At 50.4% G+C, this 72,089-nt stretch overlaps 2 protein-coding genes across 2 annotated transcripts; one reads left to right on the top strand and one right to left on the bottom strand.

The window, feature by feature from the left end:
* Positions 1-9,563: 9,563 nt before the first annotated feature.
* Positions 9,564-39,156, bottom strand: LOC142920272 (mutS protein homolog 4-like; the record flags this gene model as incomplete). Its single annotated transcript, XM_076062789.1, has 18 exons — positions 9,564-11,122; positions 11,216-11,304; positions 14,825-15,047; positions 15,290-15,418; positions 15,997-16,115; positions 17,363-17,563; positions 18,406-18,530; positions 19,442-19,545; positions 26,453-26,581; positions 27,442-27,619; positions 31,684-31,748; positions 32,781-32,855; positions 33,574-33,641; positions 34,722-34,891; positions 36,265-36,438; positions 36,822-36,937; positions 37,353-37,460; positions 38,857-39,156. Coding segments are annotated over 18 exons (2,565 nt in total), but the record flags the coding sequence as incomplete, so codon positions are not given.
* Positions 39,157-41,405: 2,249 nt separating this feature from the next.
* LOC142920273 (dead end protein homolog 1-like) lies at positions 41,406-53,129 on the top strand. The gene is made up of 2 exons (XM_076062790.1): positions 41,406-41,485; positions 51,669-53,129. Exon 2 carries the CDS (start codon positions 51,831-51,833, stop codon positions 53,127-53,129), a length of 1,299 nt encoding a protein of 432 aa, XP_075918905.1. The 5' UTR covers positions 41,406-41,485; positions 51,669-51,830.
* Positions 53,130-72,089: the final 18,960 nt, after the last annotated feature.

Genomic DNA, 72,089 nt, shown 5'->3' on the forward strand with positions numbered 1-72,089 from the left:
GCCTTTGCTCCATCAGACCAGCGTCAGCTGCAGACAGAAAAAAATAATATCCACACCATCGACACGTCAGTATCGATGCACAGAGGAATGCATATATAGTCACATGTGACTTACACGTCTATACTTATTCATATATTCAGGATGTAGTATAAAAGTGTCCCAAATTCATCACAGGGCTGTTATGGCACACAATGAGAGGGCAAATTATTATAAACATGCATGGAAGCCCTCGTATCTTCAAAATGAATGTTCACCCAAAACTCTGAGTACACAATTTCAGCTGTCTGGCTACAAAAGGAATATTTATGAGAGCTAAATTCAGCTGACATAGCAAAAAGTGTTGAAAACAATACTATTTGTGTTATGCAGAAATTCATAAATTAACGTTCAATCGCAACTTAGAGGTGTGAATCCAGGCTCAGATGTCCTTGAATGCTGGGATGAACAGTTCCGACTTCAGCTGAATGTGTGTGCTGTGTAAACTTCCTGTTTCCAATCTTATAAAGAGTTCCAGAGGAAAACAAAAGTAAACTATTGTTATGCTATAACCTCCGTGTTCAACAGAGTTAATAGACGTTACTGCAAACACAAACTGTACACTGTCACTGGTTAAACAGTTGGTGGCGTGTCTAGAATCATGCCTGGCCACCTTCATCTGCTCAGCATTATTTCTTCCTCACTAAACCAAGTCATTAAGGATCAACGAACATAGCCGAGGCTAACTGGAGTTTGCGTGTCTCTCTCCGTGGTGAGATGTTAACTACCTCACCTGGTGTACAGGAAGTCGTGGGTTCGATCCCGACCCTGACGCCTGCTGTATATTTGGAGTTTGCGTGTCTCTCCGCTGAGCATCTTTGACCGATAGAGATTGACACACGTATTCTTGTCTCTTTCAGTAAAGTTACGCAGATAGAAAATAACAATAACAGATAATACAATTACATTATATAAAGACCACTTGTGTTGCGATCAAAACGACCTGAGTTTTTTTGCTTTATTTACAATTTTTTTAATAGTTATTTTTATTTAATTTTCTATCTACGTGACTTTACCGAAAGAACCAAGAATATTAATTCCTGCAGTCACCAAAGTTTTAAGTCAAAACATTCACACACGTTGACAAAGCCTCACCTTGTGTTGTTGTGGGCAGGTCGCTTCTGATAACAAGAGCGGTATAGCAGCTCAAGCGGGCTTGGCCTGGTGAAAAAGAAAATAAAAACTGCGTGAATATTTACAATAAAACAAAGTTACAAAGTGGCGAGCCGGGTGAAGACAAATTTAACTTAAGCGAGATAATTAAAGTGAACACAATCAGGCGAGGGCAGGAGGCAAGGCCCCGCGTGGCTAGGCCCCGCGTTGTAAAGTTCCAACCTGGATATCGATTCCCATGCTCGCTGCTACTCAACTGACATCCCTGAGAGAGAGAGGCTCTACCTTGGTAAACAACAACAACCACCACCACCACAACAACCACAACGACCACCACAACAATGAGAATTTCTCACCTCGGATTTCAGTGCAGGAAGCGATAGCTTCCTGTTACCTCGTGACGTCACGCGGTAGCAGGTGACATGACATCACTTCCGGGGAACGAGACACGCTCCTCCCACAATGAGCTTCTCCGTAAATAAATAAATTAGAGTGTGAATAAATTATGTTAATGTACCATTCGATATATATGTGCTGAACCCGTCGCAATAAACTCGCGACGGCTTTAATACATTATGTTAATGAGCCGCCGGTCACTGGGCGTAGCTTTGCCCAAATAAGGATTGGCACTGGAACGATAACGGCAGTGACCCAAGCGGAGGTGACGTCACGCTCAAGAGCGCGGTGGAATACCTTGGTGACATGACGTCAATAGCGAGGTACACCTCCCCCTGGCGTTTCACGCCGATGAAGTAATGCAGAGTGGTGACGTCACAGAGTGGGGTTGGAGTTTAAGTTGATTTAGATTCATTTTCATTGCTCCCTCCCTTGGGTGCGTGGGCTCAGCTACAACAACGTGGACATTAATGTGTGTACACTGTGTGTGTGTACACTGTGTGTACGTATATATACACTGTATGTACATACACAGGGTATACACTGTGTGTACACTATGTGTGTGTACACTATGTGTGTACACTGTGTGTGTACACTGTGTGTGTATACACTGTGTGTGTGTGTACTGTGTGTGTACTGTGTGTGTACACTGTGTGTGTGTACACTGTGTGTACACTGTGTGTGTACTGTGTGTGTACACTGTGTGTGTGTACACTGTGTGTGTACTGTGTGTGTACACTGTGTACACTGTGTGTACACTGTGTGTGTACACTATGTGTGTGTGTACACTGTGTGTACACTGTGTGTGTACACTGTGTGTGTGTGCACTATGTGTGTGTACACTGTGTGTGTACACTGTGTGTGCAAGCCAACTGTGGACCGGTTTTGGTGGACAATGTCTCAACAGCAGTGGGGCTTGCTTCAAGCCATGGTTGTGAACATCCAGACGTTAATCAGCAAGGAGCATTTCTAGTCCAAGTTCGACAAAATCTACGTCAACACGTAAGACAAAACTACAATTCGTGTTGTAGAGAATGTATCTCCTCCTATACGTGTAACTTTAAGGTGGTATGCCTTGTAACTGATGAATGATCCGAGTGTGCTTCCTATGTCAAAGACAATGAGTTGCTCCAGATGCTTCGTGAAACACAAAAGTACCCTTTGACCTGTATCACAAGAACAACGGGTCTCACCTGACTTCTCTGTACAGGTTACTTCCAAAACACACACACGCACTTTGTCCTAACATCACTTATTCAATGTTTGACCCTTATAAATGAAATGATGCATGTACACACAAAATCAGACAAGTGTTTAATCGAAATAATTGACAGGCATTTTAACAACATTTAATTACTGCAGTGAAATATACTGCATCAGATTAAGAAGCTATTTAAAAAAATATGCACCGTCTGCTTAACAGTGGATGTAAAACATACTATTATAGTTTCATTCAAAACGAGTAGGCCACTGCATGCTGGCGAATTCTAAACATTAGCAACAAATTGCAGAGGGTTCAAATACTTATTTCCCTCATTAAAATGCAAATCAATTCATAACATTTTTGACATGCGTTTTTCTGGATTTTCTTGTCATTCTGTTCTCTCACTGTTCAAATAAACCTACCATTAAAATTACAGACTGATCATTTCTTCGTCTGCGGGAAAACGTACAAAATCAGCAGGGGATCAAATACTGAATGAGGGGGTGTCCAGGTCTGGCTCAGGTGTCACTCGCCACTTGACGGTTAGTCGTGAAGGAGAATCAAACTCGGGCGGTCGAGTTCATCGCGCACCGCGCTCACCGCGGCGACAACCAAAAACTTTCGCGGCTGCAGGAATTAAAATATTCCTCATTTGCAGTCTACGTCTACGTGACTTCACCGAAAGAACCAAGAATATCGATGTGAAACACAACACACGATTCGCAATAGCTAAACGGTTTGCGCCTCGGTACATGCTAATTTGTGTCCCATTCTCTCTGAAACCCAGTCCCTCCATCTCTGGCTATTTAAGGCCTCGGTACAGAGCTGCTTCACCTCTTAACTGTGTGCGTGTCTCCCCCCATAGGTCTCTCTACGGTATGTATTCTATCACTATCTTAAATTTCACACTCAACTTACAATTTAACAATCTTGAAATAGTGTATTCAACCAGACCATGTGTTAATTGTGTTTTAACCGACCGTCTGTGTTGCTTTATACAGTTTCCAAATTTTGCTAAACCCTGTTTGATAAGTGTGATGCTCCGTCTCTCTGTATCCCCTGGTATATCTGTGTTAATTCCCTCTACTTAAGGTCTGTATATATATCTGCGGTTACGTGTTTCCTCTACCTGCTGATGATTGCTTACGTTGCAATCGAAACATCGTATGTTATGTAATTTTATTTTTTCTTATTTCTACGTGACTTTACCGAAAAAAACAATGATTAATTCAGTGGATGTTTGTTCGATGCGACGTCGGTGTTGGCGCGTAGGGGGCTGCGTATTTGTGGAACGTCGTCGGTTCAGACTCAGAGTTTGCTGCCAGCGGCGGAGACCGCTGTGGCTCGCAGCTGTGGGCTTGTCGGAGCAAACCCGAAACTTGGGGGGGCTTGCCCCACTTCCTCCTCCCTTGGTGGCCGTACCAGACGAGAGCCGCTGACTTCTTTGGCAATGGAACCCATTTCAAAGCGTCTCTTCTTCTTCTGCTGCTGCTGCTCACCCAAGCATTGCCGCCACCCTTCCCAGATCGGCAGCTGCGAGCTCGTCGTGAAGATCCCTCATTGCTGCGACGCGAAAGACGACCGATTACAAACAGCGTCTTACGACGACAATGCAACTGAAGATGTGGACAGCGGCGACTGGGCGCATTGACAGCTCAGGCTGCGGCACGGGAGAGTTTGATGTGTGCACGACCGTGTCTCGCGTTATATATTAATACACACGCCTACTCGGGATGTGTGTTTTAAGAGAGAAGGGCCTTTGTGGTGCTCGGTTTTTTTGTTATCGCCTCTGACGTATTATGGCCTAAGTCGACCTTCGACTTTCATTTGAATGTTCAACCTCTTGACCCCGAGGAAGGCTATACACAGTTAATACCGCTCAGCTTATACAACAATATCCTCGCTTTTACAGTTGTGTTTGATCAACCTCTTGACCCCGAGTAAGACTATACGCAGTTAATACCGCTCAGCTTGTATAACAACACCTCGATTTTACAGTTGTATTTGATCAACCTCTTGACCCCGAGTAAGACTATACGCAGTTAATCTTGCTCAGCTTAAACAACAACACCTCGCTTTTACAGTTGCATTTGATCAACCTCTTGACCCCGAGTAAGACTATACGCAGTTAATTCGGCTCAGCTTATACAACAACACCTCGCTTTTACAGTTGTGTTTGATCAACCCCTTGACCCCGAGTAAGACTATACGCAGTTAATACCGCTCAGCTATACAACAACACCTCGCTTTTACATTTGTATTTGATCAACCTCTTGGCCCCGAGTAAGACAATACGAAGTTAATCCTGCTCAGCTTATACAACAATACCTCGCTTTTACAGTTGTATTTGATCAACCTCTGCGTACCTTATTCGTACGTAAATGGAATTGTAAATCCACATGAGGCAGGTAGGACTTGTGACAGCCTTTATTATGAACGAGCTTTGCTACCCGGCTTCGCCGGGGACTTAGATTATCGTCTTGGATTAATTTAATATTCCCTTTTATTTCAGTGGAAAACCCTGAAAAAACATTGATGCCTGCAAGAAGGAAAAACATTCGAAACAAATCAATTTAACTAAATCGGATGTCTTTCACTTAAGGAAATTGAACCTTAACCAGGCAACTCGGAAGGGGAATGACGTGGCGAGCTGAAAATTTCGATTTAAAGCTTCCAGCGCTGTGCTACCAGACAGTCTCGTCCCTTCACCTGATGAAGGCCGCTTGTGTTGTGGCCGAAACGTCGTGAGAATATTATTGTGTTATTTTATTTTTCAATTTATTATTTTATTCTCATTCTATCTGACTTTACCGAAAAAAACAAAGAAGAGCTGAAAATTGTCGCGTTCCCTTAGAAATTCCAGACGGCGTAAGCTGTGCAAATTTCATGACGATTTAAAGCTTTCGTGACTGCAAGGATTCATCTTCTTTGGTTCTTTCGGTAAAGTCACCACGTAGAATGAGAATAAAATAATAAATAAAATAACACAATAAAATTCTCACGACGTTTCGGCCACAACACAAGTGGCCCTCTTCAGGTGAAAGGAACAGACCTGTCGTCCGACCTGAAGAGGGCCACTTGTGTCGTGGCCGAAACGTCGTGAGAATTTTATTGTGTTATTTTATTCTATTAATTTATTATGTTATTCTCATTCTACGCGGTGACTTTACCGAAAGAACCAAAGAAGAAATTTCATGATGTCGGAGTGTCAGCGTTCGAGAGTTTTTGCCGCTTCGCACAAACAGATGAATCTTTATTTTATTTCATGCAGGGCCACCACCTTGTGCCACACCGGGGCAGCTGCTACTTGGGGATGCTCTTCGAGCGTCTCAGACGAGATACAAAACTCCGAGTTGCTGAGGCGATTTATCAAGCACCGTGTAAAAGCAATTATTATGATAACATAGTGAATGCTCCTGGTCAGAGATCTCCCCAACCCACAGGTCCACAAAGACTGGCCGCTCGCTCTTACTCTGCAGGTTGAACCTGTCTCAAGCTCTAGATTTAAAGCTTTCGTGACTGCTAGGATTCATACTCTTTGGTTCTATTGGGTAAAGTCACGTAGGTGAAAATAAAATAACAAAAAATCACGACGTTTCGGCCACAACACAAGCGGCCTTCATCAGGTGAAGGGACGAGACTGTCTGGAGGACAGCGCTGGAGTGGAAGAAGCCATGCTTAGATCACGACCTTTAAGCTGTGTGAGAAGAAAAAGACCACGCGCCTTGACAAAGGAATTAGCATATAATTTAGCATTGAAATGGCTCATTGAAATAGCTAAGGTAAAGTATACACATCCGCAGAGGTACCCCTTGACAAAGGAATTAGCGCTGGAGTGGAAACCCACCCACACAGATTCCTACTTGAAACCTGATTCCCACCACCACCCAGCCCAAAAGAATCCTCTCATCAAAACTTTATACCATAGGGCTCATTGCATTTCGGACCAACACCACCTGACCAGTGAATTAAAACATGTACACCTGGCCCTCAAAAGGAATGGTTACTCTGACCGTACCATCCGCCAAGCTGTCTCTCCCTCCATACAGAGACAACCACTTGATACTCCGGTCAAAACCATCACACTTCCATATATAGCAGGCGTTACTAAAAAGATTTCCAAAATTCTAAACAAACACAAAATCCAGGTCCGGTTCAATACAGTACACAAAATTCGTGATCTGATCCCATCCGTGAAGGATGTCATTCCTGATTTACAGAACCCCGGGGTTTCCAAATTGAGTTGTACCTGCGGTGATTGCTACATCGGTGAGACAAAGTGACATGTCTCTGACCGAATTCGCGAGCACAAATCGGATTTGAAACACGGCAAAAAGAATTCTTCTGCCGTGGCTGATCACTGTTACAACGCTGTGGGGGATCACGATATAATTTTCTCCGATACCAAGGTTCTTTGCAAACCCACGGGCTTTTATCAGAGATTTGTTCATGAAGCAATTCAGATCTTCAAACACAGACACAATTTCAACCGAGAGGATGGTTTCAAATTAAGCAACCATTGGAAAGATGTTCTAAATCGAACTAAACATTAAACTAATTTCAATGGTACAGTATATTTTTCAAGTAGTGGTACCCCAAACTTTCGCAGCTCTTATAAATTCCCCCTTTTCACACCATCAATAGGTAAACTCCCCCTCCCCCCTTCCCCCCCCCCCCCCCCCCGCGCCAAACTGCAAGTCCACCGGCACGTACACCACCTCTTTCCTAAAATCCGCCAATCAAATGCTAATTTTTATGCTAATTTCTTTGTCAGAACATCTTGTTTGCTCGCACACAGGTCCGATGTCTGAGCGTGGTTGTGTTTCGCTAAATTCTCCTGTTTGATGAGTACAAGGTGCCTCGGTGAATGTATATGCTCTAACTTTAACACAGCTATTTCTGTGACCAGTTACAAGCTAATCACTCAGCTATTTCAATGCTAAATTCGATGCTAATTCCTTTGTCAAGGGGTACCTCTGCGGATGTGTATACTTTAACTTAGCTATTTCAATGAGCCATTTCAATGCTAAATTATATGCTAATTCCTTTGTCAAGGCGCTTGGTCTTTTTCTTCTCACACAGCTTAAAGGTCGTGATCTAAGCGTGGCTTCTTCCACTCCAGCGCTGTCCTCCAGACAGTCTCGCCCCTTCACCTGATGAAGGCAGCTTGTGTTGTGGCCGAAACGTCGTGATTTTTTGTTATTTTATTTTCTCCTACGTGACTTTACCCAATAGAACCAAAGAGTATGGATCCTAGCAGTCACGAAAGCTTTAAATCTAGAATGCATTTAAGAACCCAACTTGTTTCTGTGATACTGTGCAAGCCCAGAGTTAATAAATATTCGTCAGGGCGCTTTGTCCGAGCTGTGTGTGGCGCTGACCCCTGACCCCTGGGGGTCAGGGGTGACCAGCACAGAGGGCACGGCACGGAGCCACAGCGATCCCACCACAGCTGTTGACGACCACGCCTTGTTCAACACCACACACACGTGACTTCCTCCTCATGCACCTAGCCTGACACAGCAGTACAACACACACACGTCACCTGCTGGATCTGTCACGTGACTTCATGCACCTAGCCTGGCACAGCAGTACAACACACGGCACCTGTTGGGTCTGTCTCTGTCACCTCCTGGTGCACCTAGCCTGGCACAGCAGTACAACACACACGCCACCTGCTGGGTCTGTCACGTGACTTCCTCGTGCACCTAGCCTGGCACAGCAGTACAACACACGCCACCTGCTGGGTCTGTCACGTGACTTCCTCGTGCACCTAGCCTGGCACAGCAGTACAACCCACGTCACCTGCTGGGTCTGTCTCTGTGACCTCATGCACCTAGCCTGGCACAGCAGTACAACACATGGCACCTGCTGGGTCTGTCTCTGTGACCTCATGCACCTAGCCTGGCACAGCAGTACAACCCATGGCACCTGCTGGGTCTGTCTCTGTGACCTCCTCATGCACCTAGCCTGGCACAGCAGTCAACACACATCACCTGCTGGGTCTGTCTCTGTGACCTCGTGCACCTAGCCTGGCACAGCACTACAACCCACGTCACCTGCTGGGTCTGTCTCAGTGACCTCATACACCTAGCCTGGCACAGCAGTACAACCCACGTCACCTGCTGGGTCTGTATCTGTGACCTCATGCACCTAGCCTGGCACAGCAGTACAACCCACGGCACCTGCTGGGTCTGTCTCAGTGACCTCATGCACCTAGCCTGGCACAGCAGTACAACCCACGGCACCTGCTGGGTCTGTCTCAGTGACCTCATGCACCTAGCCTGGCTGATTTTAACGACACAACATTTATATATTTACGCCATCTAAACCAACAAAACCTCTATTACGGACTCAGTCACTCACTCGGCCACTCACTCACTCAGCCAGTCACTCACTCAGCCAGTCACTCACTCAGCCAGTCACCCACTCAGCCAGTGACTCACTCAGCCAGTCATTCACTCAGCCAGTCACTCACTCACTCACTCAGCCAGTCACTCAGCCAGTGACTCACTCACTCAGCCAGCCACCCACTCAGCCAGTCACTCACTCACTCAGCCAGTGACTCACTCAGCCAGTCACTCACTCAGCCAGTCACTCACTCACTCAGCCAGTCACTCTGCCAGTCACTCACTCAGCCACTAACTCACTCAGCCAATCACTCACTCACTCAACCACTCACTCACTCACTCAGCCAGTCACTCACTCAGCCAGTCACTCACTCAGCCAGTGACTCACTCACTCAGCCAGTGATTCACTCAGGAGCTCAGCTGCTCACTCAGTCGCTTGCTCACGAAATTACTCAATCACTGAGCCAGTTTGACAGTAAACTTTATGTTTATATATCCAACAACACAGCACGAAATAACATCATCGTCTGGCTAATCAGGACCTCCGTCAGCCTACCCCACACCACACAATGGTACCCACACGCTTACCCCTCCACCGTGGTGGTGGTGGTGCTGGAATTGGTGGTGGTGGTGGCATTGGTGGTGTTGGATCGTGGTGGTGTTGGTGGTGTCGTTCAGTGGGTGTTAGCGGTGGTGGTGTTGGTGGTGGTGTCGTTCAGTGGGTGTTAGCGGTGGTGGTGTTGGTGGTGGTGTCGTTCAGTGGGTGTTAGCGGTAGTGGTGGTGGTGTCGTTCAGTGGGTGTTAGCGGTGGTGGTGTTGGTGGTGGTGTCGTTCAGTGGGTGTTAGCGGTGGTGGTGGTGGTGTCGTTCAGTGGGTGTTAGCGGTGGTGGTGTTGGTGGTGGTGTCGTTCAGTGGGTGTTAGCGGTGGTGGTGTCGTTCAGTGGGTGTTAGCGGTGGTGGTGGTGTTTATGGTGGTGTTGGTGGTGGTGTCGTTCAGTGGGTGTTAGCGGTGGTGGTGGTGTTGGTGGTGTCGTTCAGTGGGTGTTAGCGGTGGTGGTGGTGGTGTCGTTCAGTGGGTGTTACCGGTGGTGGTGGTGTTGGTGGTGGTGTTGGTGGTGGTGTCGTTCAATGGATGTTAGCGGTGGTGGTGGTGTTGGTGGTGTCGTTCAGTGGGTGTTAGCGGTGGTGGTGGTGTTGGTGGTGGTGTTGGTGGTGGTGTCGTTCAGTGGGTGTTAGCGGTGGTGGTGTTGGTGGTGGTGTCGTTCAGTGGGGGTTAGCGGTGGTGGTGGTGTTGGTGGTGGTGTCGTTCAGTGTGTGTTAGCGGTGGTGGTGGTGTTGGTGGTGGTGTCGTTCAGTGGGTGTTAGCGGTGGTGGTGGTGGTGGTGTCGTTCAGTGGGTGTTAGCGGTGGTGGTGGTGTTGGTGGTCGTGTCCTTCAGTGGGTGTTAGCGGTGGTGGTGGTGTCGTTCAGTGGGTGTTAGCGGTGGTGGTGGTGTTGGTGGTGGTGTCGTTCAGTGGGTGTTAGCGGTGGTGGTGGTGGTGTCGTTCAGTGGGTGTTAGCGGTGTTAGCGGTGGTGGTGTTGGTGGTGGTGTCGTTCAGTGTGTGTTAGCGGTGGTAGTGGTGGTGGTGGTGTCGTTCAGTGGGTGTTAGCGGTGTTAGCGGTGGTGGTGTTGGTGGTGGTGTCGTTCAGTGTGTGTTAGCGGTGGTAGTGGTGGTGTCGTTCAGTGAGTGTTAGCGGTGGTGGTGGTGTCGTTCAGTGGGTGTTAGCGGTGGTGTTGGTGGTGGTGTCGTTCAGTGGGTGTTAGCGGTGGTGGTGTTCGTGGTGGTGTTGTTCAGTGGGTGTTAACGGTGGCGTCAGCGATGTGCTCCAGCTCGTCGAGGTACCGCTGTCTCAGCGACCCCAGGTACGTGGCCAGGCTGGCTCCGTCCAGCCGCGAGTGTCGCGCCGCCTGGCCCAGCCGCGTCGCGAGGCGGTGGACGGCCGCTCGGCGCAGCACGGGCGCGGAGTCGGCCTGACGCTCCATCTGGGGGGGGTCGCGGAGGGGTCACGGGGGGGGGTCACGGGCGGGTCGCGGGGGGGTCGCGGCGGGGGTGTCGGCGGGGGTCAGCGTCGTTACCCAGCTCTTGCCGCCGATCCGCGCCAGCAGCCCCGTGGCGTCGCGCAGCAGGGAGGGCGGCAGCGATGACAGCGTGGCCATCTCCAGACCTGGACGCGGGGCACGCGGAGGGGGAGGGGGGGGGGAGGGGGAGGAGGGTGGTGGTGGCCGTGAGACGCCGACCGCGTCGCGGAAGGCGACGGCTTCTTCTTTACGATGTTTGAGGCGCCGGCGGCCTCGGCAGGGCCGTCCCCGCTCTGTGCCGTGATGTGTTTTTCCGGGCCGAGGGGTTTTCCCCCTTCCCCTACCGGGACCTCGCGGAAATGCTCGGCAGATCTGCAAACCTGTTCCCTGGGGGTCGGAGATCGGGTCACCGTTCTTTCCCCCAATGATGGTAATCGGTTGTGGCGCCGCAGGTTACTCTCTTGATGGGGAGTTAAAAAGCGATTTGTGATCGCGGGCCACTGATGCAGACTCTATCTCCTCAGCAACCCGCGACCGCCACCCGTCATTGCGGCGCCTCGCGGCTCTCCGAACCTCCGAGCGAGGGCTGCGGTAAGCCTCCTCATTCTCCGACGTGGGATTCTGTAGCCGATGACAGTGGGCCTGTCGCTTTTTCTCAACCATCCTGAACATCTCCTCTGTCAGCCAGGGTCTCTGGGGAGGTCTGGACCGCGTACCCAAAGCAACCATTGCAGCTATATGAGCCACGGTCCTAAACCTTGCCCGTTGTCCCTCGACATCAGGAGGAGTGGGGGACGATGCCAATCCCAGCCGGCAGAGCATGCCACTAAGGGTTTGAATGGGGTCCTGGGTGTACACCCACCACCGGAGTGGAAGAATTGCAGGTGCATCTTACAGATGACTAGTCGATGGTCAGTGGGCAGATCAGTTCCACGGTAGGTCCTGGTGTCAAGGACATGGGCTCGCATTCGCTGTTCCGTCACTATGTAGTCCAGCAGTGTTCTTGCTTGGACCCGGCATGCATCCATGATGTTGTGTGGATGCGCCGATGCCGGAACAGCGTGTTGGTATTTACAAGCCCATGGGCTGCACAAAAATGTAGCAGCCTCCTGCCGTTGTTATTGAGCTGGTCTGGCCCATGCCTTCCAATCACTCCAGACCAGGTGCCAGCATCATGACCAACTCGGGCATTCACCCAACAAGATGACTCTATCCCGAGGGGCTACTTTAGCTCGCACCTGTGACAGGAGGTCATAGAAGGCATCCGACTCATCGGCCTTGCCTGGATCCCTCCACGGATGTTCGTCTTCGGTGGGGGCATAAGTAACCACGACCACCACTCCTCACCTCCGGTTGATGGGAATGCGAGCCCAAAGTAGCCTGGGGCTTACAGCTTCCCACACCTCACCGCCACGCTCCCACGCCCCCTTCATTCTTTTGTTCAGAATAAGAACCACTCCCTGTTGTTTGGCAGTCTCCTGCCGTGAGAAGAGGACTGTCCATCCCTCATGGTGGTAGGAGCCAGAGCCGGTCCACCGGACCTCCTGAATACCACAGAGATCGAGGCGGCACCGGTCCAGCTCCCGACAGAGGAGTGGCAGCCTCTCCTCCGCAGTGAGCGTTCGAACATTCCACGTGGCCACACGTAGTGGCTTTTCGTTGTTTCTGGAGGAGCCCCGAGGGTAGATATTCAATCTCCTGGCTCCGCCAAGTGGAGTTTGGCCAGGAGACGTCATAGACGCCTGTACCCCCGGGGCCTCCGGCACAAGCTTAATAAAAAAAATTATAATCGTAGTTTGGTGGTAGTTAATTGAAGGTGGAGGGGTTACCAGCCCCTTGCACCCATCCAGAGCCCCCATTTGGCCACTGTGATGGTCACAAACGCCACGAGGGGAATGGTCAATTTACATTGACCCTCCCCCCACGGCACCGCTCACCACAGCGTTGCAGTCCGGCACCAACGAGGTAGGGGGTTGTTTTTGCCGGACACACGTACACACACACACATACACACATGTACACACACACACGTACACACACGTACACAACAACAACCGCCATTCGCCACTAAATGGCGGTGACGTCACCACGACGCTTGTGCCAGGCTATGTGCATCCTGAGGCCACGTGAAGTGTCGAACGCCCGCTGGCAGGAGGACTGAGATGACTGGCTGATGCACCACCTGTGCCCCCTACTGTGCCAACCTGCTGTGCTTTAGCCACCCGGCGCTCCGCTCGTTGTTCTGAGCGTCGCTCCTCCGTCCTCCGTTGTTGTTGGAGGGCGACTGCCTCCAACTGCCCAGTAGCATCCTTCACGAGCCTCCTCCACAGAGGCCGATCTTGACACCGCTGGTACCAGTCATCGGCAAGTCCACTCAGCTCCACGTCCTCCTGTACCACATCACTCCATCTCTTCTCTAGCCCGTGCCGCGCCCGCTTAGCCCCCTCAATCCGGCCAAACAAAAGCTGTTTCGGCATGCGGTGGCTGGGCATGCGGGCTACATGACCCAGCCATCGCAGCCTTGCCTGCCGGAGGAGCTCACCGATGGGACCCTGCCCAGATCTTTCAAGGATTTGTGAGCTCCTCACGCAATCCAGTCTGGTTAAACCCAGGATGGATCGTAGGCAGGCCAGCCTAAATGTTTCTAACCGGCGAAGTTGTTCCATTAGGGGGGTCCACGTTTCGCAAGCGTAGAGAAGGGAGGGAATGACCGTGGCCGAGAAGACCTGAAGCTTAGTGCGGAGCGACAGACCAGGTAGCTTCCACACAGCGTTACGCAACCGATGAAAAGATATTGCCGCTCGACTGATTCGGAGTGAGACCTCTGCTGTTAAACTGGAGCCAGTCATAAGCACACTGCCCAGGTATGGGAAACTCTCCACTCTCTCCACAACTGCCCCATCACCGATTGGGAGTTGTGGGGGTGGAGTGTCCGATGGTACAAAATACCCAGGCAGGTGCTTAGTTTTGGTGGGGCTGATGGTAAGGCCCCACCTCTTAGTGGCACGCTCCAGTCTCAGCAGCAGCGTCTCCAACTCCTCCTCTGACTGAGCAGCTATTACCAAATCATCAGCATACATAACGTGGTTGAGCAATAGGGAGCCATCCCTTGACCGCACCCGGGCATCGATTAGCCTCACATTATATCTGTACCATATGGAGATTCCCCCGGTACAGCTATTGAAGGTTTCACGAACTACGTGGTCAAAATAGATGTTAAATAATGTGGGAGCCAGAGGACATCCCTGTCGCACCCCAAGGTGTACAGGGAATGGCTCTGACTCCCGGCCACGTAGTTTTACCCGGGCCCGCTCACCATCATGAAGGTCCTTAATGATCGTGAGCAGAGGGTCAGGTACTCCAAAAGCACGAAGAACGACCCAGAGCCCAGGCCTACTGATGGTATCATAGGCCTTGACCAGGTCAATAAAGCAGAGATGTAGGTCTTGTTGGAATTCCCTACACCTCTGCTGTAGCAGACGGACAGACACACACATGTACACACACACGTACACACACGTACACACACACGTACACACACACGTACACACACACGTACACACACACACACACGTACACACACACGTACACACACACACGTACACATACACACACGTACACACACATACACACACACACGTACACACACACACACACGCGTAGTACCGTAGTGCGTGTCCGGCGTGTGCCCCTGCACCAGCTTGTACGTGCACGTCACACGTGGCACCGTCCGCGAGTCGTCGGCACCAGCGGCTTTACCGTCACGATGCTGCTGCAGCTGCTGTTGCTGATTGCGCGACTCCACCAGGAAGTGGCTGTTGGAGACGTTGGGGTAGAGGGTGGAGAGGTGACTCAGCTCCAGGTGGTGGGTGGCGAAGATGGTGAACGTCTGGGGGAGGGGGGGGGAGACACACGGGGGTGGTGAGGGTGGTGAGGGTGGTGAGTGTGAGTGGTGAGTGTAGTGAGTGTGAGTGTGAGCGGTCACCACCTTGCGCTGAAGGAGACACTCACAGACCGAGTGTGAGTGGTGAGTGTGGTGAGTGTTTGTGGTGAGTGTGAGTGGTGAGTGTGGTGAGTGTGAGTGGTGAGTGTGAGTGGTGAGTGTGAGTGGTGAGTGTGAGTGGTCACCACCTTGCGCTGCAGGAGACACTCACAGACCGAGTGACAGATCCCCAGGGCCTCGTGGACCCCGGTGCCCCTCCCGAGCTCGTCGATGATCACCAGAGAGCGGTCGGTGGCTGTGCGAACTATGTAGTTCACCTGGGGTCATGGGGGTCACCGGGGGTCACCCACCTACTCACCCACCCACACACCCACCCACTCACCAACTCACTCACTCACCAACTCACTTACCCACTCACCCACACCACCCACCACCACCCACTCAACCCACCACACCCCACCCACCACCCACCCCCACCACCACCCACCAACCACTCCACCCCCACCCCCACTCACCCCACCCACTCCAAACCACTCACCCACCACCCAACCACTCACCCACCACTCACCCGACCACCCACTCACCCACCCAGTCACTCACCCACCCACTCACCCACCCACTCACACATCCACTCACCCACCCACTCACACACCCACTCACCAACCCACTCACCCACCTACCCAACCACTCACCCACCCACTCACCCACCCAACCACTCACCCACCCACTCACTCACCCACTCACACACCCACTCACACACCCAACCAACCACTCACCCACCCACTCACCAACCCATTCACACACTCACCCACCCACTCACACACTCACCCACCAACCCACTCACCAATCCACTCACCCACCCACCCACTCACCCACCCTCTCACTCCACACCCACCTCTCTCATCTCGATGGTGAAGGTGGAGGAGAGTGGCTGGATATCGTCGTCCACACCGATGCGAGTGAAGATCTGATCAGCGATCCTCATGCAGGCAAAGTCGGCTGGCACGAAGCAACCTGAAGCAGTGGTAGCACCCAAACACTTACTCACTTACTTACTCACCTACTCACTCAAACACTCACTCACTTACTTACTCACCTACTCACTCACTCACCCAAACACTCACTCACTTACTTACTCACTCACTCACTCACCCAAACACTCACTCACTTACTTACTCACCTACTCACTCACTCACTCAAACACTCACTTACTTACTCACCTACTCACTCACTCAAACACTCACCTACTCACTTACTCACCTACTCAATCACCCACTCACTCACTTACTCACCCACTCACTCACCTACTCACTCAATCACCCACTCACTCACTCACCTACTCACTCACCTACTCACTCACTCACCTACTCACTCACTCAAACACTCACCTACTCACTCACTCACCTACTCACTCACTCAAACACTCACCTACTCACTTACTCACCTACTCAATCACCCACTCACTCACTTACTCACCCACTCACCTACTCACTCAATCACCCACTCACTCACTCACCCACTCACTCACCCACTCAATCACTCACCCACTTACTCACCCACTCAATCACTCACCCACTCACTCACCCACCCACTCAATCACTCACCCACTCACTCACCCACCCACCCACTCAATCACTCACCCACTCACTCACTCACTCAAACAGTCACTCACCCACCCACCCACTCACTCACTCACTGACTCACCCACTCAATCACTCACCCACTCACTCACCCACCCACCCACTCAATCACTCACCCACTCACTCACTCACTCAAACAGTCACTCACCCACCCACTCACTCACTCACTGACTCACCCACTCAATCACTCACCCACTCACTCACCAACTCACTGACTCACCCACCCAATCACTCACCCACTCACCCACTCACTCACTCACCAACTCACTCATTCACCAACTCACCCACCCACTCACCAACCATCTCACTCACCAACTCACCCACCCATTCACCAACTCACTCACCCACCGACTCACTCACTCACCAACTCACCCACCCACTCACCAACTCACTCACTCACCCACCCACTCAATCACTCACCCACTCACTCACCCACCCACCCACTCAATCACTCACCCACTCACTCACTCAAACAGTCACTCACCCACCCACCCACTCACTCACTCACTGACTCACCCACTCAATCACTCACTCACCCACTCACCAACTCACCCACCCACTCACCCACTCACTCACCCACCCACTCACTCACTCACCAACTCACCCCCCCCACCCACTCACCGATCTGTGCCATCACCTGGCAGAGTGCCACCTGTCTCAGCAGCGTGGACTTGCCGCTGTTGTTGGGCCCCGTGACAACGAGGAAGTTGGAGGCGTCCGACAGGAAGACGTCGTTAGGCACCAGCGGCCAGCCCAGCACCCGCTCCAGGATGGGGTGGCGAGCCCCCTTGAGGGCCAGTGTGTCAGAGAATTCCGGACGGACTGCAGCTCACCACAGACAGCGGGGGGGAGGTCACGGGAGGTCACGGGGGTGAAGGTCATGGGGGTGGAGGTCAAGGGGGGGAGGTCATGGGAGGGAGGTCACAGGGGGGAGGATTCACGGGGGGGGAGGTCACGGGGGGGAGGAGTCAAGGGGGGGAGGTCGCGGGGTAGAGGTCACGGGGCAGAGGTCACGGGGGCGGAGGTCACGGGGGGAGGTCACGGGGGTGAAGGTCACGGGGCGGAGGTCACGGGGGCGGAGGTCACGGGGGGAGGTCACGGGGGGTGAAGGCCACTCACTCATCCACTCACCCACCCACTCAATCACTCACTCCCTTACTCACTCACCCACCCACTCACTCACTCACCCACCCACTCACCCACTCACTCACTCACTCCCTCACTCATCCACTCACCCACTCACTCACTCACCCACCCATCCACCCACTCACCCACTCACTCACCTACCCACTCACCCACTCACTCACTCAATCCCTCACTCACCCACTCACCCACTCACTCACTCACTCATCCACTCACCCACCCACTCACTCACTCTCCCTCACTCACTCACCCACTCACTCACTCACTCCCTCACTCACCCACTTACCCACTCACTCACCCACCCACCCACCCACCCACTCACTCACCCACCCACCCACCCACTCACTCACTCACCCACCCACCCACCCACTCACTCACTCACCCACCCACCCACTCACTCACTCACTCACCCACCCACCTACTCACTCACTCACTCCCTCACTCACCCACTTACCCACTCACCCACCCATCCACTCACCCACTCACTCACCCACTCACTCACCCACCCACCCACCGCGTACCGGACTTGGTGAGCGTGGTGCGGTGAGCGAATGCCAGCAGCATGTCCACCATGGACACTGCGTCAGCAAGCTTGTAGAGACACACTATGTCCTCCCGGATCTCCGCAAACAGCTTGGACAACACCCTGGGCACGGAGACAGAGCGGGGGTCACCCTCCCCCCCCAAAGGGTGTTGTGTAAAGAGTAGTGTACAGTAGTGTATAGTGTAGTGTATAGTGTAGTGCATAGTGTAGTGTAGTAGTGTATAGTAGTGTATAGTGTAGTGTACAGTAGTGTATAGTGTAGTGTATAGTGTAGTGCATTGTGTAGTGTAGAGTAGTGTATAGTAGTGTATAGTGTAGTGTACAGTAGTGTATAGTGTAGTGTATAGTGTAGTGCATAGTGTAGTGTACAGTAGTGTATAGTGTAGTGTATAGTGTAGTGTATAGTGTAGTGTACAGTAGTGTATAGTGTAGTGTATAGTGTAGTGTATAGTGTAGTGTATAGTGTAGTGCATAGTGTAGTGTAGTAGTGTACAGTAGTGTATAGTAGTGTATAGTGTAGTGTATAGTATAGTGTAGTGTATAGTGTAGTGTATAGTGTAGTGTATAGTGTAGTGTATAGTGTAGTGCATAGTGTAGTGCATAGTAATGTATAGTGTAGTGTATAGTGTAGTGTATATTGTAGTGTATAGTGTAGTGTATAGTGTAGTGTATAGTAGTGTAGTGTATAGTGTAGTGTATAGTATAGTGTATAGTAGTGTAGTGTATAGTGTAGTGTATAGTAGTGTAGTGTATATTGTAGTGTATAGTAGTGTAGTGTATAGTGTAGTGTATAGTGCAGTGTATAGTAGTGTAGTGTATAGTGTAGTGTATAGTGTAGTGTATAATGTAGTGTGTAGTGTAGTGTATAGTGTAGTGTATAGTGTAGTGTATAGTAGTGCAGGGCATAGCCAGGGGGTTCCTCTGCAACCCCCACAGGTAGAAGCGGCAGTGAGTCAAGGAACAGATGGAGATTAGTCCACCACACTCTGCCTGGGGTAGGGGTGTTCCCTCACACGTTGGACATGAGGTAGATCTCCTCCACGGCTTCCTGGCTGCGGCAGTTCAGCCTCATGAGGTCCATGGTGGTGTAGCTGAGAAGGTTCCCACGTTTGCTCACCTGGTGAGTGAGGGGTGGTGAGTGATGAGTGAGGGGTGGTGAGTGGTGAGTGAGGGGTGTGGTGAGTGGTGAGTGAGGGGTGGTGAGTGAGTGGTGAGTGAGGGTGGTGAGTGGTGAGTGAGGGGTGGTGAGTGAGTGGTGAGTGAGGTGTGGTGAGTGGTGAGTGAGGGGTGGTGAGTGGTGAGTGAGGGTGGTGAGTGGTGAGTGAGGGGTGGTGAGTGGTGAGTGGTGAGTGAGGGGTGTGGTGTGTGGTGAGTGAGGGTGGTGAGTGGTGAGTGAGGGGTGGTGAGTGAGGGGTGGTGAGTGAGGGGTGGTGAGTGGTGGGGTGAGTGGTGGTGAGTGGTGAGTGAGGGGTGGTGAGTGGTGAGTCAGTGGTGAGTGAGTGGTGAGTGAGGGGTGGTGAGTGGTGAGTGAGGGGTGGTGAGTGAGGGGTGGTGAGTGAAGGGTGGTGAGTGGTGGGGTGAGTGGTGGTGAGTGGTGAGTGAGGGGTGGTGAGTGGTGAGTGAGGGTTGTGAGTGGTGAGTGAGGGTAGTGAGTGGTGAGTGAGGGGTGGTGAGTGAGTGGTGAGGTGAGTGTGAGTGAGGGTGGTGAGTGGTGAGTGAGGTGTGGTGAGGGGAGTGAGGGGTGGTGAGTGGTGAGTGAGGGTGTGAGGGTGGTGAGTGGTGAGTGAGGTGTGGTGAGGGGTGAGTGAGGGGTGGTGAGTGGTGAGTGAGTGGTGTGGTGAGTGGTGGTGAGGGGTGGTGGTGAGTGGTGAGTGAGGGGTGAGTGAGGGTGTGGGGTGAGTGAGGGGTGGTGAGTGGTGAGTGAGGGGTGGTGAGTGGTGAGTGAGGGGTGAGTGAGGGGTGAGTGAGTGGTGAGTGAGGGTGGTGAGTGGTGAGTGAGAGTGGTGAGTGGGTGGTGAGTGGTGGTGAGTGGTGAGTGAGGATGGTGAGTGGTGGAGTGAGTGGTGGGGAGTGGTGAGTGAGGGTGGTGAGTGGTGAGTGAGGGTGGTGAGTGGTGAGTGAGATGGTGAGTGATGGGGTGAGTTGTGGTGAGTGGTGAGTGAGGGTGGTAAGTGGTGAGTGAGGGGTGAGTGAGGGGTGGTGAGTGGTGGAGTGAGTGGTGGTGAGTGAGTGGTTGTGAGTGGTGAGTGAGGGGTGGTGAGTGGTGAGTGAGGGGTGGTGAGTGAGTGGTGAGTGGTGAGTGAGTGGTGGTGAGTGGTGGTGAGTGGTGGTGGTGGTGGTGAGTGGTGGTGGTGGTGGAGTGAGGGGTGGTGAGTGGTGAGTGAGGTGTGGTGAGTGGTGAGTGAGGGGTGGTGAGTGGTGGTGTGTGGGGTGAGTGGTGACTGAGTGGTGAGTGGTGGTGAGTGAGTGGTGGTGAGTGGTGAGTGAGGGGTGGTGAGTGGTGAGTGAGTGGTGGTGAGTGAGGGTGGTGAGTGAGGGGTGGTGAGTGGTGAGTGAGTGGTGGTGTGGTGAGTGAGTGGTGAGTGGTGGTGAGTGAGTGGTGGGTGAGTGGTGAGTGAGGGGTGGTGAGTGGTGAGTGAGTGGTGGTGAGTGGTGAGTGAGGATGGTGAGTGAGGGGTGGTGAGTGGTGAGTGAGGGGTGGTGAGTGAGGGGTGAGTGAGAGGGTGGTGAGTGGTGAGTGAGGGGTGGTGAGTGGTGAGTGAGGGGTGGTGAGTGAGGGGTGGTGAGTGGTGAGTGAGGGGTGGTGAGTGGTGAGTGGTGAGTGAGGGGTGGTGAGTGGTGGGGTGAGTGGTGGTGAGTGGTGAGTGAGGGGTGGTGAGTGGTGAGTGGTGAGTGAGGGGTGGTGAGTGGTGAGTGAGGGTGGTGAGTGGTGAGTGAGGGTGGTGAGTGGTGAGTGAGGGGTGGTGAGTGAGTGGTGAGTGAGGGGTGAGTGAGGGTGGTGAGTGGTGAGTGAGGTGTGGTGAGTGGTGAGTGAGGGGTGGTGAGTGAGTGGTGAGTGAGGGGTGGTGAGTGGTGAGTGAGTGGTGGTGAGTGGTGAGTGAGGGGTGGTGGTGAGTGGTGAGTGAGGGTGGTGAGTGGTGAGTGAGGGGTGTGGTGAGTGGTGAGTGAGGGGTGGTGAGTGGTGAGTGAGGGGTGAGTGAGGGGTGAGTGAGTGGTGAGTGAGGGTGGTGAGTGGTGAGTGAGGAGTGGTGAGTGGTGAGTGAGTGGTGGTGAGTGGTGAGTGAGGATGGTGAGTGGTGAGTGAGTGGTGGGGAGTGGTGAGTGAGGGTGGTGAGTGGTGAGTGAGGGTGGTGAGTGGTGAGTGAGAGTGGTGAGTGATGGGGTGAGTGGTGGTGAGTGGGAGTGAGGGGTGGTGAGTGAGGGGTGGTGAAGGGGTGGTGGTGGTGAGTGAGTGGTGGTGAGTGAGTGGTGGTGGTGGTGGTGAGGGGTGGTGAGTGGTGAGTGAGTGGTGGTGAGTGAGGGGTGGTGAGTGGTGAGTGAGGGGTGGTGAGTGGTGAGTGAGGGGTGGTGAGTGGTGAGTGAGGGGTGGTGAGTGGTGGTGAGTGAGGGGTGGTGAGTGGTGAGTGAGGGGTGAGTGAGGGGTGAGTGGTGGTGAGTGAGGGTGGTGAGTGGTGAGTGAGGGGTGGTGAGTGGTGAGTGAGGGGTGAGTGAGGGGTGAGTGAGTGAGTGAGGGTGGTGAGTGGTGAGTGAGAGTGGTGAGTGGTGAGTGAGTGGTGGTGAGTGGTGAGAGAGGATGGTGAGTGGTGAGTGAGTGGTGGGGAGTGGTGAGTGAGGGTGGTGAGTGGTGAGTGAGGGTGGTGAGTGGTGAGTGAGAGTGGTGAGTGATGGGGTGAGTTGTGGTGAGTGGTGAGTGAGGGGTGGTAAGTGGTGAGTGAGGGGTGAGTGAGGGGTGGTGAGTGGTGAGTGAGTGGTGGTGAGTGAGTGGTGGTGAGTGGTGAGTGAGGGGTGGTGAGTGGTGAGTGAGGGGTGGTGAGTGAGTGGTGAGTGGTGGTAAGTGAGTGGTGGTGAGTGGTGAGTGAGTGGTGGTGAGTGGTGAGTGAGTGGTGAGTGGTGGTGAGTGAGGGGTGGTGAGTGGTGAGTGAGGTGTGGTGAGTGGTGAGTGAGGGGTGGTGAGTGGTGAGTGAGTGGTGGTGAGTGGTGAGTGAGTGGTGAGTGGTGGTGAGTGAGTGGTGGTGAGTGGTGAGTGAGGGGTGGTGAGTGGTGAGTGAGTGGTGGTGAGTGAGGGTGGTGAGTGAGGGGTGGTGAGTGGTGAGTGAGTGGTGGTTGAGTGGTGAGTGAGTGGTGAGTGGTGGTGAGTGAGTGGTGGTGAGTGGTGAGTGAGGGGTGGTGAGTGGTGAGTGAGTGGTGGTGAGTGGTGAGTGAGGATGGTGAGTGAGGGGTGGTGAGTGGTGAGTGAGGGGTGGTGAGTGAGGGGTGAGTGAGGGGTGGTGAGTGGTGAGTGAGGGGTGGTGAGTGGTGAGTGAGGGGTGGTGAGTGGTGAGTGAGGGGTGGTGAGTGGTGAGTGGTGAGTGAGGGGTGGTGAGTGGTGGGGTGAGTGGTGGTGAGTGGTGAGTGAGGTGGTGAGTGAGGGGTGGTGAGTGGTGAGTGAGGGGTGGTGGGTGAGGGGTGAGTGAGGGGTGGTGAGTGGTGAGTGAGGGGTGGTGAGTGGTGAGTGAGGGGTGGTGAGTGGTGAGTGGTGAGTGAGGGGTGGTGAGTGGTGGGGTGAGTGGTGGTGAGTGGTGAGTGAGGATGGTGAGTGAGGGGTGGTGAGTGGTGAGTGAGGAGGGGTGGTGAGTGAGGGGTTGTGAGGGGTGGTGAGTGGTGAGTGAGGGGTGGTGAGTGGTGAGTGAGGGGTGGTGAGTGGTGAGTGAGGGGTGGTGAGTGGTGAGTGGTGAGTGAGGGGTGGTGAGTGGTGGGGTGAGTGGTGGTGAGTGGTTGAGTGAGGGGTGGTGAGTGGTGAGTGAGGGTGGTGAGTGGTGAGTGAGGGGTGGTGAGTGAGTGGTGAGTGAGGGGTGAGTGAGGGTGGTGAGTGGTGAGTGAGGTGTGGTGAGTGGTGAGTGAGGGGTGGTGAGTGAGTGGTGAGTGAGGGGTGGTGAGTGGTGAGTGAGTGGTGGTGAGTGGTGAGTGAGGGGTGGTGAGTGGTGAGTGGGGTGGTCAGTGGTGAGTGAGGGGTGTGGTGAGTGGTGAGTGAGGGGTGGTGAGTGGTGAGTGAGGGGTGAGTGAGGGGTGAGTGAGTGGTGAGTGAGGGTGGTGAGTGGTGAGTGAGAGTGGTGAGTGGTGAGTGAGTGGTGGTGAGTGGTGAGTGAGGATGGTGAGTGGTGAGTGAGTGGTGGGGAGTGGTGAGTGAGGGTGTGAGTGGTGAGTGAGGGTGTGGTGAGTGGTGAGTGAGAGTGGTGAGTGATGGGGTGAGTGGTGGTGAGTGGTGAGTGAGGGTGGTGAGTGGTGAGTGAGGGGTGAGTGAGGGGTGGTGAGTGGTGAGTGAGTGGTGGTGAGTGAGTGGTGGTGAGTGGTGAGTGAGGGGTGGTGAGTGGTGAGTGAGGGGTGGTGAGTGGTGAGTGAGGGGTGGTGAGTGGTGAGTGAGGGGTGGTGAGTGGTGAGTGGTGAGTGAGGGGTGGTGAGTGGTGGGGTGAGTGGTGGTGAGTGGTGAGTGAGGATGGTGAGTGAGGGGTGGTGAGTGGTGAGTGAGGGGTGGTGAGTGAGGGGTGAGTGAGGGGTGGTGAGTGGTGAGTGAGGGGTGGTGAGTGGTGAGTGAGGGGTGGTGAGTGGTGAGTGAGGGGTGGTGAGTGGTGAGTGGTGAGTGAGGGGTGGTGAGTGGTGGGGTGAGTGGTGGTGAGTGGTGAGTGAGGATGGTGAGTGAGGGGTGGTGAGTGGTGAGTGAGGGGTGGTGAGTGAGGGGTGAGTGAGGGGTGGTGAGTGGTGAGTGAGGGGTGGTGAGTGGTGAGTGAGGGGTGGTGAGTGGTGAGTGAGGGGTGGTGAGTGGTGAGTGGTGAGTGAGGGGTGGTGAGTGGTGGGGTGTGGGTGAGTGGTGGTGGGGTGGTGAGTGGTGAGTGGTGAGAGGGTGGTGAGTGGTGGTGAGTGGTGAGTGAGGGTGGTGAGTGGTGAGTGAGGGTGGTGAGTGGTGAGTGAGGGGTGGTGAGTGAGTGGTGAGTGAGGGGTGAGTGAGGGTGGTGAGTGGTGAGTGAGGTGTGGTGAGTGGTGAGTGAGGGGTGGTGAGTGAGTGGTGAGTGAGGGGTGGTGAGTGGTGAGTGAGTGGTGGTGAGTGGTGAGTGAGGGGTGGTGAGTGGTGAGTGAGGGTGGTCAGTGGTGAGTGAGGGGTGTGGTGAGTGGTGAGTGAGGGAGTGTGAGTGGTGAGTGAGGGGTGAGTGAGGGGTGAGTGAGTGGTGAGTGAGGGTGGTGAGTGGTGAGTGAGAGTGGTGAGTGGTGAGTGAGTGGTGGTGAGTGAGGAGTGAGGATGGTGAGTGGTGAGTGAGTGGTGGGGGGTGGTGAGTGAGGGTGGTGAGTGGTGAGTGAGGGTGGTGAGTGGTGAGTGAAGTGGTGAGTGATGGGTGAGTGGTGGTGAGTGGTGAGTGAGGGGTGGTGAGTGGTGAGTGAGGGGTGAGTGAGGGGTGGTGAGTGGTGAGTGAGTGGTGGTGAGTGAGTGGTGGTGAGTGGTGAGTGAGGGGTGGTGAGTGGTGAGTGAGTGGTGGTGAGTGAGGGGTGGTGAGTGGTGAGTGAGGGGTGGTGAGTGGTGAGTGAGTGGTGGTGAGTGGTGAAGTGAGGGGTGGTGAGTGGTGAGTGAGGGTGGTGAGTGGTGAGTGAGGGTGGTGAGTGGTGAGTGAGGGTGGTGAGTGGTGGTGAGTGAGGGGTGGTGAGTGGTGAGTGAGGGGTGGTGAGTGGTGAGTGAGGGGTGGTGAGTGGTGAGTGAGGGTGGTGAGTGGTGAGTGAGGGGTGGTGAGGGGTGAGTGAGGGGTGGTGAGTGAGGGGTGTGGTGAGTGGTGGGGTGAGGGGTGAGACTCACACATAGACACATAGACACACATAGACACATAGACTCACACATAGACTCACACACAGACACATAGACTCACACATAGACTCATAGACTCACACGTAGACACACACATAGACACATAGACTCACACATAGACACATAGAATCACACATAGACACAGACTCACAAGTAGACACATAGACTCACACATAGTTCACACATAGACACATAGACTCACACAAAGACACATAGACTCACAGATAGACACAGACTCACACATAGTCTCACACCTAGACACATAAACTCACACATAGACTCTGGGTCTATGAGTGGTGAGTCTGTGAGTGGTGAGTCTATGAGTGGTGAGTCTGTGAGTGGTGAGTCTGAGTCTCTGTGTGATGAGTCTATGCGTCTCTGCGTGGTGAGTCTATGGGTCTCTGTGTGGTGAGTCTATGGGTCTCTGTGTGGTGAGTCTGTGGGTCTCTATGTGATGAGTCTATGGGTCTCTGTGTGGTGAGTCTATGGGTCTCTGTGTGATGAGTCTATGGGTCTCTGTGTGATGAGTCTATGGGTCTCTATGTGATGAGTCTATGGGTCTCTGTGTGAGTCTATGAGTCTCTGTGTGGTGAGTCTGTGGGTCTCTGTGTGGTGAGTCTGTGGGTCTCTGTGCGATGAGTCTATGGGTCTCTGTGCGATGAGTCTATGAGTCTGTGTGGTGAGTCTGTGAGTCTCTGTGTGATGAGTCTGTGAGTCTCTGTGCGATGAGTCTATGAGTCTGTGTGGTGAGTCTATGGGTCTCTGTGTGGTGAGTCTGTGGGTCTCTGTGCGATGAGTCTATGGGTCTCTGTGCGATGAGTCTATGAGTCTCTATGTGATGAGTCTATGAGTCTCTGTGTGGTGAGTCTGTGGGTCTCTGTGCGATGAGTCTATGGGTCTCTGTGCGATGAGTCTATGAGTCTGTGTGGTGAGTCTGTGAGTCTCTGTGTGAAGAGTCTGTGAGTCTCTGTGCGTTGACCTTGATGAAGACCTCTGGCAGACGCTGTTCGGGCTGCAGGGAGTGAGCGGACGTCTGGATGTAAAAGCCACGCAGGGCGCTGTAGCTCATGGACATGGGCAGGTTGTGAATCTCGGAGAGCTGTTTGATGATCTCTGGGAGAGAGAGAAAATGGGCAGGTTGTGAATCACGGAGAGCTGTTTGATGATCTCTGGGAGAGAGAGAATGGGCAGGTTGTGAATCTCGGAGAGCTGTTTGATGATCTCTGGGAGAGAGAGAAAATGGGCAGGTTGTGAATCACGGAGAGCTGTTTGATGATCTCTGGGAGAGAGAGAATGGGCAGGTTCTGAATCTCGGAGAGCTGTGTAATGGTCTCTGGGAGAGAGAGAATGGGCAGGTTGTGAATCACGGAGAGCTGTTTGATGATCTCTGAGAGAGAGAGAGAGAATTGGCAGGTTGTGAATCTCAGAGAGCTGTTTGATGATCTCTGGGAGAGAGAGAATGGGCAGGTTGTGAATCACGGAGAGCTGTTTGATGATCTCTGGGAGAGAGAGATGGGCAGGTTGTGAATCTCAGAGAGCTGTTTGATGATCTCTGGGAGAGAGAGAATGGGCAGGTTGTGAATCACGGAGAGCTGTTTGATGATCTCTGGGAGAGAGAGAATGGGCAGGTTCTGAATCTCGGAGAGCTGTGTGATGGTCTCTGGGAGAGAGAATGGGCAGGTTGTGAATCACGGAGAGCTGTTTGATGATCTCTGAGAGAGAGAATGGGCAGGGGAGAGAGGGGGAAGAGTGGGGGAGAAAGGAGGAGAGGGGGGGGGGGGAGATGATGGTGGAACCCACGACCTCCTGCGTACCAGGCGAGGTACTTGACATCTCGCAGCCACCGTGATGATGACGATGATGAGAGAGACACGCAAACTCCAAACGTACAGCAGCAGGCGGTAGAGAGAGAGAGGAAGAGAGAGATACAAAGACGGCCAGGGAGGGCTACGGGTGGGTGAGCCGTGCCGTGCCTTCGATGTCTCCGACAGCCTCGGAGAGGATGCGCCGAGCGAGGTCCAGGAAGCCGTTGAGGCCGGGGCGCACGACGTGGCAGCGCCGTGTCCTGGCCGAGAGGAGGTTGCCCTTGCGGAAGGGCAAATCGTCGGTCAGCACCGTGCGCAGCTTGCCCAGGATCGCAGGGAACCTGGCACGGGGACAGCGGGGGAGGAGACGCGGTGGGGGTTGTGGTGTCGCCGCCGCCATCGACGCCGCCACGGTCGCCGACAACAACAACGACGACGACAACCGCCGTTCGCCACTAAGTGGCGATGACGTCACCACGACGCTTGTGCCAGGCCATGTGCACTTCAACGCGACGTGAAGTGTTGAACGCACGCTGGCACGAAGGTCACGGGGCAGACCCAGGTGCCAGGGGGGGACTGACTGAGATGAGTGGCTGATGCACCACCTGTGCCCCCTACTGTGCCAACCCGCTGTGCTTTAGCCACCCGGCGCTCCGCTCGTTGTTGTGAGCGTCGCTCCTCCGCCCTCCGTTGTTGTTGGAGGGCGACTACCTCCAACTGCCCAGTAGCATCCTTCACGAGCCTCCTCCACTGAGGCCGATCTCGACACCGCTGGTACCAGTCATCGGCAAGTCCACTCAGCTCCACGTCCTCCTGTACCACGTCACTCCATCTTCTCTAGCCCCCTCGATCCGGCTGAACAAAAGCTGTTTCGGCATATGATGGCTGGGCATGCGGGCTACATGGCCCAGCCAACACAGTGTTGCCTGCCGGAGGAGCTCACTGATGGGACCTTGCCCAGATCTTTCAAGGATTTGTGAGCTCCTCACACAATCCAGCCAGGTTAAACCCAGGATGGATCGTAGACAGGCCAGCCTAAATGTTTCTAACCAGCAAAGATGTTCCCTTAGGGGGGTCCACGTTTCACAGGCATAGAGAAGGGAGGGAATGACTGTGGTCGAGAAGACCTGAAGCTTAGTGCGGAGCGACAGACCAGGTAGCTTCCACACAGCATTACGCAACCGATGAAAAGATAATGCCGCTTGACCGATTCCGAGTGCTGTTAAACCGGAGCCGGTCATGAGCACACTGCCCAGGTATGGGAAACTCTCCACTCTCCCCACAACTATCCCATCACCAATTGGAAGTTGTGGGGGTGGAGTGTCCGATGGCACAAAATACCCAGGCAAGTGCTTAGTTTCAGTGGGTAAGGCTCCACCTCTTAGTGGCAAGCTCCAGGTTCAGCAGCAGTGCCTCCAACTCCTCCTCTGAGTGAGCAGCAATTCCCAGATCATCGGCATACATTACATGGTTGAACAATCGGGAGCCATCCCTTGACCGCACCCGGGCATCGATCAGCCTCCCATTCTATCTGTACCAGATGGGAATTCCTCCGCAACAGCTACTGAAGACTTCACGAACTACGTGGTCAAAATAGATCTTTAATAATGTGGGAGCCAGAGGACATCCCTGCCGCACCCCAAGGTGTACAGGGAATGGCTCCGACTCCCGGCCACGTAGATTTGCCTGGGCCCGCTCACTATCATGAAGGTCCTTAATGATCATGAGCAGAGGGTCAGGGACTTCGAAAGCACGAAGAACAACCCAGAGCCCAGGCCTACTGATGGTGTCATAGGCCTTGACCAGGTCAATAAAGCAGAGATGTAGGTCTTATTGGAATTCCCTATACCTATACTGTAGCAGACAGACAGAAAATATGACATGTGCAGGAACGCCTTTTCCTGAAACCGCATTGGGGTTCCGCATGCCTCTCCTAAGCGTGCCTTGCACGGTGATGTTGAATAATCCTTGCCAGGACCTTTCCCGGCACACTGAGGAGTGAGATACCCCTGTAGTTGTTACAGTCTGTGCGGTCCCCCTTCTTAAAGAGGGGGACCACCAGGGCATTCTTCCAATCCTGCGGAACCCATCCAGTGGTCCAGACTGTTGTTATGATGTCATGTAGGGCAGTTTGTGCACAAACGCCACCCTTCCTCAGCATTTTGCTTGGGAGATTGTCTCTACCCGGTGCCTTTCCTGGTCTCAGACTCTGGATTGCCTTCAGTACTTCCTCAACAGATGGCACCTCAGCCAGCCACTCACAGGGGGTGACTTCTTCCAATATTTGAGGCACCGCAGCCTCAGTAGTGTCATCCCCACTTTGGCCCACGATGTTTTCCAGGTTGAGGGATTTTTCCTCCCCCAGGACCTCACAGAAATGCTCAGCAAATATGCAAACCTGTTCCTCGGGGTCGGAGATTTGGTCACTGTTCTTTCCCCTAATGATGGTAATAGGTGTGGCGCTGCAGGTTATATTTTTTTATGGCGTTAAAGAGCGATTTGTGATCGCGGGCCATTGAGGCAGACTCCATCTCCTCAGCAACCCGCGACCACCACCCATCCTTGCAGCACCTCACGGCTCTCCATACCTCCGAGCAAAGGTTACGGTAAGCCTCCTCATTCTCCGACGCGGGATGCTGTAGGCTATGAGAGTGGGCCTGTCGCTTTTTCTCAGCCAGCCTGAGCACCTCCACTGTCAGCCAAGGTCTCTGGGGAGGTCTGGACCGTGTACCCAAAGCAGCCATTGCAGTTGCATGAGCCACAGTCCTAAATCTCTCCCATTGTCCCTCGACATCAGGAGGAGTGGGGGACGATGCCAACCCCAGCCACACTGAGACCAGGCCACTATGGGTTTAAATGGGGTCCTGGGTGTACACCCACCACCGGAGTGGAAGAATGGCAGGCGCATCTTACAGATGACTAGTCGATGGTCAGTGGGCAGATCAGTACCACGGTAGGTCCTGGTGTCAAGGACATGGGCCCGCATTCGCTGTTCCATCACTATGACATCCAGTAGATGGCCTTGCTTAGACCCGGCATGCATCCATGATGTTGTGTGGATGCGCCAATGCCGGAACAGCGTGTTGGTAATTATAAGCCCATGGGCTGCACAAAAATCTAGCAACCTCCTGTCGTTGTTATTGAGCTGATCTGGCTCATGCCTTCCAATCACTCCAGACCAGGTGTCAGCATCATGACCAACTCGGGCATTGAAGTCACCCAACAAGATGACTCTATCCCGAGGGTCCACTTTAGCTAGCACCTGTGACAGGAGGTTATAGGAGGCATCTGACTTATCAGCCTTGCCTGCATCCTTCCACGGATGTTCATCTTCGGTGGGGGCATAACTAACCATGACCACCACTCCTCACCTCCGGTTGATGGGAAGGCTAGCCCAAAAAGTAGCCTGGGGCTTACAGCTTCCCACACCTCACCACCACGCTCCCACGCCCCCTTCATTATTTTGTTTAGAAGAAGAGCCACTCCCTGTTGTTTGGTAGTCTCCTCCCCTGAGTAGAAGACTGTCCACCCCTCACGGTGGCAGGAGCCAGAGCCGGTCCACCGGACCTCCTGATTACCACAGAGATCCAGGCGGTACCGGTCCAGCTCCCGACAGAGAAGTGGCAACCTCTCCTCCGCAGTGAGCATTCGAACATTCTACGAGGCCATCCGTAGTGGCTTTTCGTTGTTAAAGGAGGAGCCCCGAGGGGAAGGATTCAATCTCCTGGCTCCGCCAAATGGGGTTTGGCCAGGAGACGTCATGAATGCCTATCCCCCCGGGGCCTCCGGCACAAGCTTATTAATTACATTTTTCATTCATGGTTTGGTGATAATTAATTGAACGTGGATGGGTTACCAGCCCCTCGCACCCATCCAGAGCCCCCAATTGGCTGCTGTGGTGGCTACAAACGTCATGAAGTGAAAAGCCAAAAATCTAAATAGGCCCTCCCCCCATGGCACTGCCCACCACAGCGTTGCCATCCGGCACCAACGAGGAGGTAGGGGGTTGTTTTTGCCACCGTCACAACCCTCACCATCACCACCATCACCCTCACCACCGTCACCACCATCACCACCATCACCACCACCACCCACACCACCACCCCCACTACCACCACCACCACCACCACTACCACCGTCACCACCATCACCCCCACCACCACCCACACCTCCACCACCACCACCACCACCGTCACCACCCCCACCATCCCCACCACCTCCTCCACCACCCCCACCCACACCACCACCACCACCACCACCTCCTCCACCACCATCACCCCCACCACCACCACCCCCACCATCACCCACACCCCCACCACCACCACCTCCTCCACCACCATCACCCCCACCACCGTCACCACAGTCACCACCTCCACCACCACCACCAGCCTGGTCTCCTCGTCACCTGCAGTCCAACAGGGAGCTCTGGTAGGCTGTCAGCAGTGGAGTCTTGCAGGGGCTGAGCGCTCGCTGGGAACACAGCAGGGGAGAGATAGGTGAGGGTGACACCTGCACCTGTCACTCACCACTCACCACCTCACCACTCAACTCACCTCACCCTTCACTCAACACTCACCCACCCCTCACCTCACCACTCACCTGCCACTCACCCTACCTGTGGGTGTTGTGGAGGCACCCCCAGTGGCAGCTGTCTCTGTGTGTGAGTCTGCTGTTGACTAGGGGCACCCCCACTGGCAGCTGTCTCTGTGTGTGAGTCTGCTGTGGTCTAGGGGCACCCCCAGTGGCAGCTGTCTCTGTGTGTGAGTCTGCTGTTGCCTAGGGGCACCCCCAGTGGCAGCTGTCTCTGTGTGTGAGTCTGCTGTGGTCTAGGGGCACCCCCAGGGGCAGCTGTCTCTGTGTGTGAGTCTGCTGTTGCCTAGGGGCACCCCCAGTGGCAGCTGTCTCTGTGTGTGAGTCTGCTGTTGCCTAGGGGCACCCCCAGTGGCAGCTGTCTCTGTGTGTGAGTCTGCTGTAGCCTAGGGGCACCCCCAGTGGCAGCTGTCTCTGTGTGTGAGTCTGCTGTAGCCTAGGGGTACCCCCAGTGGCAGTTGTCTCTGTGTGTGAGTCTGCTGTGGCCTAGGGGCACCCCCAGTGGCAGCTTAATGATAATGATAGTGATCAATAATAATTAGTGATGATAGTGATCAATAATAATTAGTGATGACAGTGATTAATAATAATTAGTGATGATAGTGATTAACGATGATTAGTGATGATGGTGATTAACAATAATTAGTGGTGATAGTGATCAATAATAATTAGTGATGACAGTGATTAACAATAATTAGTGATGATAGTGATTAACAATAATTAGTGATGATAGTGATTAATAATAATTAGTGATGATAGTGATTAACGATAATTAGTGATGACAGTGATTAATGATCATTAGTGATCATAGCAATGAACAATAATTAGTGATGACAGTGATTAATGATAATTAGTGATGGTAGTGATTAACAATAATTAGTGATGACAGTGATCTTGGGCAGGCGATGTAACCTGCAGTGGAGACACCAACTCCAGGACATGCTTGAGGTGGATGGCGTAGTTGATCTTAGACTCAGCAGTTCTCAACTGGGGAACAGGGTGGATGGATAGACAGATACATAGATAGATACATTTTGATTTAAAGCTTTCGTGACTGCAGGGATTCATATTCTTGGTTCTTTCGGTAAAGTCACCACGTAGAAGGGAAACTATAAAATAATAAAAATATAAAACAATAAAATTATCAAGAAGTTTCGACTGCAACACAAGTAATCATCATCAAGGTGTGAAAACCACAGCAAGAAAATTGTATTGTTTTATATTTATATTATTTCCCTTCTACGTGACTTTACCGAATATAGATAGATACATGTAGAGATAAATATAGACAAATAAATAGATCACTAAATAGCCTCTCTCTCTACATCACGGGTGGGGAACCTTTTTTCTACCAAGGGCCATTTGGATATTTACAACATCATTCGCGGGCCATACAAAATTGATCAACTTAAAAATTAGCCCGTTATATCCGGTCAAACGTTTAATTAACTCGCCCCTAATGTGATGGGATGGAACTGCTTCTCTTTGGCGAAGCGTTTGGTGATGTTAGCCGGTATTGACGATGTTGTTGCTACTCGCAACTGCTCTTCCAGGTTTGCTCTACCTAGATTTATTGAATTTCGAGTCCTGCCTGCGGTTGCCTTGGCAGGGCCAGAGACCAGACGTTCCCCACCCCTGTTTAACGTGATGAAGGGGTACTGTGTGGTGCTGAGCGAGGTGATGCTGATTAAAGTGATCATCTCACCGTCTCTGTCTTAGGGATTTGAATCAGCATTGAGAGCAGGTGGTCTACATCCAGAAACTGACTGATAGCTGCACACACATACACACAGACATCACACATATACACACAGACACACACACACAGACATACACAACAACAACAACCGCCATTCGCCACTAAGTAGCGGTGACATCACCACGACGCTTGTGCCAGGCCATGTGCACCTTGAGGCCACATGAAGTGTCGAACGCCCACCGGCAGGTGGTCACGGGGCAGACCCAGGTGCCACGGGTCGACTAAGATGACTGAGATGACTGGCTGATGCACCACCTGTGCCCCCTACTGTGCCAACTTGCTGTGCTTTAGCCACCCGGCGCTCCGCTCGTCGTTGTGAGCGTCGCTCCTCCGCCCTCCGTTGTTGTTGGAGGGCGACTGCCTCCAACTGCCCAGTAGCGTCCTTCACGAGCCTCCTCCACAGAGGCCGATCTTGACACCGCTGGTACCAGTCATCGGCAAGTCCACTCAGCTCCACGTCCTCCTGTACCACATCACTCCATCTCTTCTCTAGCCCGTGCCGCGCCCGTTTAGCCCCCTCAATCCAGCCGAACAAAATCTATTTGGGCATGTGGTGATTGGGCATGCGGGCTACATGGCCCAGCCAACGCAGTCTTGCCTGCCGGAGGAGCTCACCGATGGGACTTTGTCCAAATTTTTCGAGGATTTGTGAGCTCCTTACACAATCCAGCCTGGTTAAACCCAGGATTGATCGTAGGCAGGCCAGCCTAAATATTTCTAACCGGCGAAGATGTTCCATTAGGGGGGTACACGTTTCACAAGCGTAGAGAAGGGAGGGAAGACCCGAAGCTTCGTGCGGAGCGACAGACCAGGTAACTTCCACACAGCGTTACGCAACCGATTAAAAGATAATGCCGCTCGACTGATTCGGAGTGAGACCTCTGCTGTTAAACTGGAGCCGGTCATGAGCACATTGCCCAGGTATGGGAAACTCTCCACTCTCTCCACAACTGCCCCATCACCCACATACCCACTCACCCACCCACCCAACCACTCACTCACCCACTCACCCACCCACCCACTCACTCACCCACTCACCCACCCACATACCAACCCACCCACTCAGCCACCCACCCACCAACCCACCCACCCACCGGCCTGCATTCTATAGAAGTTGTCTTCCTGCATCAGCTCATCCACACAGTCGAGACGGCCTCTGAGCGTCTCTTCGTCCACCAGCGGCTCGTGGATGTTGGCTCTGAGCCGGCGCGCTCCTCCACGCGTCCTCGTGTAGTTGAGCACCCCGAATAGCGAGTGGGAGCTCCTGGGTGCACGCTCGCACGCACACACGCACACACACGGGTGGAGGAGGGTCACACACACACACACCAACACACACCCACACACACTCATACCACACTCGCACCCACACATACATGCACACACACCAACACACACACACTACCACACTTGCACCCACACACACCCCCACACACACCAACACACACCAACACACACACCAACACACACACACCAACACAAACCACAAAACAACAACAACCACCATTCTCCACTAAGTGGCGGTGACATCACCACGACGCTTGTGCACCCTGAGGCCACGTGAAGTGTCGAACGCCCGCTGGCAGGTCACGGGGCAGACCCAGGTGCCACGGGTCGACTGACTGAGATGACTGGCTGATGCACCACCTGTGCCCCCTACTGTGGCAACCTGCTGTGCTTTAGCCACCCGGCGCTCCGCTCGTTGTTGTGAGCGTCGCTCCTCTGCCCTCCATTGTTGTTGGAGGGCGACTGCCTCCAACTGCCCAGTAGCGTCCTTCACGAGCCTCCTCCACAGAGGCCGATCTTGACACCGCTGGTACCAGTCATCGGCAAGTCCACTCAGCTCCACGTCCTCCTGTACCACATCACTCCATCTCTTCTCTAGCCCGTGCCGCACCCGCTTAGCCCCCTCAATCCGGCCGAACAAAAGCTGTTTCGGCATGCGGTGGCTGGGCATGCGGGTTACATGACCTATCCGAGGGGCCACTCTATCCCGAGGGGCCACTTTAGCCAGCACCTGTGACAGGAGGTCATAGAAGGCATCTGACTCATCGGCTTTGCCTGCATCCCTCCACGGATGTTCATCTTCAGTGGGGGCATAAGTAACCACGACCACCATTCCTCGCCTCGGGTTGATGGGAAGGCGAGCCCAAAGTAGCCTGGGGCTTACAGCTTCCCACACCTCACCGCCACGCTCCCACGCCCCCTTCATTCTTTTGTTCAAAAGAAGAACCACTCCCTGTTGTTTGGCAGTCTGCTGTCCCGAGTAGAGGACTGTCCACCCCTCATGGTGGCAGGAGCCAGAGCCAGTCCACCGGACCTCCTTAATGCCACATAGATCCAGGCGGTACCGGTCCAGCTCCCGACAGAGGAGTGGCAGCCTCTCCTCCGCAGTGAGCGTTCGAACATTCCACGTGGCCACCCGTAGTGGTTTTTCGTTGTTTCTGGAGGAGCCCCGAGGGTAGATATTCAATCTCCTGGCTCCACACACAACCACACACACCCACACACCCACACCACACCAACACCCACACACACACACCACACACACCAACACACACACCAACACACACACACCAACACACAGAAGAGGGAGCGGCTATCCCCGCTAGCGAGGGAGGAGGAGGCATCGTCTACCGGGGGTCGTGGGAGTTGCGCAGCAGCTCCAGGTTGGCGGCCGTTGTGCCGTCGATCATGGCGGTGCGCTCACTGCCGCAGAAGGAGACGCGCACGGAGGCCGGGGCGAGCACCACGCCCTGGATGAACTCCACATACTGCAGCAGCGCCGCCAGCGAAGCCAGGCAGTAGTATCTGGGGGTGGTGGGCAGGGGGGAGGGTGAGAGGGGGGTGGGTGAGTGGATGGGTGAGTGGGTGGATGAGTGGATCGGTGAGTGGATGGGTGGGTGGGTGAGTGAGTGGGTAACCCTAACCCTAACCACTCCATCTCTTCTCTAGCCCGTACCGTGCCCGTTTAGCCCCCTCGATGCGGCCGAACAAAAGCTGTTTGGGCATGCGGTGGCTGGGCATGCGGGCTACATGGCCCAGCCAACGCAGCCTTGCCTGCCGGAGGAGCTCACCGGTGAGCTCCTCACCCACTCACCCACACACTCACCCACACACTCACTCACCCACTCACCCACCCACTCACCCACCCACACACACATCCACACACACACCTACACACACCCACTCACTTCCCCTGCACGTCCATGAGCACGGTGGCCATGTGGGGCACGCAGAGCCTTCGCACGGCGTCCATGCCCCGCTCCTCGTTGAAATATTTCCTCAGCACCGTGGTCACGTGGGCCTCCTGCACACGCATTCACCACGAGGTGGCAGCACCCACTGTGGTGCGTCTGTGGGTCTCTGGTGAGTCTGTGGGTCTCTGTGTGGTGAGTCTATGGGTCTCTGTGTGGTGAGTCAGTGGGTCTCTGTATGGTGAGTCTATGGGTCTCTATGCGATGAGTCTATGGGTCTCTGTGTGGTGAGTCTGTGGGTCTCTGTGTGATGAGTCTAGGAGTCTCTGTGTGATGAGTCTATGGGTCTCTGTGTGATGAGTCTGTGGGTCTCTGTGTGATGAGTCTATGGGTCTCTGTGTGATGAGTCTATGGGTCTCTGCGTGATGAGTCTATGAGTCTCTGTGTGGTGAGTCTATGGCTCTCTGTGTGATGAGTCTAGGAGTCTCCGCGTGGTGAGTAGTGGCGATGCCCTCCGTGCGTGCTCACAGGGAAGTAGTCCCTCAGCAGGGTGAACATTTTGCTGGCGTTTGGGTTGCAGGCCGTTTGGGGCATCACCACCTCCAGCGGGCGTAGCACCTGCAGCTTGGTGATCGCCTGAACAAGCAGCAGCAGCAACAGCAGCAGCAGCGCCAGCAACGAGAATAACAGGCTGAGGTGCAGCAGGAGGAGGTCACGGGACAGACCCAGGTGCAGTGCGTTGACTGCTGTGCCAGGCTAGGTGCACCAGGAGGAGGTCACAGGACAGACCCAGGTGCAATGGGTTGACTGCTGTGCCAGGCTAGGTGCACCAGGAGGAGGTCACGGGACAGACCCAGGTGCAGTGGGTTGACTGCTGTGCCAAGCTAGGTGCATGAGGTAAGGTAAAATAAAAAAACTAGTGTTTAATAGTTTAATACTAACTCAACCTGTCAATGTATATAAATATACTGCATACCGTCAGAATAACGACACGCACACATTGGCACGTAGCTACTTACGTGGCTACTGGGCCCCGCACTTTCAAGGGCCCCGCGCTAAACGCTTTCAAGCGATCAATTCCGGTTCGGTGATTCTGCTCTCTTACCAGAGTACGAAACCACCCTTCAGCTTTTACGAACGGCCGAGTGTGTTGAAGGTTCAGTTTCAGTTTTCAGTTTATTTTCGGTATAGCCCTGTGAGCCATCCGGCTCTTGAATCGGAGTGCAACCGCAACAAACCAACAAACCAACAAAAACACGACCAAGAAAAGCATCAAATTTTGACTTAAAGCTTTCGTGACTGCAGTGATTCATATTCTCAGCTCTTTCGGTAAAGTCACGTTGAAGGGAAACAATAAAATAATAAGCACAGAGACAATTTAAACCGAGAAGATGTATTCTGGCTTAGCAATCATTGTAAGGATTTGATAAACTATTTCAGGTCTTAATTGATTGTTCACGCTTACGGTGGCTTTCAGACAGCATACATTAATTTTTCGTCTCCCCCCTCCTCTTTTCAGAACATAGATGGACTCGTCATTCTAAATAAACTGACAAATCGTGGCGCCAACGTATTTTTATAAATAAATAAATGCTCCGATTATAAATAAATAAATGTGAACCGCCACTTCTTTCAAATGTTTCTTGCCGTTGGTTTTGACACCTGATGATGACCGTTTGTGTTATGGTTGAAACGTCGTGAGAATTTTTATAGTTTTATATATATTTTATTATTTTATTGTTTCCCTTCAACGTGGTGACTTTACCGAAAGAGCTAAGAATATGAATTACTGCTGCAGTCACGAAAGCTTCAAATAAAAACAACCACAACCACAAAGAAAACTTAGGTTAGAGATGCGTCGCATTATCCGGCCGTACAGCAAGTGACAAAAATGACAATCGCTTTACCGCGCAGGTGAAGAATGTGCGTGTTTTAGTTTTAATTCAGGGCCCGGTTCATAACACGCACTGCACGGGGGGGGGGGGGCCCTTTGTGTTCGTGCACGGAGAGAGAAGGAGGGGCGGAGGCTGACCTTGACGTAGGGCTGGCTGTCGGGGAACTGACACAGCACCAGCTCGGGGCAGCGCAGGTCGATGCTGGCCAGGCCGACCTCGCCCCGAGCGATACCTCGGCCCTCTGCCAACGCCACCACCACCGACCTCGCCTCCACCTCCTCCTCCTCCTCATCGTCGCCGGCGTCGGCGTCGTCAGTCGTGGAGAACGAGGTCGCTGCGGGGCCACAAGAGAGACGGGGTGCTGCCTCCTGTCGTGAGTCGATGAACGGTGGTGAGTCTACGGGTCTCTGTGTGAGTCTACGGGTCTCTGTGTGAGTCTACGGGTCTCTGTGTGAGTCTACGGGTCTCTGTGTGAGTCTACGGGTCTCTGTGTGAGTCTATGGGTCTCTGTCTGAGTCTATGGGTTTTTGTGTCAGTCTATGGGTCTCTGTGTGAGTCTATGGGTCTCTGTGTGAGTCTACGGGTCTCTGTCTGAGTCTATGGGTTTTTGTGTCAGTCTATGGGTCTCTGTGTGAGTCTATGGGTCTCTGTGTGAGTCTACGGGTCTCTGTGTGAGTCTACGGGGTCTCTGTGCGAGTGTACGGGTCTCTGTGTGAGTCTATGAAGGGTGGCGAGTCTACGGGTCTCTGTGTGAGTCTATGGGTCTCTGTGTGAGTCTATGGGTTTCTGTGTGAGTCTACGGGTCTCTGTGCGAGTCTATGGGTCTCTGTGTGAGTCTATGGGTTTCTGTGTGAGTCTATGGGTCTCTGTGTGAGTCTATGGGTCTCTGTGTGAGTCTATGGGTTTCTGTGTGAGTCTATGGGTCTCTGTGTGAGTCTATGGGTCTCTGTGCGAGTCTACGGGTCTCTGTGTGAGTCTATGAAGGGTGGTGAGTCTATGGGTCTCTGTGTGAGTCTATGAAGGGTGGTGAGTCTACGGGTCTCTGTGCGAGATTACCTCATCCGATTTCAAAAGAGCGGATCACCTGTCAGACACACACACAGACATCACACACACACACAAGACACACACAGACATCACACACACACAAGACACACACAGACATCACACACACACAGACATCACACAGACATCACACACACATCACACACACAAGACACACACAGCCATCACACGCACACAGCCATCACACACACACACAGACATCACAAACACACAAGACACACACACAGACATCACAAACACACAAGACACACACACAGACACACACACATCACACATGACACACACAGACATCACACACATCATACACACAGACATCACACACAGACATCACACACACAGACACACACAAGACACACACAGACATCACATACACACAGCCATCACACACAAGACACACACAGACATCACACACACATCACACACACACAGACGCACACAAGACACACACAGACATCACACACACACAGCCATCACACACACACACAAGACACACACAGCCATCACACACACACACAAGACACACACAGACATCACACACACAACACACACACAAGACACACACAGACATCACACACACACAAAGACATCACACACACACGACACACACACAGACATCACACACACAGACATCACACACACACGACACACACAGAGACATCACACACACACAGACATCACACACACACAGACATCACACACACACAAGACACACACAGACATCACACACACATCACACACACAAGACACACACAGATATCACACACAAAGACCCCCCGTACAGCCTTAACAATCTGTAGGGGCGAGTGCTGTAAGCGAGTAGCAGCACCTATAAGGGCCGGCACTGTGGCACACGAGGGGGTGGGTGGCCAGCACCACGCCCGACCGCCTTTGTCTCCCCCAGTGGTGATGTTTACTACACACACCACCACACCAGGTACTCATTTGAGGCTGAGTCGACCTAGGGGAGGCCCAGGACCGGTTCAGAGAATCGTAGCGCGGCGTAGCGCTAACCACTACACTACCGCTCCCCACATACACACACACAGACACACACAGAGACACATCACACATGGAGACACACAGAGACACACACACAGAGACACACACATCACACACGGAGACACACATACAGAGACACACACACATGTACACACACAGAGACACACACAGAGACACAGACACACACACACAGAGACACAGAGACACACACAGACACACACACAAACACACACACAGAGACACACACACAGAGACACACACACAGAGACACACACACGGAGACACACACAGACACACACAGAGACACACACCACACACAGATACACACACACAGATACATACACACAGATACATACACACACATACACACAGATACACACACACTATTACACTATTCAACTATAGACGAGAGACCTTCTGCAGTGATCTATCAGTGCAGGAGCGGAGCTGCTGTGAGGCGAGGCGCTTGGAGCTCTCTGATTGGTCCAAGCGGCGACTTGGAGCCAATCAGATTTGGTTCCTCCCTAGCCACGTGACGCGGGATTTTTTTTCCCGCCAAATTTTTGAGACTCCTGTTCGGCCAGGCGCCATTTTGAGAGTCGTGGGGTGCGGATTTGATTTTTTTTTATTTCAGAGCAGAAATTAACGACGATGACGACCCCCCAGGGGTGCGAGATCGCCTCTCGTGAGGGAAAACGTGAGGTAAAAAGTGGCCTCAAATGTCCAGCCCGTGATTCGCAGATAGTTTAAATATGCACTGTTGAATTTATGGGCAGTGTTGGGTCTATGGGTGCGGTACTGAGTCTATGGCCATTGACAAAATACAAACGATTTAATTTGTGAATAATAATGTAGCCTGGTTATTAAGTATGGTGAGTGTACTGACAGTCTATAATGTAGACTGTAGCCTGGTTATTAAGTATGGTGAGTGTACTGACAGTCTATAATGTAGACTGTAGCCTGGTTATTAAGTATGGTGAGTGTACTGACAGTCTATAATGTAGACTGTAGCCTGGTTATTAAGTATGGTGAGTGTACTGACAGTCTATAATGTAGACTGTAGTAATGGTTATTAAGTATGGTGAGTGTACTGACAGTCTATAATGTAGACTGTAGCCTGGTTATTAAGTATGGTGAGTGTACTGACAGTCTATAATGTAGACTGTAGTAATGGTTATTAAGTATGGTGAGTGTACTGACAGTCTATAATGTAGACTGTAGTAATGGTTATTAAGCTGAGTGAGTGTACTACAGTCTATAATGTAGACTGTAGTAATGGTTATTAAGTATGGTGAGTGTACTGACAGTCTATAATGTAGACTGTAGTAATGGTTATTAACCTGAGTGAGTGTACTGACAGTCTATAATGTAGACTGTAGTAATGGTTATTAAGTATGGTGAGTGTACTGACAGTCTATAATGTAGACTGTAGTAATGGTTATTAACCTGAGTGAGTGTACTGACAGTCTATGATGTAGACTGTAGTAATGGTTATTAAGTATGGTGAGTGTACTGACAGTCTATAATGTAGACTGTAGTAATGGTTATTAAGTATGGTGAGTGTACTGACAGTCTATAATGTAGACTGTAGCCTGGTTATTAAGTATGGTGAGTGTACTGACAGTCTATAATGTAGACTGTAGTAATGGTTATTAAGTATGGTGAGTGTACTGACAGTCTATAATGTAGCCTGTAGCCTGGTTATTAAGTATGGTGTGTGTACTGACAGTCTATAATGTAGATTGTAGCCTGGTTATTAAGTATGGTGAGTGTACTGACAGTCTATAATGTAGACTGTAGCCTGGTTATTAAGTATGGTGAGTGTACTGACAGTCTATAATGTAGACTGTAGTAATGGTTATTAACCTGAGTGAGTGTACTGACAGTCTATAATGTAGACTGTAGTAATGGTTATTAAGTATGGTGAGTGTACTACAGTCTATAATGTAGACTGTAGTAATGGTTATTAAGTATGGTGAGTTTACTGACAGTCTATAATGTAGATTGTAGTAATGGTTATTAAGTATGGTGAGTGTACTGACAGTCTATAGTGTAGACTGTAGTAACGGTTATTAAGTATGGTGAGTTTACTGACAGTCTATAATGTAGACTGTAGTAATGGTTATTAAGTATGGTGAGTGTACTACAGTCTATAATGTAGACTGTAGTAATGGTTATTAAGTATGGTGAGTTTACTGACAGTCTATAATGTAGATTGTAGTAATGGTTATTAAGTATGGTGAGTGTACTGACAGTCTATAGTGTAGACTGTAGTAACGGTTATTAAGTATGGTGAGTTTACTGACAGTCTGTAATGTAGACTGTAGTAATGGTTATTAAGTATGGTGAGTGTACTGACAGTCTATAATGTAGACTGTAGCCTGGTTATTAAGTATGGTGAGTGTACTGACAGTCTATAATGTAGACTGTAGTAATGGTTATTAAGCTGAATGAGTGTACTGACAGTCTATAATGTAGACTGTAGTAATGGTTATTAAGTATGGTGAGTGTACTGGCAGTCTATAATGTAGACTGTAGCCTGGTTATTAAGTATGGTGAGTGTACTGACAGTCTATAATGTAGACTGTAGTAATGGTTATTAAGTATGGTGAGTGTACTACAGTCTATAATGTAGACTGTAGTAATGGTTATTAAGTATGGTGAGTTTACTGACAGTCTATAATGTAGATTGTAGTAATGGTTATTAAGTATGGTGAGTGTACTGACAGTCTATAGTGTAGACTGTAGTAACGGTTATTAAGTATGGTGAGTTTACTGACAGTCTGTAATGTAGACTGTAGTAATGGTTATTAAGTATGGTGAGTGTACTGACAGTCTATAATGTAGACTGTAGCCTGGTTATTAAGTATGGTGAGTGTACTGACAGTCTATAATGTAGACTGTAGCCTGGTTATTAAGTATGGTGAGTGTACTGACAGTCTATAATGTAGACTGTAGTAATGGTTATTAAGTATGGTGAGTGTACTGACAGTCTATAATGTAGACTGTAGCCTGGTTATTAAGTATGGTGAGTGTACTGACAGTCTATAATGTAGACTGTAGTAATGGTTATTAAGTATGGTGAGTGTACTGACAGTCTATAATGTAGACTGTAGTAATGGTTATTAACCTGAGTGAGTGTACTGACAGTCTATGATGTAGACTGTAGTAATGGTTATTAAGTATGGTGAGTGTACTGACAGTCTATAATGTAGACTGTAGTAATGGTTATTAAGTATGGTGAGTGTACTGACAGTCTATAATGTAGACTGTAGCCTGGTTATTAAGTATGGTGAGTGTACTGACAGTCTATAATGTAGACTGTAGTAATGGTTATTAAGTATGGTGAGTGTACTGACAGTCTATAATGTAGCCTGTAGCCTGGTTATTAAGTATGGTGTGTGTACTGACAGTCTATAATGTAGATTGTAGCCTGGTTATTAAGTATGGTGAGTGTACTGACAGTCTATAATGTAGACTGTAGCCTGGTTATTAAGTATGGTGAGTGTACTGACAGTCTATAATGTAGACTGTAGTAATGGTTATTAAGTATGGTGAGTGTACTGACAGTCTATAATGTAGACTGTAGCCTGGTTATTAAGTATGGTGAGTGTACTGACAGTCTATAATGTAGACTGTAGTAATGGTTATTAACCTGAGTGAGTGTACTGACAGTCTATAATGTAGACTGTAGTAATGGTTATTAAGTATGGTGAGTGTACTACAGTCTATAATGTAGACTGTAGTAATGGTTATTAAGTATGGTGAGTTTACTGACAGTCTATAATGTAGATTGTAGTAATGGTTATTAAGTATGGTGAGTGTACTGACAGTCTATAGTGTAGACTGTAGTAACGGTTATTAAGTATGGTGAGTTTACTGACAGTCTGTAATGTAGACTGTAGTAATGGTTATTAAGTATGGTGAGTGTACTGACAGTCTATAATGTAGACTGTAGCCTGGTTATTAAGTATGGTGAGTGTACTGACAGTCTATAATGTAGACTGTAGTAATGGTTATTAAGCTGAATGAGTGTACTGACAGTCTATAATGTAGACTGTAGTAATGGTTATTAAGTATGGTGAGTGTACTGGCAGTCTATAATGTAGACTGTAGTAATGGTTATTAAGTATGGTGAGTGTACTGACAGTCTATAATGTAGCCTGTAGCCTGGTTATTAAGTATGGTGTGTGTACTGACAGTCTATAATGTAGACTGTAGCCTGGTTATTAAGTATGGTGAGTGTACTGACAGTCTATAATGTAGACTGTAGCCTGGTTATTAAGTATGGTGAGTGTACTGACAGTCTATAATGTAGACTGTAGTAATGGTTATTAAGTATGGTGAGTGTACTGACAGTCTATAATGTAGACTGTAGCCTGGTTATTAAGTATGGTGAGTGTACTGACAGTCTATAATGTAGACTGTAGTAATGGTTATTAACCTGAGTGAGTGTACTGACAGTCTATAATGTAGACTGTAGTAATGGTTATTAAGTATGGTGAGTGTACTACAGTCTATAATGTAGACTGTAGTAATGGTTATTAAGTATGGTGAGTTTACTGACAGTCTATAATGTAGATTGTAGTAATGGTTATTAAGTATGGTGAGTGTACTGACAGTCTATAGTGTAGACTGTAGTAACGGTTATTAAGTATGGTGAGTTTACTGACAGTCTATAATGTAGACTGTAGTAATGGTTATTAAGTATGGTGAGTGTACTACAGTCTATAATGTAGACTGTAGTAATGGTTATTAAGTATGGTGAGTTTACTGACAGTCTATAATGTAGATTGTAGTAATGGTTATTAAGTATGGTGAGTGTACTGACAGTCTATAGTGTAGACTGTAGTAACGGTTATTAAGTATGGTGAGTTTACTGACAGTCTATAATGTAGACTGTAGTAATGGTTATTAAGTATGGTGAGTGTACTGACAGTCTATAATGTAGACTGTAGCCTGGTTATTAAGTATGGTGAGTGTACTGACAGTCTATAATGTAGACTGTAGTAATGGTTATTAAGCTGAATGAGTGTACTGACAGTCTATAATGTAGACTGTAGTAATGGTTATTAAGTATGGTGAGTGTACTGGCAGTCTATAATGTAGACTGTAGTAATGGTTATTAAGTATGGTGAGTGTACTGATAGTCTATAATGTTGACTGTAGCAATGGTTATTAAGCTGAGTGAGTGTACTGGCAGTCTATAATGTAGACTGTAGCGGTACGTAGCTAACCGTGCTAATTGTGTTTTGGTTGCATTTTGCACAATTATAATCGTACAATATGGCACCAATCTTTAGCACGAATGTTCAGTTTTATCCTGAACATTCAGCTCTGACACTTTCAGTGAATACCTGAAATGATTTCCATTGAGAATGTCAATCTCTTGACGCTTAAGGGGAAAATAACCCGGTGGGTTATGACCACGCGATGCCTCGCATTCACCAAGACAATGCAGTGAATGTGCTGGGGGAAAGTAAGCACATTAAGAGCAAATATTCTAAAAAAAAATGTTTTGATAAAACTTGACCATAACGTACTCTTTGGCTTTTTCGGTGAAGTCACATAACGGCCAGCATGTTTTTTTTTCCCTCCAAATGTTTTTGTAATCTGTGCACATGACCTGATGAAACGAATAACATTTTTTTAAAATAACCCACGTGACAGATCCAACTAATCTCTCTTAAACTATAAACTAGTTTTTCTATTTTATTGTACAAGGTAAGGCCCACTGAGCTATGTAGCTTTTTTTCACAAGCGACCTGGCCATCACGAATGAAAGCTCAACACAAAGTGACTTCATCGTGTGGAAATGTATCGCAGTTAAATATTTTAAATGCGTGACGTTAATTCTAAATCTGGAGGGGGGGAAACCGGAGGAACCAGAAACAAATCCATGCAACCACGAGGCAGTGACACGCACACTCCAAATATACTAACAGCAGCTCCACTATCAACAACAACAACCGCAGTTCGCCACTAAGTGGCGGTGACATCACCACGACGCTTGTGCCAGGCGATGTGCACCTTGAGGCCACGTGAATTGTCGAACGCCCGCTGGCAGGAGGTCACGGGGCAGACCCAGATGCGACAGGTCGACTGACTGAGACGACTGGCTGATGCACCACCTGTGCCCCCTACTGTGCCAACTTGCTGTCCTCAACGGATGGCACCTCAGCCAGCCACTCACAGGGGTGACTTCTTCCAATATTTGAGGCACCGCAGCCTCAGCAGGGTCATCCTCACTTTGTGCCATGATGTTTTCCTGGCTGAGGGATTTTCCCTCCCCCAGGACCTCACAGAAATGCTCAGCAAATCTGCGAACCTGTTCCTGGGGGTCGGAGATTGGATCACCGTTTTTTCCCCTAATGATGGTAATAGGTGTGGCGCTGCAGGTTACTTTTTTGATGGAGTTAAATAGAGATTTGTGATCACGGGCCACTGAGGCAGACTCCATCTCCTCAGCAACCCGCGACCACCACCCATCCTTGCAGCGCCTCACGGCTCTCCGGACCTCCGAGCGAAGGCTGCGGTAAGCCTCCTCATTCTCTGATGTGGGATTCTGTAGCCGATGACAGTGGGCCTGTCGCTTTTTTCTCAACCATCCTGAACACCTCCTCTGTCAGCCAGGGTCTCTGGGGAGGTCTGGACCGCGTACCCAAAGCAGCCATTGCAGCTGCATGAGTCACAGTCCTAAACCTCGCCCATTTACCCTCGACATCAGGAGGAGTCGGGGACGATGCCAATCCCAGCCGCAAGCGATGATGAAATTCTCGCTTGCAACTTTCATCAGATAACTGAGACCAGGCCACTTTATTTTGGAATGGGGTCCTGGGTGTACACCCACCACCGGAGTGGAAGAATGGCAGGTGCATCTTACAGATGACTAGTCGATGGTCAGAGGGCAGATCAGCTCCACGGTAGGTCCTGGTGTCAAGGACATGAGCTCGCATTCGTTGGTCCGTCACTATGTAGTCCAGCAGATGTTCTTGCTTGGACCCGGCATGCATCCATGATGTTGTGTGGATGCGCCGATGCCGGAACACCGTGTTGGTAATTACAAGCCCATGGGCTGCACAAAAATCTAGCAGCCTCCTACCGTTGTTATTGAGCTGATCTGGCCCATGCCCTCCAATCGCTCCAGACCAGGTGACAGTATCATGACCAACTCGGGCATTGAAGTCACCCAACATGATGACTCTATCCCGAGGGGCCACTTTAGCCAGCACCTCTGACAGGAGGTCATAGAAGGCATCTGACTCATCGGCTTTGCCTGCATCCCTCCACGGATGTTCATCTTCGGTGGGGGCATAAGTAACCACGACCACCATTCCTCGCCTCCGGTTGATGGGAAGGCGAGCCCAAAGTAGCCTGGGGCTTACAGCTTCCCACACCTCACCGCCACGCCATGCTCCCACGCCCCCTTCATTCTTTTGTTCAAAAGAAGACCCACACCCTGTTGTTTGGCAGTCTGCTGCCCCGAGTAGAGGACTGTCCACCCCTCATGGTGGCAGGAGCCAGAGCCGGTCCACCGGACCTCCTGAATGCCGCATAGATCCAGGCGGTACCGGTCCAGCTCCCGACAGAGGAGTGGCAGCCTCTCCTCTGCAGTGAGCGTTCGAACATTCCACGTGGCCACCCGTAGTGGCTTTTCGTTGTTTCTGGAGTAGCCCCGAGGGTAGGTATTCAATCTCCTGGCTCCGCCAATTGGGGTTTGGCCAGGAGACGTCATAGACGCCTGGCCCCCCGGGGCCTCCGGCACAAGCTTATTAGTTACATATTTCAGTTTAATTCGTGGTTTCGTGGTAATTAATTGAAGGTGGAGGGGTTACCAGCCCCTCGCACCCGTCCAGAGCCCCCGTTTAGCCCCTGTGGTGGACACATATGCCATGAGGGGAGGAGCCAATCAAAATTGGATCTCCCCCCACAGCACTGTCCACGACAGAGTTGCCCGTCCGGCACCGCGAGGAGGTAGGGGGTTGTTTTGCCGGACACACACTGACACACACACTGACACACCATGATACACACACTGACTGGAGGAGGTGGAGCGTGGTCAACACATCTACGCCTGAAACATTTTAGAAAGAAGCGGAGAATACGGAACAACCCACCTGTTGTCCATTTCGATTTCCGTGTTGCCTCTAATCTTCAGTCTTGCTGTGTATCCACCGTCTGCTGGAGCTCACCTTCTATAGCGAAGATATCCATCATCTCCAGTTTGTGTGTCTTTAATAAATTGTCTCGGATATTTCTTGCTGCTCTCTATGTCCTTCATACATGCTGCTGCATTGACATTAAGGTTTCCGCATGGTCCATGAATCATATTTGCGGTCACTACTGCAAACAGATTTTGGGTCTTCCTCTGGATTTGGAAACTCGGCAGATATAACATCGATTTGGATTGGATGATTTTTTTCTTTCAGCCAGATTAAAATCTGAGCGTGGGGAAGTCATCTACATCATTAGACCACCTTTGGCGGTACCAAAATTAAGAACGGAAATGGTTTAAAACATCTTTCCAATGGTTACTAAGCCAGAATCTATCTTCTCGGTTGAAATTGTCTCTGTGCTTGTATATGTGAATAGCCTCATGAACAAATCTCTCATGGTAGCCGGTTGGTTTGCAAATAACCTCCGTCTTGGAGAAGTCAATGTCATGTGAGCCCACTGAATTATAACAGTGATCTGCCACGGCAGAGGAGTTCGTTCTACCGTGTTTCAAGTCTGCTTTATGTTCGCGGATGCGGTCCGAGATATGTCGTTTGGTTTCTCCAATGTAGCTACTACCACAGAGGTACTTTAGTTTGTAAACGCCCGGGTACTGTATGTCTGGAACAGCATCTTTTACAGATGGAATCAGATCACGTATTTTATGTACTGTGTTGCATCGGACCTGGATCTTGTGTTTATTCAGGATTTTGGAGATCTTTTTAGTGACCCCTGCAATGTAGGATAAGGTGATGGTTTTGAGTGGATCCACAAGAGGATCCTTCATGACTGGAGTGATGGCTTTGCGGATTGTGTAGTCGGAGTAACCATTAGCCCTGAGAGGCTGAGAGCCTGGTGTACGTGCTAAAGTTGAGGGTAAGAATCCACCCATTTTTTCGCCATATAGAATTGTGATATATAACGACTTATTGTTGGTAGCTTAGCTGATTGGAGAATATATAGAGTTTATTGATAACATTGAGGTAATTTATATTTTAGTTTTTTATTGGTTCACTATATAGTATTCATTATATAGTGTAGTGTATACCCAGTTACTGTGAATAGCTCAGATCCGTAGGCTTTGACTTCAAGATAGCCATTTCTGTGACCAGTCACAAGCTAATCACTCAGCTATTTCAATGCTAAATTCTCCTAGTTATTTCAATGCTAAATTCTCCTGTTTGATTTGTAATAGGTGCCTCTGTGAATGTGTATGCTGACTTTAACATAGCCATTTCTGTGACCAGTCACAAGCTAATCACTCAGCCGCTTCAATGCTAAATTCCAAGCTAATTCCTTTGTCAAGGCGCTTTGTTTCTTCTCACACAGCTTAAAGGTCGCGATCTGAGCTTGGCTTTGTTCGCTCCAGCGCTGTCCTCCAGACAGTCTCGTCCCTTCACCTGATGAAGGCCGCTTGTGTTGTGGCCGAAACGTCGTGAGGATTTTTTGTGTTATTTTATTTTATCAATTTATTATTTTATTCTCATTCTACGTGACTTTACCGAAAGAACCAAAGAAGATATCGTGGATCGTTTTGGTGAACGCTACAACAACAATACTCATTTCTATACAACGTCTGCCTCACGTGATTACTCTGTGTGGTTCATAAGGTGGGGCGTGTGCTGCTTTGATGATGGCAATTCAACCCCCGACCCACCACCCTCCCCAACAACTCGCTCCAACCATTCTGCGGTCATGATTTGGGACTGTGATTCCATTTGCAAGTAAACTCACATTTCAACAATGAGGGTTTGAAAGCATTAAGCATTAGCTCTGTCTGCATGTCTGCTCTGTTGTAAAGATGATCCAATATGAACACAATTGTAGTACAACAGCTCACGTTGCTATTAGGGACCTAACAATGTTGAAAACTGGCCAAAATTGATTAAACGGCCCACTCATGGTCCAGAGCAGAACTCGGTACCACCTAAGGTAGCAAAACTTCAGTCGTACCCATTTATTTGGATGGAAAATGAAAGTAAATTACTTGATAGTCTCACTCATTGCATTTGTTTATCACTGGCCACATAGAGAAATTGAAACTGCTCAATGTAGGCCACCTCACGTGGTACCGACAAAGGAGACATCTCATGGGCTATGAAAAAATAAGAATAGGTTGTATCCTTTCTGGCAATAAAACAGATCTTAAGATTCATTGAAGAAGGTTTCTGTTTGGTGTTTGAACATCTAAACACCCGTTTTATTGCCAAAAAAGGATCAAAACTCTTCTTATTTTGTCATACTTTGATACCGGCAAAACGGTCTCATTTTGAAGCGTCTCATGGACTATTGGATGGGGAGAAAAAAACCGGCGCTAAAAGTCAGCGCCGACCTCTCCTGTCGTGCCCAGTGACGTCATCACGGGCGAAGTTCACCGCGCGAAGTCAAACGCCGCCTCGTGAGCGCCGCTCGAAACGCAAAATCATCGCTCGGTGAACATTTCCGAGGACAAACAAACGCATGCCGGGAACCGTGTGAGTTTGTGTTTCTTGTTTCCTCTGCGCAATGTGGGGGAGGGCTTCATCCAGCAGTGGATTGACAAAAGCGCTGTATGCATACTGCACAGGCTACGCTAACGTCACATTTAGGCCCATGGACCGAACAAACGCGACTCTCTTTCTCCATCCGTCTCCACTCTCTCTCTCTTCCTCTCTTCACTGCTGGCCTGTAGGTTTGGGCCGAGTGAGTTCCTGCCGGGGATTTGGCTCTTCAGGAGCTGATTCCCCCCGTGGCTTTGTCGGCACGAGGCGACTGCGCGGAGTGTCAAGGGCTCCACCGGGCCCCAAGGTGCTGCCCCAGCACCACCGTAGTAGCCAAACCACCGGTGCTCGGCATGGCCTATATGAAGGTCTTGCTGGACCGCATGTTGCGCACGGGGTACAACATCGTCCAGGAGAACGGACAGAGGAAGATCGGACCACCGCCCGACTGGCAGGGGCCCCCTCCCGCCCGTGGCTACGAGGTGTTTCTGGGGAGGATCCCGCGCGACCTCTACGAGAATGAGCTGGTGCCCGTGCTGGAGACGGTGGGGAAGCTCTACCAGCTCCGCCTCATGATGGAGATTAGCGGAGAGAACCGCGGCTATGCGTTCGCTACCTACGCGACGCTCGCCGAAGCCACGGATGCCGTCAAGAAACTCAACAAATTAGAGATCCGTCCCGGACACCGCATTGGAGTCCACTTTAGCGTGGACAATCGCCGCCTCTTCATTGGGGGGCTGCCAGAGGACAAGAAGCGAGCGGAGGTGATGATGGCGATGAGCGGTGCCACGGAGGGCGTGGTGGACGTCAAGATGAGCGTCTGTCGCTGGGACAAAACTCTCAACCGAGGCTACGCGTTCATCGAGTACGGGAGCCATCGCGCGGCCGCCATGGCCAGGAAGAAGCTCCTTCGAATCACCTTGCAGCTATGGGGCCGGACCATCAAGGTGGACTGGGCCATCTCGGAGCGGGTGGCTGCGGCCGCGGCGGTGGAGATGGAGGCGGCCGTGCCAGACCTGCTGCAGCCGGAGTGCACGGGCACCGGCAAAGCCGCACAAAGCCAATTTGGGGGCTGGGGGGCACGCATGCAGCTGTGGTGGGTACCTCTCCACCTGCGGCCCATGCCCATTGCTCTCGAGGCACTGCCGGAGGCGGCCATGCTGTCGTGGGAGGTGCGGCTGCGGATGCTGTGCCAGACCGCCGGCGTCACCTACCCAATCTTCGAGCTGCACGCTTACTCGGAGCCCGGGATACCCGTGGGCCTCCTCTATAAGATGTCGATTCCTGGGGTGGGAGGAGGCGCCGGCATCTTCCCCGAATTTCTGAGCTCCAGCGAGGAGGGAGCACGGGAAGTGGCGTGTCAGCTCGCCTACAACATCCTCAGCAATGCGAATCCCCCGCCTCCGGCCACGCCCTCTCGTGGAACCTTGGAGCAGGTTACACGAGAGGGCGTGGCCAGAGGCGTGGCTAGGCCCCGCCTCCGGCCACGCCCTCTCGTGGAACCTTTCGAGCAGGTTACCGGAGTAACTCGGCTAGCCCCACCTGTTGCCTTTGCCCCAGATGCGCCTCCTTCCCTGATTGGTTGTTACCTGTTAAGCCCTTGCCAGGCCAGCAGGTGTCACCCTGTGATGTCAGCAGGTGTCACCTTGTGATGTCAGCAGGTGTCACCCTGTCATGTCAGCAGGTGTCACCCTGTGATGTCAGCAGGTGTCACCCTGTGATGTCAGCAGGTGTCACCCTGTGATGTCAGCAGGTGTCACCCTGTGATGTCAGCAGGTGTCACCCTGTGATGTCAGCAGGTGTCACCCTGTGATGTCAGCAGGTGTCACCCTGTCATTACACTTTAATGAAAACCGACAACAGAATCCTTGAAGAAAAAACTAATTCAGGTGTTTTACATGTCGACGCCATTTCGTTTTGAAAATGTAGCGGAGAAAAATATATTTTGTTCACATCGCATTCTGTTTTGTCAATAATCTCTGTAACGTGCGCCTGCTCTGCAAGGCATGCATTAACCCCTTTCTGTCTCAATTTAATTCCCAGCATGCAATTCTCCAAGCCTCAGATTTTATAAAATCTTTCGCGCAACTTTAATCCTGGTAAATATATTTTTTTCTTTTAAAACACAAGCATTATATTTAGTCTATTGCATGGCTAAAGTATTCTAAGTAAACATAAATTGTATTAAACCAATGTTAGATCATCGCTATGATAAATATATTTCTACCCTGCAATATACAAATCTACATTGTGCTAATGTTTCAATTTTACTTTTATTAACTTTCAAATATAGTGTCTAGGACACATTTTCAAAGATATATTTTAATGTACCCAGACAATATTTGCACGTGCCCACATTAAAAAAAAACTTGCAGACTGCATACATAACTACGACAACAGAATCCTTGAAGAAAAAAACTAATTCAGGTGTTTGACATTTCGTTTTGTACGGGAGAAAAATATATATTGTTCACATCGCATTCTGATGTCAAAACATTTGATTCTTTATAAAATTGAAAAACCCTTGAACAACTTTGCTGCACACGGAGATGTCCGTGCACCGCCTCGTTTCCACAGCTTCTATCCCGGTGCCATTTGTATTTCATGCACATACCGCTGTTAAGAGTTTGATGTTTTATTGATTTTCAATTTAGGTGTTTTTTTCCTGTAATGTTTTTTTGTACATTTTTTAGTGGAAATAAAGTCCTGAAAAGTATCTTCCTCTCTCTCTCTCCACTCTCTCGGCCGAGTCTCTGCCACTTTTGGTTCTGAGTGTCGCATGCTTGGGATCCTTCTTTCCCTCCTCTGTGGATTTAATTTGATTTGCTGATTTACACGTCAACATATTTAAGACTTTTTCCTAATCATTACCAACGTTTCCATGGCCAGGCACTTTAGAGTAACTTATTACCTTTTCCCACAGCATCATAATATAATTTTCCTGGATCATCACCTTCATAGCTTTGATCCATTACCAATTTTTTTTCAAATTTTCTTGCTGTGGTTTTCACACCTGATGATGATTGCTTGTGTTGCAGTCGAAACGTCGTGAGAATTTTATTGTTTTATATTTTTATTATTTTATTGTTTTCCTTATATGTGACTTTACCGAAAGAACCAAGAATATGAATCCCTGCAGTCACGAAAGCTTTAAATCTAAATTCAATCACCAATGGTTTACTGGTTCGTTTTGTATTTACTTATGCCACCGTCTTTCCCCGTGGGACCATGTGGCGTGAAGTTGTGTCGCACATAAACAGAATCTGTTCACATCACTATTTTCCGTACTCGACTGTCAGTTGCCATCCCCGGGGCAATGTGCACATTTGTCGACTCGGCGAATCGATTTGATTTCAGGTCCCGTTGGGTCGCCCCTTTTGTGCTTTTGCGTGAGCCGGATTTCAACGCAATTCCCGATCCGTTGTGGTGCCACGGTCTTGGAGCAACTCCGCCATCGCCTCGACTCCCCCGTGGCCCCCCACACCGAGCACGCACCTGCAGCGCGCACACGTAGCGTCCTGGCGGGGGTTTGCCCGTCACGACGGGTTTTCATCCGAAGGGTCTCTGGGATGAAAGTCCCGCGGTTTCCCGGTGCCAGGAGAATGGCCGACCCTCGCAGAGCGAGTCACATTGCGGCGCCCCTGAGTTGGCTTCAAATTGTTTGGGCGCGCGAAGGTTCGCCGGGTCGGCGGCGACGAGTCGCGCGCGACGCTCCCCGCCTTCTCGAGCCGCTCGCGGCATCTGTGCGACGCCGGCGAGCGCCGCTACGAGGTGGCGATAGGCAAAGTTCCCTTTCGTCTTCGTCCCTCCGACTCTCACGGCGTCCGCGAGACGCCGTGAGCACGGCCGCGAGGTACGTGATGGGGCGTGCGAGCATTTGCGGACTTGGGTAGCGGTAGGCCTAGGCTCCGCTCGTAGAATATTCCCTCCGGGCGGTGCGGGGTTTGCGCCACGAATAAAAGTTAGCAGAGAGCATCGGTGTGTTGCGTGTGTGATTCCCGTGCGGACCGGCTCCGCGGCGGAGCCGCGGCCGGAGCTCGCGCGTTGAGATCATCGCCCGTCGGCGTGGACGCGAGTGGGCCGCCGCGTGCTGCGTCAGCCGTAGTGGGCGCGCGGCGTGCACGGACGCGCGTTGAGATAATCGCCCGCAGGTGCGAGACCGTTCGGGCCCCGTGTTAACGACGGCTGCGGTGCGCGCGGATGCTCGTGGAGGTCATCGCTCGCCGGTGTAGGCGCTAGCGTGCCGCTGTCCGCTGCGTTAGCGATAGCCGCGGTGCGCGCGGGGGTGCGTGGGTTTACTCCGTGCGGCCGTGAGCCAGCAGCACGAGTCTGTCCCTCGGAGAGGGCGCTAGCGCGGGGGGCCCGATCGCTCGGTCGGCGGGGGCTCGGCGGGAGCCGACCGACGCGGTGGAGGAGGCGGCGGAAGGGGCGGACGTCGCGCCCCACCTGCCTAGCGAGGGCGGTGGGGTGGACATCGGCCCCCACACCGCCATGGCCCTGTACACGTTAAAGTATTGAGCACAAACTCAAGGAGCAGGGAAAATGGTAATGTTGCTTGGATTTAATTTTAATATCATTGCAACTGTATAGTTTTGATATGTTTTGTTGAAAAACATTCACGTGCATTGGCATGTCCCTCTGTCTCAAACATTACTAATGTATCATCTGCAAATGTCCTTTAGCAATGTAAATGTTTGTTCAACATTGGTATGCAGCTTGAAGAATGACGGAGTCTTATAACTGAAGACACTTTGGATTTTCAATCAAATTTACAAATAGTCCACTCTACCATAAACATGCTACATTCCAGCTAAAGTATAGTAGTATATTACTGTAAAGTAGTATGGTGTATAGCACAGATATTTTGTACAAACCAGTGAGATGGGAGTGCTGCTTTGATGCATTACGCTTGGATCCGATCTCATGGGTTCAATTCAGGCTAACCCCTAAGGGTACAATTTTATTACAGTTTCAATCGGACCAAGTACCTGGGGAGGTTTATTCCAAGTCAACATGGCTTAAAATCTGCCATGCTGAAATAAAATAGCTGGACGTTATTGCTTCTGACGTGAGTGCAGGACTCGCTATCCATGCCAAGGTGCGGAGGCTCATTTGGGCGACCAAAGGAATTCCGAATGCATGTTACAATCACGTTAATTTCAGATGACTGGATTCATTGGTAGAGTGCTCCAACTTGGGCAGAGATATCTGGCTGGAAAGTGATGTGGTTAAAACGTTTGTCTCACAGTTTTAAAGGTTGCAATTTCAAGATACAGTTTGGGCATCAGAGCTCAATAAATTGAATACTACTCTGTGTGAGGTTAACAGGAGTCATCCAATGGAGAGACTGGGCTACGCCATATAAATGTGGAATTTATATCAGTTGACAGGTCAAACGTACTCTTTGTCCTTTTTGGTCACTTTATTATTATAGGCTAGTGGTGTTTGTGTGTTTTAATCACAGAGATGGGGGGGGGGGGGCATTGCACCTCGCTACACCCATCCACTGCTGACGGTAGAGGTTGTGTCTGTGTGTGTACACACAGACAGTGTGTACACACACAGACAGTGTAAACACACACAGTGTACACAGATACAGTGTACACACACACAGTGTACACACACACAGTGTGTACGTGTACACACACAGTGTACACACACAGAGTACACACACACAGTGTACACACACACAGTGTACATACATACACACAGTGTACACACACAGTGTACACACACACATAGTGTACACACACACACAGTGTAAACACACACAGTGTACACAGATACAGTGTACACACACAGTGTACACACACACACTGTACACACACAGTGTACACACAGTGTACACACACACACACACACTGTACACAGACAGTGTACACACACAGTGTAAACACACATAGAGTGTACACACACAGTGTACACACACACAGTGTAAACACACAGAGTGTACACACACAGTGTAAACACACACAGTGTAAACACACAGAGTGTACACACACACACAGTGTACACACACAGTGTACACACAGTGTACACACACACACAGTGTATACACACACACACTGTCCACACACACACAGTGTACACACACAGTGTACACAGTGTACACACACACACAGTGTGTACGTGTACACACACAGTGTACACACACAGTGTACACACACACACAGTGTACACACACATACAGTATACACACAGTGTACACACACACAGTGTACACACACAGTGTACACACACAGTGTACACACACACACAGTGTACACACACACAGTGTACACACAGTGTACACACACACACAGTGTATACACACCCACACTGTCCACACACACACAGTGTACACACACAGTGTACACACACCCACACAGTGTACACACACACAGTATACACACAGTGTACACACACACACAGTGTACACACACACACAGTGTATACACAATAATGTCCACGTTGTTGTTGTAGCTGAGCCCACGCACCCAAGGGAGGGAGCAATGAAAATGAATCTAAATCAAGTTAAACTCCAATCCCTATCTGTGACGTCACCACTCAGCATTACTTCATCGGCGTGAAACGCCAGGGGGAGGTGTACCTCGCTAGTGACGTCATGTCACCAAGGTATTACACCGCGCTCTTGAGCGTGACGTCACCTCCGCTAGTGTCATTGCCGATTGCGTTCCAGTGCCAATCCTTATTTGGGCAAAGCTACGACCAGTGACGGCAGCTCATTAACATAATTTATTCGTTAAAGCCGACGAGTTCATTGCCCACGACACATGGGTCGAGTTACATTAACATTATTCTCTAGTTACGGACCCGCTCATTGTGGGAGGAGCGTGTATCGTTCCCCGGATGTTACGTCATGTCACCTGCTGCCGCGTGACGTCACGAGGTAACACTGCACTGAAATCCTAGGTGAGAACTTCTCATTGTGGTTGTTGTGGTGGCGGTTGTGGTGGTGGTGGTTGTTGTTTACCAAGGTAGAGCCTCGCGCTCTCTCTCTCGTAGGGATGTCAGTTGAGTAGCAGCGAGCATGGGAATCGATGTCCAGGTTGGAACTTTACAACGCGGGGCCTAGCCACGCGGGGCCTTGCCTCCTGCCCTCGCCTGATTGCGTTTACTTTAATTATCTCGCTTAAGTTTAATTTGTCTTCACCCGGCTCGCCACTTTGTAACTTTGTTTTATTGTAAATATTCACGCAGTTTTTATTTTTTTCACCAGGCCAAGCCCGCTTGAGCTGCTATACCGCTCTTGTTATCAGAAGCAATCTGCCCACAACAACAATAACAACAATAAGGTGGGACTTGATAATTGTTTTTTTACCCTTTTATCTGACAACAAAACTGACACCTTTTTTTACAAGGAGTCATGTTTACATTGACCACAATACCTGCGGTCGGAACGCAAACACAAAACAACAACTCTGATAATGTATGTGGCACTGTCCTTGAAATTGATTGGTCCACACCCGAGACAACTTTCTTTTTGGCGTCTTCTGGTCCAACACCAACGTGAGACGAGGCTCTAAAGAAAGCTGTCTCGGGTGTGGACCAATCAATTTCAAGGATAGTGCCACATACATTATCAGAGTTGTTGTCTTTTGTTTGCGTTCTGACCGCAGGTATTGTGGTCAATGTAAACATGACTCCTTGTAAAAAAGGTGTCAGTTTTGTTGCCAGATAAAAGGGTAAAAAACCAATTATCATTTTGTTACTGCCAAATGAGGTTTCCAATGGTGTAAGGTGGGGCTTGTCAACAGCGTGGTGGTGTTCACTCTAGACGCCTTGGCGGTGTTCACTCTAGACACGTGGCGGTGTTCACTCTAGACGCGTGGCGGTGTTCACTCTAGACACGTGGCGGTGTTCACTCTAGACACGTGGCGGTGTTCACTCTAGACGCTTGGTGGTGTTCACTCTAGACGCGTGGAGGTGTTCATTCTCTACATGTAGAGGGGAGACCGGGGGATCGGGAAGGAAATCCACACGACCACGGGGAGAGAGAGAGAGAAACGCAGCCTCGGCTGTGTTGATTGATCCTCAATTAACTACTTGGTGGAGTGAGGAAGCATTAATACTGAGCAGGTGAAGGTGGCCAGGCGTGGGTCTGGACACAGCACCACCTGTGAACCATGCCAGTGTGTGACAGTGGTGGAGCCAGTGGGGGTGGAGTGGCACGTGCCCCCCCAACGATCCGATAGAAATCCCTAATTTTGATAGGATCATTGGGGTTTATTAGTAACGAGCTTCACTACCCAGCTTCGCCCGGGACTTGGATTCTTGTTTTTGGTTAACTTCGCATTCCCTTCTATTTCACTGAAAAACCCTGGAAAAAATTGATGCTTGCAAGAAAGAAAAATGCCGAAACAAATAAATTTTAGATTTAAAGCTTTCGTGACTGCTAGGATCCATACTCTTTGGTTCTATTGGGTAAAGTCACGTAGGTGAAAATAAAATAACAAAAAATCACGACGTTTCGGCCACAACACAAGCGGCCTTCATCAGGTGAAGGGACGAGACTGTCTGGAGGACAGCGCTGGAGTGGGAGAAGCCACGCTTAGATCACGACCTTTAAGCTATGTGAGAAGAAAAACACAAAGCGCCTTGACAAAGGAATTAGCATTGAAATGGCTCATTGAAATAGCTAAGTTAAAGTATACACATCCGCAGAGGTACCCCTTGACAAAGGAATTAGCATAGAATTTAGCATTGAAATAGCTGAGTGATTAGCTTGTAACTGGTCACAAAAATAGCTATGTTAAAGTCAGAGCATATACATTTACCGAGGCACCTAGTAATCATCAAACGGGATAATTTAGCGAAACACAACCACGCTCAGACAGCGGACCTTTAAACTGTGTGCGAGCAAACAAGGTGTTCTGACGAAGAAATTTGCATAAAAATTAGCATTTGATTGGCGGATTTTAGGAAAGAGGTGGTGTACGTGCCGTTTGGCGCGGGGGGGGAAGGGGGGGAGGGGGAGTTTACCTATTGATGGTGTGAAAAGGGAATTTATAAGAGCTGCGAAAGTTTGGGGTACCGCTACTTGAAAAATATACTGTACCATTGAAATTAGTTTAATGTTTAGTTCGGTTTAGAACATCTTTCCAATGGTTGCTTAATTTGAAACCATCCTCTCGGTTGAAATTGTGTCTGTGTTTGTAGATCTGAATTGCTTCATGAACAAATCTCTGATAAAAGCCCGTGGGTTTGCAAAGAACCTTGGTATCGGAGAAAATTATATCGTGATCCCCCACAGCGTTGTAACAGTGATCAGCCACGGCAGAAGAATTCGTTTTGCCGTGTTTCAAATCTGATTTGTGCTCGCGAATTCGGTCAGAGACATGTCGCTTTGTCTCACCGATATAGCAATCACCGCAGGTACAACTCAATTTGTAAACCCCGGGGTACTGTAACTCAGGAATGACATCCTTCACGGATGGGATCAGATCACGAATTTTGTGTACTGTATTGAACCGGACCTGGATCTTGTGTTTGTTTAGAATTTTGGAAATCTTTTTAGTAACGCCTGCTATATATGGAAGTGTGATGGTTTTGACCGGAGTATCAAGTGGTTGTTTCTGTATGGAGGGAGAGACAGCTTGGCGGATGGTATGGTCAGAGTAACCATTCCTTTTGAGGGCCAGGTGTACATGTTTTAATTCACTGGTCAGGTGGTGTTGGTCTGAAATGTAATGAGCCCTATGGTATAAAGTTTTGATGAGATAATTCTTTTGGGCTGGGTGGTGGTGGGAATCAGGTTTCAAGCTGGAATCTGTGTGGGTGGGTTTCCTGTAGACAGAATGCCCCAATGAGCCATCAGGTCTCCTCTCAAACAGAACATCTAAGAATGGTAGCTTGCCATCTTTCTCCACTTCCATGGTGAATTTGATGGCGGGATGTCTGGAATTGATGTGGTGTAGGAAAAGGTTCAGAGCTGGGAGGCCATGTGGCCAAATGACGAAAGTGTCATCCACATATCTCTTCCACAGGCAAGGTCTGAGGGTGGAAGTCTGGATGGCATCTGATTCAAATTTCTCCATGAAAATATTGGCTATCACTGGTGATAAGGGGGATCCCATGGGGGTACCCTCATTTTGTTTGTAGAAGGAGCCATTCCAAGTAAAGTAGGTATTGTTGAGGCAGTGCCTAACCAGTGCAGGTGTGTCGGGGTCTAGTCCATGTTGGACCAAATTTTCAATTATTTCAATGGTATCAGGTACTGGGACCTTGGTGAACAAAGAGACCACATCGAAGCTGACAAGGATATCGTCAGGGGACAGTACAACGTCTTTTACCATAGAGACCAATTGGGCTGAGTTAAGTACTGCTGAGGCGGTCTTGCCAGTGAAAGGCAGCAAGGCATCTGACAGAAAACGGGCTAGTCTATAGGTAGGGGAGTTGATCGTGGATACGATGGGTCGAAGTGGGGTGCCTTCTTTATGAATCTTGGGAAGACCATAGAATCTAGGGGGTCTTGCAGCAGAATGCTTTAGGGAGGGACGTTTAGTTGGGTCGATTAGGGAGGTCGAACTTGTGATGATCTTGTTGGTTTTTATCGCTAGGCTATTAGTAGGGTCATTTTTTTATTTTTGAGTAACTTCCATCGTTGAGCAGATTCTGGATTTTGTTGTTGTATGAATCTTTATCCATAATAACAGTAGCGTTGCCTTTATCGGCTGAGAGGATGACTATATCACTTCTGTTTTTTAAATTCGCGAGTTCAGAGCGTTCATTTTTGCTGATGTTACTAATGGGTTTCTTAGCATTCTTAAGAATAGTGGCTATTTCAGCTCTCGCAACGTCTGCTTGGATGTGTCCTACGCCTTTGAGGGCTACATCGACCTGAGAGATATCATCTATTGGTATGTGTTTTGGGGTGACAGCAAAATTTAGTCCCCTAGCCAGTACTGTTTTCAGATTGTCCAAAATCGGGGTGCTACTCTGATTAATGACGATTTTGTTAACATCTAGTTTTGTTATATGTGGAACTGGGTTCTTCTTTGATAGGTGGTTGAATTTAGAAATCAGGTTAGCTATACATTTGACTGACAGTGACTCAGCAGAAGAAGCAGTCATGTTGTCTATGTGATTCCAATCAGAAGGTGACATTTTTTGTGTTAACATTAAATGGGCTTGTAGGAGAGTCCTCTCTAAAGTATCGAGTTCAAATCGGAGTAGCCTTATCCTCTCTGAGATTAAAGATAGGCTGGCCTTATGCAGAAACTGTTTAGAATTCGGAGAAGATACAGCAGCAGAAGTGAGTGTGAAAGCGATAGGTATTACCTTGTGATCACGGCATCTTTTGAGGAAGGTCAGCGTCTCGATGAGTTGCGACTTCTTGTCCCGTTGTCTGTTAAAAGCTCTAACAGATAGGTGAAAGCCCTCCCCATAGAGGTTATCAATTCTAGATTTAAAGCTTTCGTGACTGCTAGGATCCATACTCTTTGGTTCTATTGGGTAAAGTCACGTAGATGAAAATAAAATAACAAAAAATCACGACGTTTCGGCCACAACACAAGCGGCCTTCATCAGGTGAAGGGACGAGACTGTCTGGAGGACAGCGCTGGAGTGGTGGAAGCCACGCTTAGATCACTACCTTTAAGCTGTGTGAGAAGAAAAACACAAAGCGCCTTGACAAAGGAATTAGCATATAATTTAGCATTGAAATGGCTCATTGAAATAGCTAAGTTAAAGTATACACATCCGCAGAGGTACCCCTTGACAAAGGAATTAACATAGAATTTAGCATTGAAATAGCTGAGTGATTAGCTTGTAACTGTTCACAGAAATAGCTATGTTAAAGTCAGAGCATATACATTCACTGAGGCACCTAGTACTCATCAAACAGGAGAATTTAGCGAAACACAACCACGCTCAGACAGCGGACCTTTAAACTGTGTGCGAGCAAACAAGGTGTTCTGACGAAGAAATTTGCATAAAAATTAGCATTTGATTGGCGGATTTTAGGAAAGAGGTGGTGTACGTGCCGTTTGGCGCGGGGGGGGGGGGGGGGGGAGGGGGAGTTTACCTATTGATGGTGTGAAAAGGGAATTTATAAGAGCTGCGAAAGTTTGGGGTACCACTACTTGAGAAATATACTGTACCATTGAAATTAGTTTAATGTTTAGTTCGGTTTAGAACATCTTTCCAATGGTTGCTTAATTTGAAACCATCCTCTCGGTTGAAATTGTGTCTGTGTTTGTAGATCTTAATTGCTTCATGAACAAATCTCTGATAAAAGCCCGTGGGTTTGCAAAGAACCTTGGTATCGGAGAAAATTATATCGTGATCCCCCACAGCGTTGTAACAGTGATCAGCCACGGCAGAAGAATTCGTTTTGCCGTGTTTCAAATCTGATTTGTGCTCGCGAATTCGGTCAGAGACATGTCGCTTTGTCTCACCGATATAGCAATCACCGCAGGTACAACTCAATTTGTAAACCCGGGGTACTGTAAATCAGGAATGACATCCTTCACGGATGGGATCAGATCACGATTTTTGTGTACTGTATTGAACCGCACCTGGATCTTGTGTTTGTTTAGAATTTTGGAAATCTTTTTAGTAATGCCTGCTATATATGGAAGTGTGATGGTTTTGACCGGAGTATCAAGTGGTTGTTTCTGTATGGAGGGAGAGACAGCTTGGTGGATGGTACGGTCAGAGTAACCATTCCTTTTGAGGGCCAGGTGTACATGTTTTAATTCACTGGTCAGGTGGTGTTGGTCCGAAATGTAATGAGCCCTATGGTATAAAGTTTTGATGAGATAATTCTTTTGGGCTGGGTGGTGGTGGGAATCAGGTTTCAAGTAGGAATCTGTGTGGGTGGGTTTCCTGTAGACAGAATGCCCCAATGAGCCATCAGGTCTCCTCTCAAACAGAACATCTAAGAATGGTAGCTTGCCATCTTTCTCCACTTCCATGGTGAATTTGATGGCAGGATGTCTGGAATTGATGTGGTGTAGGAAAAGGTTCAGAGCTGGGAGGCCATGTGGCCAAATGACGAAAGTGTCATCCACATATCTCTTCCACAGGGAAGGTCTTGAGGGTGGAAGTCTGGATGGCGTCTGATTCAAATTTCTCCATGAAAATATTCGCTATCACTGGTGATAAGGGGGGTCCCATTGTTGTATGTGAGCCTTTTCCAAAATTGATATTAACAATAATATTTGCGTTATATATAATATTTTTTTAACAAACAAAAAAATAATTAATAAAACCCGTAAGCCAGGCACACGAAAAACCAGATGTCGATCATAAACAGACCATTAAAAAATAAAGAAATAATAAAACTCTCGAGGCGAGGATCTTAGCAGCTATCTGCGAAGATCTCCAGATGAACAAGAGTTTGATGTCCCCTAAGGGAGGTCACGCAGAGGGAAGCCCTCCGCAAGCCAGAAACGAGGACGCCCACGGGTTAAACCATATATATTTTTTTCCTTTGTCATTAAAACAACGGTTCAAATTTAAAATGCAATAACAAGAATAAGCTAAAGTTAGCGGTCCTCGCGCTCACTCCAATCAAGACCAGGCCACCAGATACATCAGTGAATTATTATCCAATAATTAATTCGCTATCAAATGAGTTTCACCTTTAATACTTTTACTGTTAAAACAAAGCTTGGAGACAAAATACCGAGTCACATCAAAGGTTATCGAGAAGGAATGAGGTGAACGGGCAAACTTACGAAAGAGTTTAAACAATATCCCAAGCAACCCCGACCACCTTTGTCTCTCTCACAGCGCGGAGAAGCAGGAATTACACTTATCACAAGGGGCCATCTGGAAAAGCCAGCCGGGTTTGATGAGGAGACACACCCCACCCCACACACGGCAACCAGGCAAACAAAGTTTTAAAGAAAATTGCAATATAATATTAATAATAACAACGTGTTAACCTTAAACGATATTCCATTATAGAACCTTACAGAACCAAGGGATATGGATTCCAACAATCTGGAAACGGACGTCTTAAACTCAGGATGAAAATTATTTTTCTTTCTAATAACTCCATCATATCAATGCGAACCTCGGTAACCCGAGAGGGGTGTCGGGAGGACGTAGTTACAAACACGAGTCTTGGCGAACATGGGACCAAATGGTATTTGAGAAATATAAAGTCGAAAGTATAAAGAGATAGGTACTCCCGACCACCTTTGTCTCTCCCGAAGAGCGCGAGAGAGGAATTTCACGCCAGGGAAAACAGATCGTTATCGCAGGAGCCATCTGTACACACACACGAACTCACACACACAGACCCCGCCCCCCCCCCCCTTTTCCACTGCGCAGAGAGAATTGTCTTTGAATATAACGGTCAGCCGCATTTTCAAAAGTCAGTGAAGTTACGTCAAGAGTCAAGACAGATCAGCGAGTCAAGACGTCCACAGGACGAGCAGTCGCATGGAGCGGCTGGCTCCGAGCCTCGCTGAGTAGCGAGGATCGCTGAGTCGCGATGTATCAACAAAAGTGAGTCATACAGCAGTGGAGGAAACCTGCTGTCAGCGAACCAGTACGGGCGCGTTCGCGCACTTCAACAGAGAGAGCACGTGCGACTCAACTCACTCAACTGAAGAAAAAGCTTGGCCAGCCGCCACCAAAGTATCAGCGAATCAGCGCTGAGAGCGCTCGAGCATCTCCACAAAGAAAGCATGTGCAACGTGGCTCAACCAGCAGCGGAAAAGCACGAGCAGCCGCCAACAACATCAGCAAACCAGTGACCAAGCGCGTGCGACTTGAGTCATACAGCAGTGGAGGAAACCTGCTGTCAGAGAGCCGCCAACAACCTCAACAAAGAGAGCGCGTGCGACTCGGCTCACTCAGCAGAAGAAAAACTTGACCCGTCGCCCGCGAGCGCAGCGTCAGATACTACAGCAGCGGAAAGAGCACGCACCGGCGCAGCTCATCCAGCAGTGGAGGAAACTGCTGTTAGCGAATCAGCACGGGCGCGTTCACGCATCTTCAAGGAGAAAGAGCGCGGCCAGCAATGCCAAGCAAGAGCGTGCAGCAGCTCAGCCAGCAGTGGAGAGAAACTGCTATCAGCGAACCAGCATGGGCGCGTTCGCGCATCTTCAAGGAGAGGGAGCGCGCGCCACCAGCGTGCCATCAGCACCAGCATCAGCACCAGCGCGTGCCAACAGCGCGCCACCAGCGTGCTACAGCGCGCAACTTCGCGTCACCAGGGCTGAGAGGGATGCGGCCCCGCACTCAACACCCATCGGCGCGACGACGGCGAGCGTCGTGCTGACTCATGCAGCCAGCGGTGGACAGAAACTGGCAGTCGTTCGTATGCCCCTCCCCCACACTCCCTCCTCACTCCCCCACCGCTACACAATGAACAAACATTTTTTTGACAAGGAAATCAACCTAGGCATTTGCTCAATGCAAGAAATCAACAACCCTCCCATTAAACATACAAGACTCATGATAACTGCGTCAACTATTAGCTGATAACGAAAAACATCGCCACCCATTGAGTTACGTTGATGAGGCAATCAGAATTATTTCAGTCGAACGCTTTAATTGCATAATCGTTGATGAATCAATGAACGAACATCGCCGTGGTACTGTGCTGACAATTTCAAGCATACTAATTTCGCATATCAGAATGTGTTAAGGATTGGATACGAATCAAAGACCGAGTGCCGTGTTGTGTAATCATTCAAGAATACGAGTTTGCATATTATAAGGTTAAGGTTTTGATAGAATAGTTCGCATGTTTTTAATCTCTCTCTCAACAACCGATCGATTGCGTTACGCGTCGGGAATTAACCACAGGTGCCGCTATCGAGGTGAAACAACGCAATCGTGATGGCATCATGTTAACGCTGTGTTGAAATTCCAACATCCCGAGATTGAGTTTTCATATTATCCAAAAATTAATAGCTAGAAAATAAAATTTATCAAAGCAGAAGGTTTGTGTGTGATTCTTCCTGAAATTCTGCATAATATTGTTCTGCGTATGAGATCTGAATCCTGGGGACCTATCATAAGCACACTATCACCACACATAATCCATAACACACATAATTCATAATGTTCAATCGAGAGTAATTGTATCCTTATCGATAATACGGAATTAAAGAGCAGAGTCAAATCGACTCTCTCTCATTCACGCTCACAACGCCTGCGTCACTGCATACGATTAATTGCGTTATTCCAATTCATAACACAATCCTCGTCACCGAGGCTCGACCTTATAATCCATAACGACCTGCATTATCATAACCACGCCCACTCGCATAAATTAATACGATTATCTCTCGAATCAGCATAATGTATGTGCATAATTACACTAATTAACATAATTTCGGACAAATTATGCAATTCAAATTTCATTTAATTTTCATTATTTTCATCAATTTTCATAACACCTATATATACAACAGGGGGATGACGTGACTCCCCCCTCCCCCCATCCCCAACGGCCAGAGCGCTCCTAACGGCCGCAAAGAGGATTCGATTGGATGCGTGGGATGACGTCACATGACCCGGGGGGGTTGGGGGGCGGGGTTAAGGGGCTTGGGACATATATAAGGGTGGTGCAGGAGGGAGAATTTGTGGCAGAGTCCTTCTGGAGTGGCGGCGGCGGTGGAGAGAGAGGAGCTAGCCGTCCTCAGGGTCCGCGCTCGGGACGCCTGCAGGGTGGAGCTGAGAGCGATCGACGAGACAAAGTCCCCCAAGGCGAGAGAGAGAGAGATAAACATCTCCCTCGGCCCAGTTGGGCAGCGGCGGCAGCGGCCGCAGAGGTGAGCGGCGGACACGGACAAAGGAGGTCAGTTCGGTTGGCTCGGGCTCAGGCGGTAGACGCACTCTGAGACGGGTAGGTGAGAGAGGAGGAAGGGCTGCTGCTGGCTGGAGGGGGACATACACGGGAAATAAATCTTAGCGCAGACTACTGACTTTGTGACGCGTGTGTGTGCGTGTGTGTGTGTGCGTGCGTGTGTGTGTGAAGAGCGGTGGGACAGCGATCGGCGTACGACGGTGTGCGTGTGTGTGCATGTGTGAAGAGCGGTTATGGCCTTCATAGGTGCTGCTCACTAACAGCACTTCCCCCTACAGTCTGTTAAGGCTATATGGGGGATCTTTGTGAAGAGCGGTGGGACAGCGATCGGCGTACCACGCTGTGCGTGTGTGTGGGTGGCTTTAATCAGTATAGGCACCCGTAAATAAATAATTAAACAGAGGGACGTTTGACTTTCACCGCGAGCGCGTAGAGATTAATTAATTAATTAAGTGCTTACCGAGCATGCGCAGAGATTAATTCATTGCTTACCGAGCGCGTGCAGAGATTAATTAATTAATTGTTTACCGAGCGCGCGCAGAGATTAATTAATTAATTGCTTACCCAGCGCGTGCATATTAAACTACCCTACTACGGCTGCCTGCACCCACGCGCGTGGGTGGTCGCGCGCGTGGGAGGGGGGGTCACGTGGGTGGGGGAGGGCCGTCCAGCGCCCGTTGGCTGTTGACACAACGGCTTAGTATAAATAAATAATTAACTCTGAGCAGCCGCCAGCGGCGAGTGGGGGGGGGTGCTGATGTCACACCCCACCCGCTCGCGGGGGAGGGGGGAGGGGAAGTTCAGCCCCCCCCCCCACCTAGTGTGGAGGGGGGCATTAGCCCCCCACAGATGGAACCAGGGGGGTCGGTGTGTAAATGAGACCGGCGTTCCCTTTGAGAGTGGCTCACATCTCTTCAGGACACGCGAACGACTCGATCGGGATGGGCTTTCTTGTGCTCGGGAGTTTGTTAAAAGATCTTCACGGTGACGTGGAAACGCTCCCCGTAGAGGCTTCACAGCTCTTGGGATTCTCCTCCTGCAAGCTGAACACAACAGCAGCCTCCATCTGTCACGCACCGGGGCTGTGGGCGGGGCTGTGGGTGGGGCTGTGGGCGGGGCTGTGGGTGGGGGCGGAGCCTGTGAGGGGCGGGGCTTTGTGGGGTAGTGAGTGTGTGTGGAGTGTGACCTCTGTGGAGGAGGCTCGTGAAGGACGCTGCTGCTGCTGCTGGGTAGTTGGAGGCAGTCGCCCTCCAACAACAACGAAGGGTGGAGAAGCGACGCTCAGAACAACGAGCGGAGCGCCGGGTGGCTAAAGCACAGCAGGTTGGCACAGTAGGGGGCACAGGTGGTGCATCAGCCACTCATCTCGGTCACCCGTGGCACCTGCTGGGTCTGCCCCGTGACCTCCTGCCAGCGGGCGTTCGACACACCACGTGACTGCCTCAATGTGCACCTAGCCTGGCACAAGCGTCGTGGTGACGTCACGTTGTGTAGTGTGAGGCTGTGTGTGTGGTGTGAGGCTGTGTGTGTGGTGTGAGGCTGTGTGTGGTGTGAGGCTGTGTGTAGTGTGAGGCTGTGTGTACTGTGAGGCTGTGTGTGTAGTGTGAGGCTGTGTGGGTGGTGTGAGGCGTGTGTTGCTCTGGCTTGCCCTGGCTTGCCCCGGCAACGTCACGTGGTGTGTCTCGTCACTGCTGCTGCTGCTACCACCACAACACGCTTAGGGCTTTAAGGCTTTTCTGTTTATTATTAATCTGTCATTTTCCATGATTAGTCTGTGGTTTTCATTATTAATCTGTCATTGTTCATTATGAGTCTGTCATTAATCTGTCACTTTTCATTATTAACCTAATTTGTGTTTATTATTAATCTGTCATTTTTCATTATTAACCTAATTTTTGTTTATTATTAATCTGTCATTTTACGACGGCAAAAACGTGGTAGTCACGGAGACATATGTCATCAGTGTTGTGAGTAGCCCGCAGTGAGAGCACGACTACACACACACAGACATACACACACACACAGGTTGTGTGTCTGTGTGTGTGGGGTGAGGTTGCACAAGAGACACACACACAGACACACACAGACACACAGAGACACACACACAGGTTGTGTGTGGGGTGAGGTTGCACAAGAGACACACACACAGACACACAGAGACACACACACAGGTTGTGTGTGGGGTGAGGTTGCACAAGAGACACACACACAGACACACAGAGACACACACACAGGTTGTGTGTGGGGTGAGGTTGCACAAGAGACACACACACAGACACACACAGACACACAGAGACACACACACACAGGTTGTGTGTGTGTGTGGGGTGAGGTTGCACAAGAGACACACAAACAGACACACACAGAGGTTGTGTGTGTGGGGTAAGGTTGCACCACAGACACACACACAGAGAGACACAGACACACAGACACAGAGGTGGTTGTGTGTGTGGGGTGAGGTTGCACCAGAGACACACACACACAGACACACACACAGACACACACACAGCCACACAGAGAGACACACACACAGACACACAGAGGTTGTGTGTGTGGGGGGGGTGAGGTTGCACCAGGGACACACACACAGACACACACACAGACACACACAGAGACACACAGACACACACAGACACACAGAGACACACACACACAGACACACACAGGTTATTGTGTGTGTATGTGTGGGGTAAGGTTGCACCAGAGACACACACACACAGAGACACAGGTTGTTGTGTGTGTGTCTGTGTGTATCTGTGTTTGTGTATCTGTGTGTGTGTCTGTGTGTCTGTGTGTGTGTCTGTGTGTGTCTCTGTGTGTGTGTGTCTGTGTGTGTATGTGTGTGTGTCTCTGTGTGTCTGTATGTGTCTGTCTGTGTGTGTGTTAAGGTTGCACCATGTCGAGCCCATTGAAGCTGATCGTGAGCGCCGATTTCAATCGTGGGGGGCGGCGCTACATGGAGGACATCACAGAGGTGGGCGGAGTCTCTGTGTGTGTGTGTCTGTGTAGTGGGGAGCGATAGTGTAGCGGTTAGCGCGCTGCGCTATGAACCTGGCGACTCGGGTTCGAATCCCGCTCACGGACAACACCAGTGACGATTATCTGAACCGGTCCCGGGCCTCCCCTAGGTCGACTCAGCCTCAAATGAGTACCTGGTGCGGTGTGTAAACATTGCCACTAGGGAGACAAAGGCGGTCGGGCGTGGTGCTGGCCACCCACCCCCTCGTGTACCGTTCCGGCCTTCATAGGTGCTCGCTAACAGCACTTGCCCCTACAGTCTGTTAAGGCTATATGGGGGGTCTTTGTCTTTGTGTGTCTGTGTGTCTGTGTGTGTCTGTGTGTGTGTCTGTGTGTGTGTGTGTGTCTCTGTGTGTGTCTGTGTGTGTATCTGTGTGTGTGTCTGTGTGTGTGTCTGTGTGTGTATCTGTGTGTGTGTGTGTCTGTGTGTGTGTGTGTGTCTCTGTGTGTGTCTCTGTGTGTGTCTCTGTGTGTGTCTCTGTGTGTCTCTGTGTGTCTCTGTGTGTCTGTGTGTGTCTCTGTGTGTGTCTCTGTGTGTGTCTGTGTGTGTGTCTGTGTGTGTCTGTGTGTGTCTGTGTGTGTGTCTCTGTGTGTGTCTCTGTGTGTGTGTGTGTGTGTCTCTGTGTGTGTATCTGTGTGTGTGTCTGTGTGTGTCTGTGTGTGTATCTGTGTGTGTGTGTGTGTCTGTGTGTGTGTGTGTGTCTGTGTGTGTGTCTCTGTGTGTCTGTGTGTGTGTCTCTGTGTGTCTCTGTGTGTCTGTGTGTGTCTCTGTGTCTCTGTGTGTGTCTCTGTGTGTGTCTCTGTGTGTGTGTCTCTGTGT

This window comes from Petromyzon marinus, unplaced genomic scaffold, assembly GCF_048934315.1.
Source record: "Petromyzon marinus isolate PM22_M1 ecotype Great Lakes invasive population unplaced genomic scaffold, UKy_Petmar_22M1.pri1.0 PM_G_Scaffold_70, whole genome shotgun sequence".
Lineage (NCBI taxonomy): Eukaryota > Metazoa > Chordata > Hyperoartia > Petromyzontiformes > Petromyzontidae > Petromyzon > Petromyzon marinus.

Bases quoted from the DNA above. Each gene is read 5' to 3' on its own strand.
- LOC142920273 (XM_076062790.1), top strand. From the start codon at position 51,831: ATGGCCTATATGAAGGTCTTGCTGGACCGCATGTTGCGCACGGGGTAC.